Source organism: Spinacia oleracea, chromosome 5 (genome assembly GCF_020520425.1).
Source record: "Spinacia oleracea cultivar Varoflay chromosome 5, BTI_SOV_V1, whole genome shotgun sequence".
Classification (NCBI taxonomy): Eukaryota; Viridiplantae; Streptophyta; class Magnoliopsida; order Caryophyllales; family Amaranthaceae; genus Spinacia; species Spinacia oleracea.
Window position 1 is genome coordinate 85,916,773 of NC_079491.1, and position 72,089 is coordinate 85,988,861.

At 37.0% G+C, this 72,089-nt stretch overlaps 4 protein-coding genes and 1 long non-coding RNA gene across 5 annotated transcripts; 3 read left to right on the forward strand and 2 right to left on the reverse strand.

Moving 5' to 3' along the window:
* Positions 1 to 21,526: 21,526 nt before the first annotated feature.
* LOC110776256 (cytochrome b561 and DOMON domain-containing protein At4g17280) lies at positions 21,527 to 23,488 on the forward strand. The gene is made up of 3 exons (XM_021980804.2): positions 21,527 to 22,266; positions 22,612 to 22,869; positions 22,956 to 23,488. The coding sequence occupies exons 1-3, from the start codon at positions 21,628 to 21,630 to the stop codon at positions 23,205 to 23,207; spliced, it is 1,149 nt and encodes a 382-aa protein (XP_021836496.2). The 5' UTR covers positions 21,527 to 21,627; the 3' UTR covers positions 23,208 to 23,488.
* Positions 23,489 to 24,643: 1,155 nt separating this feature from the next.
* Positions 24,644 to 26,103, forward strand: LOC110776253 (cytochrome b561 and DOMON domain-containing protein At4g17280-like). Its single transcript, XM_056829836.1, has 4 exons — positions 24,644 to 25,273; positions 25,451 to 25,705; positions 25,799 to 25,982; positions 26,033 to 26,103. The coding sequence occupies exons 1-4, from the start codon at positions 24,644 to 24,646 to the stop codon at positions 26,101 to 26,103; spliced, it is 1,140 nt and encodes a 379-aa protein (XP_056685814.1).
* Positions 26,104 to 26,249: 146 nt separating this feature from the next.
* LOC110776252 (inositol monophosphatase) lies at positions 26,250 to 30,123 on the reverse strand. Its single transcript, XM_021980802.2, has 12 exons — positions 29,973 to 30,123; positions 29,785 to 29,840; positions 29,649 to 29,699; positions 28,471 to 28,551; positions 28,266 to 28,369; positions 28,096 to 28,180; positions 27,842 to 27,896; positions 27,707 to 27,750; positions 27,428 to 27,496; positions 27,244 to 27,344; positions 27,049 to 27,105; positions 26,250 to 26,563 (listed from the first exon to the last, which is right to left on the reverse strand). The coding sequence occupies exons 1-12, from the start codon at positions 29,983 to 29,985 to the stop codon at positions 26,467 to 26,469; spliced, it is 813 nt and encodes a 270-aa protein (XP_021836494.1). The 5' UTR covers positions 29,986 to 30,123; the 3' UTR covers positions 26,250 to 26,466.
* A 2,067-nt stretch (positions 30,124 to 32,190) lies between these two features.
* LOC110776251 (putative MO25-like protein At5g47540) lies at positions 32,191 to 37,564 on the reverse strand. Its single transcript, XM_021980801.2, has 11 exons — positions 37,275 to 37,564; positions 35,614 to 35,775; positions 35,286 to 35,404; positions 34,934 to 35,008; positions 34,408 to 34,501; positions 34,065 to 34,124; positions 33,663 to 33,731; positions 33,047 to 33,145; positions 32,876 to 32,920; positions 32,690 to 32,792; positions 32,191 to 32,576 (listed from the first exon to the last, which is right to left on the reverse strand). The coding sequence occupies exons 1-11, from the start codon at positions 37,389 to 37,391 to the stop codon at positions 32,500 to 32,502; spliced, it is 1,020 nt and encodes a 339-aa protein (XP_021836493.1). The 5' UTR covers positions 37,392 to 37,564; the 3' UTR covers positions 32,191 to 32,499.
* Positions 37,565 to 44,841: 7,277 nt separating this feature from the next.
* LOC110776254 (uncharacterized) lies at positions 44,842 to 45,837 on the forward strand. The gene is made up of 4 exons (XR_002530081.2): positions 44,842 to 44,984; positions 45,072 to 45,104; positions 45,278 to 45,337; positions 45,489 to 45,837. It is a non-coding gene; the product is annotated as an uncharacterized lncRNA (long non-coding RNA).
* The last annotated feature ends 26,252 nt before the right edge of the window (positions 45,838 to 72,089 follow it).

The following is a 72,089-nucleotide window of genomic DNA, read 5'->3' on the forward strand; positions in this document are numbered from 1 at the left end:
AGTAGCCGATTTCTATCAGATAATGATCGAATTTCCTCTTCTTTGCTTCACACAAATTCTCTCAGTTTCTACATGGTATCAGAGCAAAATCTCTGGTAAGAGATTGAGGTTTTCTCACTTTGAGAATTAATCTCATTTGTTCCTGTTCTTCTAGCCAAGAGTATTTGATCTCTGCAGATTGCTGAAAATTTGTTGCGAAATTTCTTGCGATTGTGATGTTTCTTGCACAAATTCTAGTGAAATTGATTCTTATTGGGATTGATTACTGCAATGGCGATTGAAAACAATGACAGTGAAAGCTCACAGTCAAATTCTGGAGGTAATAGAATTAACCTTGATCCTTATTTCATAGCCAATTCAGATAATCCTACATCTACTTTAGTTGTTGTTCCTTTCTCTGGTGTGAATTTTGTTCGATGGAGTAGAAATGTTAAGCGAGCATTAATATCTAAGAATAAGGAAGGTTTCATAAATGGTGAATTGACAAAATTTGTTGTTAATCACAAAGATTATTTGAAATGGAAACGAGCTGATTTTATGGTTGTAAGCTGGATTCCGAGTTCTATGAACCATGATTTAGCTGATGATTTTGGCTATATTGACAATGCTGCTGAATTGTGGCATGAATTGACTGAAAGATTTGGACAATCTAATGGTCCATTAATCTATAAGTTAGAGAAGGAAATTGAGAATCTCACTCAGGAAAACATGACCATAGTCTCATATTACAGTAAGCTGAAGAAATTGTGGGATGAAATGCAAACCTTAAGAGCCTCTCCTACTTGTACATGTGGTGCATTGCTGACATGTAGTTGCCAATTCTTGAAGAAAATGGTTGAGTTCGAGGAAGAAGATAAAATGATGAAGTTCTTACTTGGATTGAATTGAGGTTTTGACAGTACTATCACCAATGTATTAGCCATGGATCCTATGCCTAATTTGAATAGAGTATATTCAATTACTCAGCAAATTGAAAAACAGAAGGAAGTGAGTAATGCTGATGTTGAATGCAATGTTATGAGCAGTAGTGCTATGGCTGCACAGGCTTACAAAGGTGGTGATCAGGTTCAAAAGTACACTGGAAATCATGGAAAGAAGGATTGGAAAGAACCAAAGAAGGAAAAACTGAATAGAATTTGTACTCACTGCAAAGGGAAAGGGCATACTGATGAACAATGCTTCATGATCATTGGTTATCTTGATTGGTATAACTCTATCAAGGCTTCTAAGAGCAGTAATTCAAGTAGTAGCAGATTTGCTGCTCATGTAAACTCTGCCAATGATGTTAGTGATGATCCTCTGGATAACACAGTTGGTGATACTGGAATGATGAATAGTGCAATGCTCAATGCTATCTGTCAGGAAGTCATGAAAGTGATGAAAGGGCAACAGTCTCAGAATGGTGACATAAATGGAGCCAGTTGTTCTTATGCAAATTATGCAGGTACAATTTCTCATTCTTTCCATTGTACTACAAATAAACTCAGTGATGATCATATGTGGATTGTTGATTCTGGTGCATGTGATCATATGACTTATGATGAGAGCATATTGACTAACATAAGAGTTCTTATTCAGCCTATCAAAGTTGGTTTGCCTGATGGAACTCAGATGACTGTTGAGAAACTAGGTGATACTATACTTAGTGATAATCTAATCTTGCATGACGTGTTACTGGTTAAAGGATTTAGACATAACCTGTTGTCTATTGGTAGACTGATTGAACACACTGGTATTCTAGTGACACTTACCAAAACTGGATATACATTCCAAGACCCTCTAATTCCAACCTGATTGGTGCTGGAAAAGGGACAAATGGACTCTACTAGTTTGTCAGAACTCCACTTGATATCAGTCAAGGTATCTCTTCTCAGTTGCCAAGTTGTAATACAGCTGATAGTATGGTTGATATACATATGACCAGATTACCAAATAAGACTTCTACCAGCGTTTCTCAACCTAAGGGTGATTCTAGAAATAACCTTGATTTGCTACATGCTAGATTGGGACATCCTTCTTTATCAAAAATGAAATTTGTGCATGCTGAATGTTGCAAAGGAATTACTGAATACAATTTTGATGTATGCTATAGTTCTAAACATCATAAATTTCCCTTTACTGTGAGTAATAGTAGAGCTGCTGCATGTTTTAATTTAATTCATATAGATCTTTGGGGTTCATATAGAGTAAGAAACTTGGATGGAGCTTCATATTTCTTGACCATAGTTGATGATCATAGCAAAATAACTTGAACTTATTTGATTCACAACAAGTTACAAGTTCGGAATGTTGTGTCTAAATTCCTATCCATGATTGAAACACTATTTAATTAAAGGGCTAAGAAAATAAGGTCTGATAATGGGACTGAAATAGTCAAAGAATCCTGCAGAACCATGTTTGCTAGTAAGGGAATTCTTTATGAAAGGAGTGTTCCTTATGTTCCTCAACAGAATGGGAGAGTTGAGAGAAAACATAGAAGTTTACTTGAAATTGCCAGAGCACTAAGATTTCATGTAGGACTTCCTAAGAAATTCTGGGGAGAGTGTATTCTTACTGCTACTCATTTGATTAACAAGATTCCATCCAAGGTTTTGAATGGAAAAACTCCATTTGAAGTCATGTTTAACACCCCTTCTGTCTATGTTAACCTCAGAGTTTTTGGCTCTCTTTGTTTTGCTCACAACTCACATGTTCAGAGAGAAAAATTTGATTCTAGAACTAGAAGGTGTTTGTTCATTGGTTACCCTACTGGTTACAAAGCTTTTAAATTATATGATCTTGACACTCACAAGGTATTTCTCTCTAGGGATGTGATTTTCTTTGAGACAGTAATCCCCTACAAATTATCATCCGAGTCAGTTACTCCTGTTGTTTCTACTCCTCAATTAGTTGAGTTCAGTAATGATGATTCTCAATCTCCTATTCACACTATTCCTACTCCTGTTGTTTCTACTCCTATTCAAACTTTTTCACCTGTTCTTTCTCCAACTCATAACAATGACATCCTAAATCTTTCCCCTTTATCTCATTCTCCTTAAAATTCACCTACCACATTCATTCAATCTACACCTTCTAACTCAACAGAATCTATTCCTAACTTTATCTCTTCTGATTCACCTCTTAATTCCCATCTACATGTTACTCCCAATGAGATTGCTGCACCTATTCAAAGACAGTCTACAAGACCAATCAAACCATCTGTAGTTCTAAAAAAAATTTGTGGGAAGTTATATTCCTCATAGGGATGCAATAGATCCACAGACTAGTGAGTCTCTCTCCTTTTCTGTTGATTCTTCTTCTTCAAATACTGAAGAAGATAATTCTGTTAACACTGATGATAGTTGGCTGTTAGGATTGGCTTTGGATACTTATGATACTTGGGAATCTCTTGCTTTCTTTGTGTGCCCTTCCCCTAATGATCCCAAAACTCATCACCAAGCTAAAGATGATGACAATTGGATGAAGGCTATGGAAAAAGAAATTGTTGCTCGGGATCTGACTTTGTTACCTAAGGATAAGAAGGCAATAGGTTCAAAGTGGGTATACAGAACTAAACTAAATCCAAATTATACTATTGACAAGCACAAAGACAAATTGGTTGCCATTGGTTATCAACAAGTTGAAGGCAAAGATTTCACTCAAACCTTTTCACCAGTTGCTAAGCTGGCCACTGTGAGAATAGTTATTGCTTTAGCTGCTGTAAAAGGTTGGACTTTGTGTCAACTTGATGTGAATAATGCTTTTCTGCATGGTTTCTTAGATGAAGAAGTATATATGAAACCACCTATTGGTTATATTAAGGCTAAACCTGGGGAAGTTTGCAGACTTAAAAGATCAATTCATGGTTTAAAGCAAGCTTCCAGACAATGGAATAAGGAGCTTAGTAAGTTTCTGAAAGTGTTGCATTTTCAGCAATCAACACAGGACTACTCTTTGTTTACAAGAAGTCTTGATGGAGAGTTTTAGGTGCTTTTAGTCTATGTTGATGATATTCTATTAACTGGAACATCATTGACTCAAATAGAAGAAGTCAAAACTGCCTTGGATCAAGCTTTCACAATTAAAGATCTGGGTCAGTTAGCTTATTTCTTAGGAATTGAGGTTCACAGAACTGACAAAGGTATTTTTCTCTTTCAAAGAAAGTATATCAATGATATACTTGATGATGCTGGTATGGAAGACTGTGAACCTGCTCCTGCTCCTTTGTCTTGTGGTCTTAAATTGTCTACTGATATTGGTGATCCCCTAGATGAACCTGATGTGTACAGACAACTTGTTGGAAGATTGTTGTACTTAGGTATCACAAGACCAGACCTGTCATATTGTGTCCAACATTTAAGTCAGTTTGTGCATTCTCCAAGGATGCCACACTTGCGTGCTGCTCTTCATGTTCTCAAATATCTTAAGGGGACATTGGATAATGGTTTGTGGTACTCTTCTAGTTCTGATTTACATCTTTCTACATATAGTGATGCTGACTGGAGCTCATGTCAATACAACAGTAGATCTCTTAGTGCATATGCTGTCTTCCTTGGTTCTAATTTGGTTTCTTGGAAGACTAAAAAGCAGAAAAGTGTTAGTAAATCTTCTGCTGAAGCTGAATACAGAAGCATGTCAGCCACTGCAAGTGAACTGGTTTGGATACAAGGCTTACTGGAGGATCTTAAAGTAAATGTTCATCTGCCTATCAATCTATATTGTGATAATACTTCAGCTGAACATCTAGCACACAATCCAGTTTACCATGACAAAACTAAACACCTTAAGAGAGAAATGCATTACATAAGAGAGCAAGTGGAAGCTGGTTTCATCAAAACAACTCATGTTTCTAGTTCACAACAATTGGAAGACTTGCTCACTTAACCTCTTGCTTCTTCTCAACATCATGTGCTATATGCCAAGCTTGGACTCATATCCAAGGTCCAGCTTGAGGGGGGAGTATAGAAATTATCCTATTTATATTATTATTTTATTATTTACTCTAACTGAATTCTGTTACTAGTTGGTTAGGATTACTAAGCTTGCACATGTATATATACTCCAACACTACTTCTTTAAGTAACTAATTTCTACTCCCTCTGTCCCGGAATATATACTTGACATGTTTTCCTTATCGGGCCGTCCCTTAATACTTGACCTGTTTCTAAAAATGGAAATATTCTAACAATATTATATTATTTCTCACTCCACCCCTATTAACCCACCTACCCCCTACTCCATACAAAAAATAATTAAAAATTCAACCCCTACTCTCCCCCAACCCCACCCCTTTACACATTTCCCACTAACTACATTAAAATAATACCCCACTATCAACTACTACCTATTAAATTAAATAAGTCAATTCAAGTCCCTTAAACTCTGTGCCGTTCAAACTGGGTCGAGTATTTCGGGACGGAGGGAGTATCAGATAATAATCGAATTTCCTCTTCTTTGCTTCACACAAATTCTCTGAGTTTCTACACACTGCACTAAAAATGAAGATTAAATAACGATATTAGAAATCCATTTAAAATACTCACATAAGAATCAAATGTTGTATTTAAATAAAATATTCATAAAATACAAGTGATACATTTAAAAAGAAGAGAGGAAGTGGAGAATTAAGAGCAGTGTGAATAAGTTTTATACGGAGTAGTTAGAGATGTAAGCCTAGAGAATGTACAAGAGGAATGTATTGTTAGTTTGTTAACCTAAAGAGCAAACTGTAAAGATGCTCTGTGTTATTCGTATCTTCCACAGATAGGAAATCGGTGACAACAAACAAATACGACAAATCGTTCACTAAAATGAATTTAAGGACAAATCATAACTTAACATTAATTAAATGTATTGAAATCGAAATATTGTGGAAACGTGTGTGCCTTAGACTACACTCCTCAGTCCTTAATCCCAACTCCTAAGGACACTATACCTTTAAATTAATTAAATTGTAATCCGTTGTTTAACTAATTAAATAATGTATTGATTGTAACTTTGTAAGGTACTTCGTACATTGGTTGGAATGAATAGGATTACAGACATGCTGAGTTGTCAATCACCCTTAATTAAAGAGTCAACATTGGATTAGGAAGATTTGGTTGTCCCAACCCCGACCTCGATCAATGGATGAACCGTTGCAACTTAGAAACTGCATGCACTCATTTTCTAATTCATATTTATTCTAATTAATTTTATTTTATTATATGATATTGTAATAGGCTTTTATATATTCCTTACGTAAAAACAAACAACAAAAAAATTTTCTTCATCAGTAAGGCTTTTATGCATGTCAACATCAAAGAGGAGCACTATCAATCTAATATATTTATGGTTTGATTATTAAGTTTTGAGGCTATACAATTGGGTTATCCAACAAATGATAATACTAGTAATGTAGTTGCCCCTTTTTTATATGACGCGTCACACACTCAATTGATGGTTTAACATTATTAACAATCCTGTTAAACTATTATAATCACTTAGACCCTTTTAGAACTTCATTAGTAACCTCATTGGCTCATTGATAATGCACATATAAGTAACCTCATTTATACATGGTCACATGTCTTATCAATCAACTCATTTTAATCGGTATGCCCGTTAATATATACGAGTACTCAGTAATTCACCTATGCATTTCCAGTAGCTAGCCTCATCTTGATCGAGCTAATGCCTTTATTTTGTACACGAAGATTTTACATGCATGAAAATCGCAAAAACTAAAGCTTGATACATAAGGGGGAAAAAAAAATCCTCTTATCATGTATTCCTTCAAATACTAGATCGACTTTTCTTCTCCCTGTGCTATATTATGCCCGGTTCTTTTGATTTTTTTTCTTTATAATTTCAGTTCAGTTCTGGTCCAATAAGTTCAATTCAGAGATTTTCAGTTCAAAAGAACAAGAATTTAGTTTCCCCCTGCAATATATAGTGAAAAATAGGTTCACACAAGAACCCAGTTCAAATGGGTTGCATGGATTAAACTGTTAACTTGAGATAGGTCAACATGCATCAGCCGATCGATCTGGGACTGTTGCATGTATATTACTGTAGTATATATTACGGAGTAGCTCTTATAACACTATATATTATTGTCCTCTTTTTATATTATTAATTAGAACTGAGATTTTTTGTGTAAATAATTTAGGACTAAAGTTGATATTATGCTTTTGGTCCAAGGATTTGATTGTATATATTTATATGATATGATGAAAATGTCTATATATAAGAAGGTGAGGGGAAATTACAAAATGAAAATTGACAAGGTTGACTGATAAAGATTAACAAAAGCATAATTGCACACGTAATTAATTAAAGTAATAATTGAGATGAAAGAAAAGCAAGTCGATGGAGAGTGACACACAAACTAAAGCTAGTAGTACTTGACATCACCATATTGTCAAATTAAAGAATATAATTAAAGATTGAAAAGATATTATAAAGTCCAAACTAAACAATAATATCCTCTTATATTGTGTGGTTAATAATTTTTTTCAACAAATGAACAAATAATGATTACGATAACTAAGATGTTTTCACGAGTAAACACTTTTCTTTAACTGTGGTTGCCAAAATTTGTTGATACTTTTTCTTTTCTAGGATGCACAAAAATTTAGAATTAAATTTGACTCTTACAAAGTGAAAAATTAAAGCTACGTATGAAACCTACCATCAATGGACACATACATATATAATCTCGTACTTAAACAGTTAAACTATACATTACATTATATACTCTCCCCATTTTTTAAAGTTCTTTCCATTTTAATTGGGCACATTTGCTAATACACACTTTGTATAAAGAACTCAATTATCTAATCAAACAAACATGACTATTGGAAGAAAAAAAATTGAAGATTATTTTCCATCCCTAATAGTGTCATTTTTTTTTTTTTTGAGGGAATAGTGTCAAATATTTAAACGGGAAGAAATTTGTGAAACAATGGAAGTATTGTGATTATCCACCTTTAATTAAAAGAAAAAGCTAATCACTTAGCTTGATGATTACCCAAAAGACTTGGATTAACTTCTCTTTGGCTTTGACAAACATTAGTACACGAAGTCAAGCCTCTTCATATATATGTAGTGGCATCAAAGCTACTTCCTCCGTTTCTGAAAGTTCTTTACGCTTTGGAATACGTGTCCAAAATATGAAAACTTTGACCGTAAATTCTCACTATTATATACATCAAAACGTTACATGTAATATCTTGTTAGATAGGTCTCGGTATGTATTTTCAGAATATCAACTTTTTATAATTTTTCCACATACGAAATAAGATATATTAGCAGTTACATATTGCATTGGAGTCCGTACAAATAGTAACTGTAAAGAACTTTTTGAAACGGAGGTAGTATTAACTTTTGGTTAATACTTTCTTCACCACTACTTAGTTAAGACGCATCGTAAATTTTTCACTTAATTTTCACTTAACTGCTTGAAAGAAAATCATCACTTAGATACTTACCACACATAAATAATATTTTAATATTTGGAAAGAATTTAATTGGGTGCAATATTTATACGACACCTAAACCAATACTTGGTAAATTATGAGTGGAGAACACCGAAAATCAAAGACGTACTCGATTCGTCTGTAAACAACATGATAATAAGGAGTATCTTTTTTAAGTAATCTTCGAAATTATAGGTCTATCATTGATTGCCAAACAAGTATTTTTTTGACTAATAGTAGTAATAAGTATGAGATTAGAAAGATATGATCAATCAATTAATCTATATTATTAAAGCAGAGTGAAGAATAATGAGAGTTGAGCAAAAGTCCATCTAAGCCATCTCGGGCAATTGAGATTCTAGACCATTGATTTTATGTGATTAAATGACAACCATTGATCATCTTTTATATATAATCTAAGAGTCACAAATTTAGTAACTAAATCAATTAAATTTTAAATTTAGTAACTAATCAATTACAGAGTATATTTTTCATATTTGCATAAATGTCAAATTTCAATTAAGTGGTCAAAATCAAAGTTTCCTAAATATGCATCATAATTAAGTTCATAACGATCAATGATGATCCATGATATAGCCTATTGGATGAAGTATATCAATTAGAGCGATAATTGTTATTCGTCTAATCATGTATATCATATTCGTCATTTTTAACAAGGCATATAGATTGAAATAGCCAAATGTTATAACAAGATTAACCTAGCTTGGATGTTTTTTTATGTTAATAATAGACTAATATATGTTTACTGAATCTCTATCTTATGTTATAAGTCCGTACTCCGAAGAATTACTGCTAGAAGATTTATCATTTTTCTCAAATAGTTCCATATTTCATCATCATACGTCTTTGGCACGTGTTGGCTAATACATATATCTACCCCCAAACATTGATTTATTCCATACTCAGAGGGTGAGACTAAATTTATTTGGTATTAAAAAAAATTAGATTTGCATTTTGTATCCTCAAGCCCTCAAGGTGTACAACTAATTTGGGTTAAGGTTGAAATTTGCACACAAAAAAGAAAAGGTTTACAAATTACATTTGCAAAGTAAACCAAACTAGGTCTTTATAAACTATTTTACGTATTACAAAACAAACGAAAACAATAGGCCTAATAAACGAAAAGGTTATTGGCTCTTCCAGGAATTTCCTTGATTGCTAAAATTGCGTTTTGAAAATAACAATTTTGTGGTTGGAACATCGAAACAAACGTACATCAACAAACACACGATGGAGGTTATCCAGCCTAACAAAGTCCAATGAGTTGAGGATATTGTTTGGGCGGTAAAATAACGTCCCAGTGACGTGGCAAGGTGGACCATTCAAAGGGTCATATGACAACCATCAAGACAGTAATAAAGGCTATGGCCATTGACCAAGGGAAACGGCTGAAGTAAATGAACGGTTACAAGCGATTGAATGATATGGGAGTTACACCCAATTACTCCTTGATTAAATGCAGCGGTTACGAACCATTGATAAGCAAGCCATCATTACTCATTTAATGCCTAATTATGTACAATTAAGTGTGAACGTTACACTCTTATTACGAAAAGCCTATAAAATGGCTTAACTATGTTAGTCTATGGACACGGGATTCATACACATTCACACTACATATAATAAACTACTCCTCTCCCCCCTTTTTCTGTAAGAGTTTCATATCCTTGTTCTCTCCATCTTTATATTGTCTTGCTTATTCGGATTGTTAGCACCCCCTCCATCCGACGAATTCAACCCTAGGTAGAATTTGTCCAAAATAATTTGGCGCCCACCGTGGGGCTGACAATCAAGAAGAGCTTGATAATCTCATCCGTTCACTAAAAATAACCCAATTCTCCACCATGTCCGCATTCCTAATCTCATCCAATGATGTTACTCGCCATCTCAAAACCATGGAGACGCACATCAGCCTTCTCTAGAGGGAGAATGAAGTTCTACAATCGCATATAAGATCCGCAACCTCCATTGCCACCATTCTCCAATATGAGTACAAACCCACCTCGTCATCAAAAGATGTGCCGAGACCGTGTCGTGGTCAAGCAGATGTGTCGAGACCGTGTCTCCATCAGAAGATGTGCCGAGACCGTGTCGTCATCAAAGTACGAGTCAATGGCAGCATGTGTACGTTGAAGGAAGATGTGACGAGACAATGTCGTCATCAAAGTACGAGACGATGTCGGAGCGCGCGTCGATAGAGATGTGTCGAGATTGTGTCGTCATCAAAGTACGGTTCTACATTAGAGTGTGGAGTGACGTCAAACAACCCAGACATGACGAGTTCGTGAAGTGGTGTCATATCTATGCAGGCCGACTAGATGGTCTAGCTTCATGAAGACGTCAATCCTTGACGAGACAAAAAATGGGTAATGGATTCCCCTACTATCAAATTTAACTAACTATTTTGCTTCGTTCCATTGAATTTGTGGCAGGTGACAGTCATGACATTGTCATCCACCAAGTAAACGACATACCGTGAATGAAGGACAACTTGGAAGACACCACTTCAAGTCACGAGACGTTGACGCTTGGAGATTCTTAACATACAACGATGCTCCTCAACGGATAATAGAGATAAGCCTCCACTCATGTTCATATTATTTTAACAACTCACCTTAGTGTTGTTGTGAACAGGTTCGCCTTTTCAAGTGACTAAGCAAACGAGGTATGCAAAAGACCATGTTATCATTGTTTGTCGTCACAGATCCCAAACCAATGATGTCGTCATAAGGGTTAATGTGGCGACACCCATAAGTCGTCTCCTGATGCCAACGCCATGTCGAGGCAGTGTTGGCTCAACATCAACTAGCTAGTGACGTCTCTGCAAAAGAAAGTTTGGAAAGACGATCATGACGATGTGATTCACTAACAACGACATGAAGACGTCAACGACATGAAGACGACACAACCAGAATGTCAAGAACATAGGGACAATTCATCACGGCGTTACAAATATCCGCCATCAGATACTGGCATGCGACATCTTATTTGTGACTCAAATACTTTCTTGAAGTAGCCACAGGAGGACGAGATAGTATACTTTACTCATATTCATGATCTTAAATGTTGATCATAATCTTATTTATATGCTACAACTAACAATGCAATTATATGATTTATTTTTCGTGATAATATCGCACACAAGACTTTGATTGCAGGTATAATGTTGATGACGTCCGCCGACACCGCTGATGACGTCCGATGACATTGTCGATGATGATTGACGACACTGTCAATGACGACAACACCAACTTGGATTACATCAAGAAGCTTGTCAAGATCAACAAAAGCATAGCAGACGGAGACGAAAAAATCATTCCAAAAAACTGCAACACGACATACGCAAAACCGTACCATCTATAAACTCTTACACTCTTTTTCATTACACAAGTCATTGCTCCCATGTTACAATTCTATTTTTTTTGTATATACAACACTAACGACGAAACTGGAGAACGTTAAAAGATGTAACCACATAGGTAATAGCCTACCATCTTAAACGCGATAACACACAAAGGTGAACAAATTGACGACTTCATGTGGTCAACATGGATCGACAACATACCCGACGAATGCAAACTATTCTACGACATACTCAGGAAGAACGGGACAAGGAGGAGTTGTAATTATATCTTGTAGTAACAGAGTCGACAATCAGCGTAGTCCTTGCACGCGATGATGACGGTAAGAAACTACTATTCTTCTACTTCAGTAAGTCGTTACTTAGCGCCGAAGCAAGGTACTCACATCTCAAAAAACTTGTACTCGCATTACTTGTAGCATCTACTAAATTACGCCATCATTATGACATCCCATAATTGTGAGAACTAACTATCCCATGAAGTCGATCATGAGGAAACTTGAGTTACCTGGCAGGATGTCTAATGGGCCGTACAGTTAGGGTGTTACGACATCATCCCAAGTATCCAACATGAAGTCGACAGGGAATTCAACATGGTAACCGATGATGGACTCTCGTCAACATGGACTCTACACACTAAACGGCTCCTCCAACATACGGGGGAAAGGTCTGGGTGTTGTGCTAAAATCGTCACAAGGAAACATGATAGTACAATCTTTCTGCTGCGAGTTTAAAGCTACCAACAACGAAGCGGAGTACGAAACCCTGATCTTAGAATTGACGCTAGCTCGCGACATTCACATTCGACGACTTGATGTACGCTGTGATTCATTATTGATTATTAGTCAAATTAACGGTTCTTATGCAACAAAAGATTCCAAGATGCAAGCCCACCTCGAGACAGCCAAGGCACTTGTCAAAAAATTTGATTTGTGCAACCTCCAGCAAATCCCAATAGACCAAAACACCCAAGCCGACGCACTAGAAAACCTAACATCAACCCAACCAGACTATCCGCAGTTCTTATTATCCACCTCATGCACCCAACCATCACAAAAGAGACCTTCTCAATCAACGAACAACCTTCCACAAGTCAATTACAAACTCCCACATCAGGACGGCACCCAAAACAACAACAGACCACAACCCATTTCATTACTGTTCGGATGTGAAGCCGCGATCCCACCTGAAGTCGAGATTCCAACAGCATGCTGCCAAGGTTAAAATGGCGTCATACCAACAAAATACCGCAAGAAGTTACAACAAGAATGTACGAGTTAAATCTTCCAGCAAGACGACTAGGTGTTAAGGAAAGTTTTCCCCAACACAGATCCGCGACATGGAAAGTTGGCTCCAACATGGGAAATCCCTTATCGTGTCGAAAGACGAACAGGTCATGGTGCATACGAACTGGCAGAAAGAGATGGAAAACCAATACCGAGAAGCTGGACAACTTAAAGTTGTATCATTTCTAGTCTCTAACTCATTTTGTACAAGTATGTTTTCTTTTTTGCAAACGCCCCACTTGCAAAGATGAACAGGTCACTATTGCTGGAATCAAACCGACGACTCCGAGACGGGGGAAAACACGAACCCGTTGCAAACACTACGCAGAGGATAACATCCACGCTAGACGATTCCCAAACCAGCTAAGTAACTCAACAACTCGATCCTCTCTTTTCTTATTTTTCCATTTTCTTACCATTACTGACTTAAGCATCGGAGGGCCGTTGGCACACTCAACGGTCAACTTTGACGCCTTTAGCTTGTCTTGCAGAATAAACAGTCATGACGATCCATCTTGGAACAACTTCAAGGTGTATACATACAATACACAAATCCTGTTGAAACATGGGAAACCATTTACAATTACGCTTACATTTACAAATTTACATTTACGATTTACATCTTACAAATTGGGCCATACAAAATGCCTGGGAAACGTTGGCCATACAAAACGCCTGGGAAACATTGGCCAATACAAAATGCCTGGGAAACGACTTACACATTACATATTACAAACTTACAAACTACAAAACACAATTTAGGCCATTACAAAAACGCCTGGTACACTACAATGTACATTACATACACAGTGGAATACAGATCTACATTTTTGCTACAGTATACATTTTGCAGCATCTCGCCGACAGGCTGGAGGCGTCGCCAAAGTCAAACTCGAGGTGCGTGCACAACCTGCAAAACAAACACAAAACCAACCACATTTTTTCCAAACACAAGCAATTCACACAAACCAAACTTGGAAATTAAAAATCCAAAAATATTTACATGACTTGTCCCCTTGGACAAGCCCAAAACACACACACAAAGGCTGCCGCCATCAGGACGAAACACGGCCATAATATTTTTTGACCTCTCCAAAGTCCAAAAACAAAAACCATTGCTTAAAAAAAAAAAAAAAAAAAAAAAAAAAAAAAAAAAAAAAAAAACCAAGTCACCATTGAAATTTTGATTTTTAAGGAGGGGGGACAGAGCTACTCCTGAGGATCTGCTGGACCTGCATTCTCCCTTTGTTCTCCATTGCCCGGTACCGCCACCGTCTCGGCATTGGGGCTGGTTGTTATTGCACCCTCCTCAATGTCCTCCTCATCGCTAACGGCACCGGGGGGGACATGCTCCTCGGGGAATGCAGCGTTGAACCGGGCAATATCTTCCTCTGGAGTCCAGTTCACATGTCTGCCCGCCTTGAAGTCTTTCATCATCTCAGCCTTCATTTTCCAAGTGTAGTAACCAGCACACTCGAAAATCCTCGCCTTGACTTTGGTAAGAGACGTCTTCAGCTCGTCAACCTCAGCAGCCAGCGCCTCCTTCTCGGCGTTTAACGCAGCAATCTCGGCCTTGGTCGTCGCCTCCTTGGCCACGCCACCAAGTCGGCCAATCTCCTGCTTAGCTTTTTTTTATGTCACTCTTCATTTTCACTAACTAATCTTCTATTGTTATAACATGATGGCGAGTAGCCAAAGCAGATTGCAGGGCCTATTTGAACAGAAAAAGAAAAATTCTAAGTTACTGAATGACGAGACGATGATGGCATGCAACAAAAGTAAAGGAGACAAAAGAATAAGCAAGAAAAACATACCCTCCAAGCATCCGAGACGCTCTCAAGTTGCAGCAACTGGGGACAGGGTCTCTTGAAGCTCTCGGCTGACCGGCATCCACAGGCGGTCAACTTCTGGCCAAAGCTAATGTTGTGGAACACCTGCCGACCCGAAGTTGTCAGGGAACTCCACAATGAGCTTCCTCTTCCGAGTTGGAGGCGACATCTTGAATTCGGCAGGCAGAGACGCTCCAGTCTCCCCAGTCATCGTAGCATCGGTGGAAGCCTTTGGCGGCCTCCAAGGTGACACCATAATGACGGGCTTAGGTCGAGACACACTCCCAACCTTGTTCTGCGACGCCTTCAGCCCGACATTTTCAGCAGGCCACGCCTCCATGTCGTCAGTCAGAGTTACAACATCAACCGACGACTTCATCTCGTCATTCTCTAGCGGGACGACCTGCCGGCCCCTACAAAAACTCCAATCATAGACGACTCGGTCTCGTCACCCCATATCTTCTACTTATTTATTTTTATACTAACTCTAATCGTTTACCTGTTAATGTTGTCATTTTCTCAGAGTTGGCATTCTTATTGTCATCATTACGTCTTACCGGTCGATAAGGAGTCGGGAAGTTATTTTCCTTCATTTTTGAAGATTAAACCCATTCTCTCCTTTGATCTTCTCGGAAGAATTCGAAAATGGGTTTGGGGACAATTGTTTGGGCGGTAAAATAACGTCCCAGTGACGTGGCAAGGTGGACCATTCAAAGGGTCATATGACAACCATCAAGACAGTAATAAAGGCTATGGGCATTGACCAAGGGAAACGGCTGAAGTAAATGAACGGTTACAAGCGATTGAATGATATGGGAGTTACACCCAATTACTCCTTGATTAAATGCAGCGGTTACGAACCATTGATAAGCAAGCCATCATTACTCATTTAATGCCTAGTTATGTACAATTAAGTGTGAACGTTACACTCTTATTACGAAAAGCCTATAAAATGGCTTAACTATGTTAGTCTATGGACACGGGATTCATAAACATTCACACTACATATAATAAACTACTCCTCTCCCCCTTTTTCTGTAAGAGTTTCATATCCTTGTTCTCTCCATCTTTATATTGTCTTGCTTATTCGGATTGTTAGCACCCCTTCCCCCCGACGAATTCAACCCTAGGTAGAATTTGTCCAAAACAGATATCCACAATGCTAAAATTTCTATTACTATTAGACATGGTGTTGAAATTAATTATCGGCTTAATCTCTGGTTAAGTATTAAAGACTTTGCATACATGTACATGTAAGTTTAAAGTACACGGTTGAATTTGATAGGTTTTTTTTTCTATTACGTACAAAATGTACTAATCATAATATTTTATGCATAATTATCACACATATATACATTTTGAAGTAATATTTAACTTAGTGTCTAATTAAGTCATTTGCTTAAACCATATATATGCAGAGAATGGAAAAGTAAGGCGAGATGAAATTTTTTACTTATTATTATTTGCAACAAGACATCTGCAGATTTAAACATTCATGCATCTTTACTACATCGATTTGTTGATCATCGTGATTCTTATTGAATATTATTGTTCTTGGTTAGTTCCATATTCCGGTAACTAAATATACTACAAGTTCATATTCAGATCATGTCTAATTTGATGTCTATAGGTAAATATTGTGATTTTTGATATTACTTTATCAATTTTATATTTTTATATATATCCCGTGTACTAGCACAGGCACATACTAATTATATATTAAACCAATAACCTGATTAAGATCAAAGTGGTGAATGAAACATTTAGAAGTTCATAAAATTTGTGGAGGGAAAAAGATGAAGGTAGGAAAAAAAAACAGTTGAGGTGGCTAGGGACATAAATGGGACCAAAGCTTATGAGTTGTTATGATTTTATTTTGTATCAACGTCAAAAAAAAACAAAGTGGCGGACAGTTCACAATTCCTTGTACCTGAGCTTGCACTGTGACATATACACTCTGACTGATCCTTTTGCCTTGCGGCTCTTTGATCATTGCTGTTTTCAAACTTCTACTCCTACAAATCATGAATCATCATCGGAATATATACTTACTTCGTTTTATTTTAATTGCATTCTAATTTTGTTAACATGTCCATTAATCTACCCTCCTCTATATTCAATAATCTATCATTTTTTTCTTATCTATCCACTTACATTGTAAAAATTGAAGTGAAAAATAAAGATTACAACTACAACAGAAAGGAAAAACTACCATGTACTATTTATATTCTTTATCATCTTAGCTGTGTATCGTCATCATGATTATATATGATCATGAAAGATTAATCAAGTGGTAGTTGTTCAAATTAGACCTTTTCTAATACTCTCACTTGTCCTTATATGAGTAACATGTTGGACCTTTTCTTACCAAATTTATTTTTCAGTTTTTTCTTTCAGCTCATCTACATATATTATTAAAACTTTAAGGTAATACATGTCATCTCGCCATGTATCCGTGGGAGTTTGCATGGATACCTTGATGGGCATCATCCCTCTTAGTTGAGATTTTTTTTATAATTTGATACATTAAAATACTTGTTAATTTTAAAATGAGTAGGTATTCTGTCAGACAATTCCAACTACATATTTTGATCAGGTCAATTAGAAATTTACCTTCATCAAGTTTACTTTTTGTTCAACTAATATTCGGTCTAATACGAACCCGTGTGGAGTTTTATAAGAACTTCCCTTTTGGAACAACCTTAGGTAAAGATGTTGCCTAATCATATTATTTATTACTCGTAATTAGAGTTTCTGGTAGTGAGTAGTGACTGGAACCGAGGCCCATAACACGAGCCCAATTTACCTTGCAGTGTACACAACTCTTTTGGATTTTCAGACTTGTACAGTTGTCCCAAAATGCCAGACCATAATTGGTTAAAGAAAGGTAGACCTACATGGTGCAGTTATTAGAAGGCCTTAAGGATACCGGGGCAAACACAATACGACTTGTAAGCAAACACAATACGAGAAGAATGCCCCAATGTCTTATGGTTGTCCGAGCCCACTACAAAATTGGCCCGACATGATATAACCAACGGGTCGGGCTAGCATTTATTTTAAACCAATTAACCAATTAACAAAACACATTAACATTAGTATGGTTGTTGGCTAGCGACGAGCGACACCCGACCCGTTACTTGGGCCGGACCATACATGAACTTCATTTATGAAAGACAAACATGAGATCGACACAACACTATTCCCCATCAGCTTGTTGACACGCGGGTTTGACATGCGGGCCTAAATGACCAGACATATGTCCAACTCTAACCTTTAGTCTCAACTTTGTTAAAGGAAATGACAATCCACAGGGAATCCGGACCACATTATCGAAGACATCCAAACATTTCTTCAAAACTTCGCCAAATTGGAAGGTTCGATACGTGTATAGAGAAGAAATCTATTATACATATTCAACAGGAAAGCTAATGTTGAACATTTTTAGTTTTGGACAAAGAGTGCAGTAAACTTCCCTATCTTCTTTTCTTACCTTTGATTTACATAAAAACATATCTCCCTACACCTTAATATAGACGGCAGTGGCGGAGCCAGGATTTCACGGATGGTGGGTCACCATTCTACGCCGCTCACCGTACAACCATTAATTAATGTATAAATTAAAAAAAAATACTTGAAAAAAATTCTTCCTTTAAACTAGAAAAAAACTAAACAAGTCATAATTACAAACAACTAGAAATAGGGATGGTGAGGCGTTTTTTTAAGAAAAAAACTAGAAATATCCTGTGTTTTCTTCTTTTTCATTCTGAAAATTAAGTCACAATTACAAACAAGTACTTAACATTGAAATAATATATAAATCCTAAATCAACAAATTCCTAATTCAACTATTTAAATATCAAAATCAACAAATTCCTAATTTCTCAACAATTCAATTCAACTCAACAATTCAACAATTCCTCAACAATTCAATTCAATTCAACAATTCAATTCCTCACAAATTCAATTCAATTCCTAATTCGTCAACAATTCAATTCCTAATTCGTCAACAATTCAATTCAATTCAACAATTCAATTCCTCACAAATTCCCAAATATCACAATTCACAAACAATATGTAAATATCACAAATTCACAAATATCACAATTCACAAATTATCAACATATTACAATTCATAAATTCATAAATTCACAAATCACAATTCAATTATTATCAATAGTTTAAAATTTATATGTTTAATAGTTAAAATTTTAATGTTTAATAATTAAAATTAATACAATTATACGATTTATACCTCACGAGTTGAATTGAGTTTCGGCTCGACGGGCGACGGCTCCTCCTCGAGTCACCGTGCTCGGAAATGATGAAAACAGTGCGTCGCTCGGCTAGTCGGCTGCTCCTCCTCTTCCTCGGTGCCCAACACTGCCTCGAGGCCCTAGACTGCTCGCTGCTCGGTTCCTCTTCCCCGCAACCACGGTGACTCGGTTCTGCACTTCTGCTATAGATCTGGGTTCGGTGGTCGGATGACATGGTGAGTGGTGGCTGGTGGCTGCGGGCTTGCGGCTGCGGCCTGCGTCGAAGAGAGAGAGAAGGTTTTTAGGTTTTGGGCTTTAGGTTTCACTTGGCTGCGTTCCAGAGACTCAGAGAGAGAGAGAGAGCGCCGTTTTTAGGTTTCATTTTGGTTTTCAAATTTTTTTTGTAATATTAGTGGGTCACGTGACCTAGGTTGCCCAAGCCTAGGTCCGCCACTGATAGATGGTATGTTTTAACTAAAAAGAGTCATCACTCCTTTAGTCCTATGACTCTTTTCGGTTGATTATCTACTCGGGCTCAGCTGGTATATTTACCTTCGACACAGCCCGACCTGTTTAGAATATATGTAAGCCAATTTAGCCCAATTAACTTTGTCCCGGCCCAACACAGCCCTTCCTAATCCGGTCCATTGAACAGGTCTGCATCTTATAATAATATATAATTAACAGATTTTTCATGAAATACCTACTAGTTTTAGCATAATACACCAAACGCCCATGAAGTTTCAGAAATACGTAAAATGCCCCTCATAAATGACTTAATACCCAATATACTCTTACTAATGACGCGCTGTTAGTCCGCCGTTAGTCCTCCGTTGGCCTAGTTTCATAATTTCCCAAATACCCTAATTTTAATACTTTTTCACCAAATACCCTTATTCTAAAACATAATTCACCAAATATTCATAACTTAAAACTACCAATTATGATGCTCAACGGCTAGGTTTTTTGTTTTAAAATTAGTTGTTGTTTATTGTTTGCTTATAAATAACTTTTTTTGACTGTTTATTGTAGCTTAGACATTATATTGTTTTGTAGTAAGAAGAGAGGGGTTTTATAAAATATATAGACTATAGATAATAGATATACATGACGATTAACTTGTCAGGTAGTCTTTAGTAGAACCGTACCATGCATCTTCCCAATTTTGCTTCAGGGATCACATAAATCTATGCTATAAGCTGCAAATACTAATTTAATCACATAAAGAATAGTTACGGTTGATCAAGAGATCTTTCTATATCTTTGTGTGATAGTTATGGTACATCCTAAAAAATCAACTACAACTACTCTAGAGCTTTAACTAGAACGAACATAGTAAGTACTCGTTAAGAAATGTGAGATTTTTATGTGAAAAGGCACAATGATGTTATATGGAACAGTAGTTATTGATTCATAATAGTAGTGGCTAATGTTTAGGAGCATTTGTTTACTTGGTCAATAAAGCACAAGATGCTTAATTAGTTAAGAGTATGTCGTTAGAGGTGAGATTATGTAAGCTATTTTTTTGTAATCAGATCATGTGAATATCTCCCTAATTGTTAGGCTTAGTTTGTTATTTTGATTCATATAAATTGTGTAGCCTTGTATTGAGTGGAATACACAATCAACATTATTATTTTCTCTTCTTACTACGTTTGTTCATAATTAGCCTTTGATATTATCATGACTTTAGTGGATGAAGAAGGAATTGTGCGAAACGAAAAGGTTCTTAATTACCTCCCACAATAACATAATTTGTTTGAGACTCTTACATATGTGGACTCATAGGGTGTGGATGCTGATTTTGAAAGAAAACTCATGACAAAAAATGATATGAAATCAACAAAACAATGTCTAAGCTACAATAAATAGTAAAAAAAGGTATTTATAAGCAAACAATAAGCAACGACTAATTTTCAATCACAAAACCTAGATGTTGAGCATCAAAATTGGTAGTTTTAAGTTATGGGTATTTGGTGAATTATGTTTTAGGATAAGAGTGTTTGGTGAAATAAGTATTAAAATAGGAATATTTAGTGAATTATGAAACTAAGCTAACGGAGGACTAACGACGTGTCATTAGTAAGGGTATCTTGGGTATTAAGTCATTTGTGAGGGACATTTTGTGTTTTTCTGAAACTTAATGGGCGTTTGATGAATTATGCTAAAACTTGAGGGTATTTCATGAAAAATCCGTATAATTAATATAGATTTCCCCCTCTCCTTTGATCACACAATCTTGCAATATAAAGTAAAAATGTAAGCTTCACATTTGTGGTGGTTAGCTCCTAAAATCTCTCTCCCGTTGTCCTCTCTCCTTGATAGGTAGATTTACCATTTACAATCTGTAATTTGTTTCTCTTCCGTTAAACGTTTGGACACTTGAAAATTTCTCCTAACATAACCAACAACAACAGGGAAAAAAAACATTCTCTAATGGAAAACATGTTATCTTCCCTTTTCATACTGTTAATTACGACGTTAACATTACCATCTTACGCTCAATCGGTTCCATGCGCCAAGTTCAAATTTGGAGTAACATCAAGCGCACCAGTCAATGGCTATAAAAAATGTATTGATCTCCCGGTTTTAAGTTCAGCCCTACATTACAGCTACGACCCTTCTGTGGAAACACTCGAGATCGCCTACCGCCACCCCGGCATGGGACCGAGCTCCTCCTCAAAGTGGGTTGCGTGGGCCATTAACCCTACCGCGAAAGGCATGGTTGGGGCACAATGTTTGGTGGCGTACAGCCGTCCCAATGACGGGTCCATAACGGCATACACATCACCTATTACCTCTTATGGGACTACCTTAGAAAAGGGTGAGTTGAGTTTCAATGTGACGGGACTAAAGGCAGAACTTATTAACGATGAAATTATTATATATGCAACCATTAAGGTCCCTAATAATGGGACAACGCTTAACCAGCTTTGGCAAGAAGGGCCTCTTGCTAAGGGTGAAACTGTTGAGCAGCATCTGCTTTCGGGGCCTAATGTTCGTACCATGGCTTCCCTTAATCTTCTTTCCGGTGCCCTTGCCCCAGGCAGAGATCTTGTTTCTTCGTTGAGAAATGTAAGCATTTGTTTTTTGTTTTTTGTTTTTAAATTCTTTATCATATAATTCCGATTTTTAATACTCGCAACGTTTGTCACTTTCACGAATGTTAATGCACAGCTTTGATCTTTAATTCTCTTTAAGCAAAAATTACCAAAAAATGATATTTTGAAAGTACACATTGAGACGAATCTAACAAGATCTTACATGATTATATTTTATCTTATTTATAAATAACCAATAATAGTCAAAGTATAATAATGTGAATAGTGTAAAAAGTCTAAATGTTGCGAGTATTAAAACCAGAGGATCAAGGGTTGTATGATATAATTTAGATCTGAAAATAAAAAAGTTGGATTCCAGGTGCATGGGATTATTAATGTAATAAGCTGGGGAATATTGATGCCTTTAGGATCATTAATAGCAAGACATATGAAGGCTATAATTCCATCAGCAGACCCAGCTTGGTTCTATCTTCACGTTGGTTGTCAACTAACTGCATATCTTATCGGGGTGGCTGGGTGGGTCACCGGACTCAAAATGAGCTCCGGCACACACGCATTGCTCCACCTCCTCCACAGATGGATAGGCATCTCCCTCTTTTGCATGGCAACACTTCAGGTATATTATATACATAATCTAGCTAGCTAGTCATATACTTTGACGTACTGTACAAGTTAAGGAAAGTATAATTCATTAATTTGCAGGTGTCTGCTCTATTTTTAAGGCCACATAAAGACCACCAGTACAGATTCTACTGGAACAAATTCCATCATACAGTGGGGCACTTGACTATCTTCTTCGGCATCTTCAACATATTGCAAGGTTTCAAGATCCTGATGCCTGCTACAGTTTGGATGGTCGCTTACCTCTTCGTAGTTTTGGCATATGTCATTGCCGATATCACTTTGGAGGTTATTGTTTGCAGAAAAAAGCAGTCCCAGGTTTCAGAACAATAGAAATATATATAGTCACATCGATCTGTTTTTAATTACGGAGTAACACCAAGGACTATCAACATCAACATTTGATTATATATACTAGCTTTAACTTTGTTTAGCAGATTTCTTTTTATTCTTTTAGAGCCCTGCGCGCATATCACTATATCAGACAATAATGTATTATGTATGGTTAGAGACAGATCGAGTATAGCTAAAGCCAAAACTTGTACGGAGTAGAATCAATAATGTAATGTTCATAAGGACTAATTTCTAATTTCCTAGCTAGCCTCATTCCATCAGCTAGTCCAAAAACAACCTCACTTAATTTATTTATTAAGAGGCTCCAACGCGTAACTGTAATATCAAAAATGTGGCTGTATGTCTTTAACAAAAAACAACAACACCAAGCAGCTACTCGAGGTGAAAGCTAGCTCCATAGATCGAAATGCGGTGCCAGTCACAGTGCCCGGTGCATTAGCCGGGACCCTATTGCGGTTGTCGCTGTAGGAATTTGAACATTTAATTTTAAACTGAATTAGTTGTGAATTTATTTGAAACCTTATAATATGTTTCACACAAAAACATCAAAACTATCCCACGTTTTGAGGACACTGAAAATAATTACTTATAAAACAAGTGACAACATACTCCTTTTCCTAAACCCTACACGTAACATAATTAAATGAGTTTCTTAGCCTACCTTCTCTTTCCTCTCTTGTTTAACATGTGAAAATAGAGTCCTTACTCTGTTTCAATAGAGTTTCTCCAAGCATTTCTTCTTATTTTTGTCGAAACCATTGGGAATTCGGCTGAAAATTGAGTAGATTAGAGAATAATAACGTTTAATGCTGACAAAATTTGTTTGGATCAGTTGAATAGTCTGAGATCTCGATATTTTTCAAAACACCTTTACAAACCAGGATATAAATCAAGCTAACTCGGGCGACTTTTTACACCATGACGAGCTCCATTTTCCCTTCAAATCTCTCCAATTTTAGAGGGCTAATATATACTCCGTACTACTCTATTCCACACGGCCAAAACTAGTTCTATAGATAGAAGACTATTGTAGACTCATTCATTGTAATAGCAGTGTACGTATGAAAAGAAGCAGGCGAGATTTATTAGAGAAGGGCAAATCATTTTGATGGTTAAAGCAAATGAAATATAATCGTCATTATGCTCTTATATTAGCAATTTAATATAAATAAAAAAGAGGATTTATACTTGTAAGTTGTAACACTATAAATAGTTTAAATTAATGGCCTCTCCCGCTGTCTTCTCTCCTAGATATATGTTGGACTATGTAGTATTACAATCTGTAACTCATTCTCTGTACACCAAACAAAATTCTCTAACTTGCACTTGTTTTGCTGTATCTTTTCACCCTTTCATCATTCATTTTCTCCAACATTCAAAACTTCAAAAGAAAAACAAAGAACCATTCTGTAATAATGGAAAATATGTTTTCTTCCGTTCTCATATTGCTTATCACAATTACTCTACCCTCCTATGCTCAAACGACTCCACCATGTATTCACTACAAGTTTGCGCAAACCTTAAACAAACCAAATGGGTATAAACAATGTATTGATCTCCCATATTATAACTCCACCTTACATTACAACTACAACTCTTCAATTGAAACCCTCGAAATTGCGTACCGCCACCCCGGTATGAAACCCGGCACCTTGTCCAAGTGGGTTGCATGGGCCATAAACCCTACCGCAAAAGGCATGGTTGGAGCACAATGTTTAGTGGCGTACCACAGTCACAAAGACAACTCTGTTGTGGTATACACCTCCCCCATTACCTCCTACGAGACGACTCTTGCAAAGGGTGTTTTGAGTTTTAACGTGACAGGGCTTGAGGCAGCCATTGTTGACGACGAGGTTATTGTTTTCGCAACGATTAAGGTCCCTAATAATAGAAGGGTGATTCACCAGCTTTGGCAACAAGGGCATTTTGACAATGCCTGGAATCCAATAGCTCACCCTTTCGAAAACAACATTCTTTCAATGGGCTCTCTTAATCTTGTTTCTGGTGTCCTCACTCTCCCCCCTCAAGTTCCTCCCTGGAAATATGTAAGTCCTTTTTTTGGTTTACAATATCCTATACAACCAAATTCCGCTAAACTCTGTTAAACTGTCTGACAAAAGACGTACTCTATCCAATAACACACATAAACGAGAAATAAATAAATAATAAAAAAAAATTGCCTGATAAATAATGTAGAACAAATTTGCTTAATTTGAATTCAGGTGCATATGGTAATAAATATTTGTAGCTGGGGAGTATTGATGCCTTTAGGAGTAATGATAGCAAGACATTTGAAGGACCTTTTACCATCAGCTTGGTTTTACCTTCATGTTGTGTTTCAACTCTCAGCATACATTCTGGGTGTGGCTGGCTTGGCCATCGGTCTCAAAATGACCAGTGGTTACAGCAAACATCACGTACACAACTACAGCCATAGATGGATCGGCATTTCCCTCTTTTGTTTGGCCACGTTCCAGGTACGATACATACAAGTATTCCAAAAATAATTGCAACACTTTGTTGTTACGGGTATCATTTATCGTGTTTTGTATCTGTTGATATTTGTTTAGGTATCTGCGACTTTGCTAAAGCCAAAAAAGCAGCACAAGCACAGATTATACTGGAACAGATACCACCATTTTGTCGGGAGGTTAACGGTATTCCTTGGCCTCTTCAACATATGCTGGGGTTTCTTGGCACTCTACGAGAGAGTAGAAATATGGATACCCTTTTTAACTGTGTTTTTGGCATGGGGTACCATTGAGTATGCATTTAACAATTTTCTGAAAAAAAACTAATCCCAGGTTGCAGTAATCAGCTGAAGACTCTATTTTATGCAGTTCGCGAATCTTCAACCTCTAGTTCAAACATTTAAGGCAACATATTCTTTAGGAAATCCCCAGACTCGACAAAAGATCCACCCCTTTTTCTGTGAAGAAGAATTTTATTCTTTTGGAGTTGAAAATGTATGTATGGTTAGAGCAAGGAAAAGAACACAACATAGGGGTTACGGAAAAGCAGTGAAAAGTTGGCAAATTAAGCCATGTTCTTCTCTAATCAGATTATTGGCATTTTCAATACATTATAGGACCATTGATCAGAAGTCAAACAATAGACTGTAACACAATTATCTAACTTGCAAAAATATACCATACCAAATGCTGGTGTTGATAGAAAGAAGGTGCAACAGCAGTTTGTCGTATAAATGTATTGTTCATCATTTTGCTAGCCCGTTCTTTCATTCAGCTTGTGAAAAAACCTCAGTAAATGAATTCTTAATAAGAGGGTTTGAAGCAGCTATTCGCGTGACTGTGATATCATAATCTTTGCCAGACCTGACATAAAACAGCAGCAACCATAATTATTACTCCGGAATTACTAGCTACCTCTGTCTGAAAATGATAGGCCATAATTTAACTTCAGTTCGCCTCAAAATAATGCGTAGTACTCCGTAGGACAATTTCCACATTTAGTAAGTTAATGTTAACTTTCTCATATTTTTCGTCCATGTAAACACTGCATTGGTAATTGGTCTGGTGGAAATACAACAATTTAAATAGTGAAAAATAGTTTTAGTTTTAGCTAAAATCTCAATTCTTTATTCAGGAATGAAGGGAATACTAATTACGAGGACTAAACAGAACTTACGCTTAAAATTTCAACCTAAGTGTCGGTCTGATCAACACTCCTATCTAAGTATTTATAGTAGATGTACCATGATCAATGGATCTTATTAAAGTTCAATGGCAAAGGAGAAATCAATAAAATGAAAAAATAAACAAGAAATGCAAGAATTTAACATGACAAGTTTGCATCTTACGGGTCAAAAACACGACCTCCAGCCTCTTCAACAATTACGATACCAGCTGCCACATCCCTGACACGAGCAAAAAGTTGTAAAACATGTGTATCTTTTTTCATAAATATTATATTCAGCCATTCTAATCCTGAATGAGTTAAGACAGGTTTTCAGTGTAGAATAGATCAAAGGCAAGGATAAGAGAAAATTATATACCATGCACCCCCATATCCAATCTCATACATAAGATCAAGCCTCCCGCAAGCTATACCACATAAGTTCATTGCACACGACCCTGACATTCGTACGGATCTCACCTGATTAGAGGAGACAGTTACGTTATTTAGCTTACACAAATTGCTTCTTTCTCCAGCTAAGACAATAGAGTTCGGATTTATACCTTGAAAAGCAATGAATTAATTCGGTTTGTTGTGGCATCAACAGTTGCTATATCACGTTTTGTACCAGTCTGCTCAACCAAATGGAGTAAAGAATCATAAGTGCAATTTTACAAGATGATCTTTGCTGAGAATAGAGCAATAATATGAAGCTCAGGAAACGCAAAGCAGGTAGAAGTTCTAAAATTCAATTCGCTCAAGTAAGTGTTCTCGAGCTATGATATGTATTGCAAAAACGTATTTTAAAGGTAAACGTAAATGGTAACAGGATTTCTAAATACCTCTGTCGCAAGGAGGCAGTTGACAAGTTTATCTTTTAAAGACACTGCAGAAAGACAACATATTAGGCTCTGAATATGAATGTGCTAATATAAATTAAGATTTAAGAAACTAGCAACTGAGCCAGTTACACATACCCTGTATGGGGTTTCCATTCAGAAAAGCTCCTTGCCCTCGAACGCCAGTGAACAGCTAAATACACAAATGCCAAATGTCAGTTCACAGAACGAATCAGAACTTTTCACAAGGTCTGATCTGAACTTCAACTAATATATATCACAAATGAAAAAAAAAATCTTGAGCGTAGACAGGTCAGTTGTGATTTTTTAAAGAGCTCAATCGACTCACAACTATATTCCCACCATAAATTTTTAGCATTGGCGGTTCTTACCTCATTCATAATTGGATTATACACAACACCGACAGTTGGGACTTTTCCAATGGTGAGACCAATAGAAACACAAACAAACGGGAACCTGGGAGTTGTATTTTTGTTAGGGATACAACTTAAAATCAGAAGGAAAATTTTAACAAGAAAGGAGAAAGGTTATAACTGTTTACCCATGCACGAAGTTAGTTGTCCCATCAAGTGGATCAACAATCCATGTAGGATCATCCGTCAACTCTGTAGCACCAAAAGCAGCTGTAGTTTCTTCACCAATGAACTGAAATTATAAATGGAGGAAATCATATGAAACTTTTGGTCCTGTTGACATCATAAGACATTCAGAAGAAGAGGAAAAGGTAGAATCAGAAAAGGCAAAACCTTATGATCAGGGTAGTATTGCTTGAGATGATTGAAGACAAGATCTTCACATGCCTTGTCAGTTTCTGTGACCAAATCCACCTGCTTGGACAAGTTAATAACATCAGGTGACCAATTCCCTTCGTCTAAATTTAACCTTTCTAAACCACCTATGTTACACACAGCAAAAACACAAGACGTTCAAGCACATATATTACATGTCTTGGTGATATCTTATTTTCTCACCATTCCCAGCAGGCCATGTTCAGGAACATGTAAATTGGTGCATTGTAGTAATAAAGTGGTACACATACAAATTAATTTAACAGAAGCAAGCAACCAATTACATTCACGAACCTGTTCCAACTCCAAGTGCCAGTACTTATCACATTCTGGGTTACACTGATACATCCACAAGGCAAGGTGTATATCCAAGAAATTTCTGACAGCTTAAAGAGTTCTACCACGAACTCCATGTAAAGTTTGTGGTAAATAAAGAATGGATGCAGTATTCAAATAAAATAACCTCAACCCCCTCTCTCAAACTCTCACAGCCTCTCAAACACCATCAGATCATAGAATTTACAGCAGTTGCCAATTGTCATTAACAAAAAGAAATTGCCTCGGCTTAAATACAGTTAAATTTTATTTTACATTTCTGAACAAAAACATAACTCGTAAACTCGAGCTAATTTCACAATTCACCTCTTTACAACAGTTGGATTGATGGCTAAGCCACGCATTAGCCAAAATATCAATGTGAATAATAGAGAAATCGTATATCTAATGGCTAAGAATGGTGATCACAGAAATCAAGCAGATATTCACACTAACCCTGTGAATCTGTGATATTAAAGGATTACACATCTTAAATATCATTCACATGTCCACAAAAAGCCTTAATTTTCAATTTACAAAGAATAACACTACCACTATCTAGTGAAGTATCTACAAACCATCGGCTTTTTTAATAATTTGATCAGACCCCGAAAAAATGTATATAGCCCAGAAGTCAATTCACTCCAATCCATCAAAAAATATATGCACTTTATCGATTGCACATCACCCAAACATAACAATTTGAAAGTACATTCATTTTTTTTTTTTTTTCCAAATCTACAAAAAATGAAATTCAATAAAATAATAACTAACAAAAATTACAAGCACCCCAAAATTTCATAAAATAGATTCAGATTAACCTGGCCTTTATGCTCCACATTTTTGGTCTGATAAAATCCCTTCTGAATTACCTGTCAATTGAACAAAGAAATTCAATTCATTTTTAAGTGATAAAAAGATTAATCAAATTTATATAGGAAGAGAGAAGATAGAGACTTCGCCAGCTTTCTTGGCAGCCTCAACAGCACTAGCAAGGAACTCTGAGAGTTGCACTATCAACAAAGATTTGATTAAAAAGTTAATGAATTTAATTAAGAAAATTAATTAGAATTAACAAAAGGAAATAAAGAAGAAAAATCATTGAAATGAATTAGAATTAGAATTAGAATTAGAATTAGAATTACCATTGGTCGCCATTTCTCTAAATGGTGATGCTGCGAGTTTTAGAGGCTTCTGGTATTAGTGAGCGATTTAGAGAGCGGGGTGGCATATAAACATTTGTAGTAACAACAAAGCCAACAAATATTCAACAATTACAAACTAGACCTTTTTTTTTTACCAATAGCTAGAGTTGGATTCTGAACCCTTTAACGTGCGAGGACCAACATAAGAATTAAGCAATATAATACGAGGATTTTATATACATAATCAAATTTGCTAATCTGAATCTATGTACGATAAGTCTCAGTTTGAGTCTTATCACACCCATTGTAATGTGTATTCACACAAAACAAAATAAAATAAAAATAAAGGACGAGGCTAAAAGTACACTACCAATTTTTATGTTTGGGAGGGGCTAGGCACACCCAAGCCATCATTTAGATCCACGTTTGGTTTCGAATTACACTATAAACATTGTTCCACATCTCGTTTTAAGAATTTGTGTCACTTTCTTGTGATTAGTCAAGAGTGTTAGTCTTGTACCTTGCAATAATGGCTCGACTTGCTGATCTTAGTTCGTCTGTAAGCTACCTATACTTTTAGAATTTTGGAATTAATTTCCGTAATTCGGATAATTGTTCAAGGGTTAACTGGAAAAATGAAATTAATTTATTTGACTAATCTCCCTCTTTCAAACCCTAGCATCTATTAGCGAATTCGAAAGGGCTTCTATTGATTTTTATCGGTTGAAAGCGGCAATCTGTTTTTTTTTTTTTTTTTTTCCAGGTTAAAATAATGCTTCCTCCTCGTGCAGGGAATTTTTCTCCCTCGAAAGACATGGTTTTTCTTCTCCTTTTGGGGAGAATTATTCTTATGTTAGAGGATCCTAGATTTCTGATGTAGGAGGGAAGATTATTATTTAATTTCGCTGGAGAAATTGATTCGTCGATGAAGATTTGTGTGGTGTCGCAACATATGTCAGTTCTACGTCTACTCAATTGAATCCGATTTAATTTAATTTCAAAACTACAATAGATCAAAAGAGACCCTCGTTGAAGACTATCAAACATCGATGTGTAATAGGGTATACAAGATGTTCGACGTGCAATGATCGTTGTTTTGCTATTTTTTTTATTTGATTTGATTTGTTTTGTATTTGACACATTTAGATCTCTTTTGTAGATGTCGTATAAATTAAATTTTGTTTCAAAAATAAAAAATTTACTTCACTAAAACCGTCACATAGGCCTCTTTTAACTTAAGAAGGAACGATAATTCATCTTTAAACTCAAGTACAAATACAACTTATATATGATAGTCTTATGCATAAGACATTAAGACGAACTATCTTACCATATACTACCTCCGTTTCAGAAATTTCTTTACGCTTTGGAAAATGTGTTCAAAGTATAAAAACTTTGACCGTAAATTCTCACCATTATATACATCAAAACGTTACATGTAATATCTTGTTAGATTGGTCTCGAGATGTATTTTCAGAATATCAAATTTTTATAATTTTTTCACATACGAAATTGGATATATTATTAATTAAATATTGCATTGGAGACCGTGCAAATAGTAACTGTAAAGATCTTTTTGAAACGGAGGTAGTAGTTAAACTTTTTAATCAAATAATTACAGTGATCGAATAGTTAATGTTCTATTATTATTATTATTATTATTATTATTATTATTATTTATTATACTCTTCAAACAAACAATTAGCTTTTTGAATGCTAACATCAGCCATCTTACGGCATATAGCGGTCTCACATAATACATACTCCTAGAATTGATCCACGGTCTCCGGCATGAATCAACACTTGGAGAGGAAAGTAGTGTATGAAAATGGCCGGTATATGGAAGGATATGAAACCACCCATTTTTATTTTTATTTAATGGGTGTGATATGAAACCACTCATTGGTTAATTCCACGATGCACTTGGAATATGCCTATCTTCAAATAATATGCTGGTGTGAACTTTTGGTCCGTGACTTTCCATGGCTCTATCTTCCAATCCATTACCAACATGACAAATAAAAAGTCCTCCTTTCACTCGAATATTTTCGAAGCCTTGTGCAGTTGAAATTTGGTCATAATGAGCAGAGTATAGTTAGACAAAAGGTTAGGTGTCCAGTAATTGTCTAATCATTTAAGCTGAAGCTGCGAACTAGCCTAGTGTGAAACAGAAAATCTGAAGATATATACACACAAAAGAAGCCATAAAAAAGATCACTTTGAACTCGAATCAAACATATTTACCTTCGCCATTGTTATTTAAATACAAAAGGTGTTCTCTATTAACTCAAAATTACAAGATACTGAGAACCGGAAGCTATGTTCTACTTGGTATCTGGTGGACGAGGGGAAAAGAGAAAATAAAACGGGACAGTTGAAGATGATAGATACTTGTGCCATACAGATGGCGACAAGGTGCTGCTGAATTCACAGGCTTATGTTTTGGAAAAGGGGTTGAAGAAAAAGAAAAAGGGGGCTGGAGAAATAAACAATGGGAAATGGTAATAAACATACAACAAAGAAAGCCTTATGCAAGCTCTTTGGGTTCAAGAGAAGCGATTTCCTGCATGACTTGGGCCTTGTCTGCATCAAATTGCTCATCCTCTGCAAAGTCATAAACCAGAAATCAGGAAGGTGACCGGATCCAAAAATTGAATAGTAAGATCTTAGAAAGAACAACTAGAGGGGGAATAAGAGAGTAGTTTGTAATGTTCTACCTTTATCAGTCTTGAGTTCGCCTAGTAATCGAAGAAGCTTGCTCTTATTTGCAACAAGGATGTTGGTGATATCAGCTGGCTTATTTTGATTTGCAGCAAATAGCTGTTTGGAAAATCAAAACAATCAAATCAAACACAGTAAAAGTATTATACTTGTAATGTGAATGAATAATTTCAAAAACCAACCTTGAAAACATGAAATGCTTCGATCTGGATGGTCTTGCTTGACTCCTGCATCAAGAAAACCCACAGGTTGAGATATTCTCACAAAAGAGCTTGAGAGAGAGTACACTATAAGTCTACACTATCAAAAAAAAGTATGAGGACCAATAAAATTAAATATCTGGGATTAGTTACCCTTAGAAGATTCATAAGTATCCGTAGATTATCCCTGGAGCTCACATATTTCGTCATGGTTGCAGCATTGCTACGATCAAGTAACATGTCCCCCAACAGCTGAAAGACACAAGAAAGGGTCAGCAAATGCAAGGTGGGAACAAATCAACACCCATGACTCATCCGAACTTCCTGAAAATGAAGATTTTACCAAACTAAGCACCAAACTGTAGCAATAAATATCGCATCAAATTTTAGATACAGTTTTTAAAATGAGTTTATGCCAGAAGTAAAAGGACTGTCACACAAATTCAAAAGAAAAAATAGACTAATTTAGAGAATACTATTTGTCGTTTGGTTGGATGTAAGAAGATACAATTTCAAAGTACACACAATTCCTAAGTAGATCTACTTTTCCTAGGAACCGTAGACAAAAGTTTGGTTGACTGCGAGAAGTTCCACTTACCCACGGGGATTAATGTCAACTTCCCCGTTTTATGAGAAGTGAAACTTCTTACAGAGTTGCCTTTGTGAACCTAACAACTATTGAATTTATTACTTCCAGAAAGTTGTGCTTCTTGTGTATATAATGCGAACACTTAGGTGATAACTAATTCAAATATTCAATCCTTCATACCTTGACTGCTTGCCTTCTGGTAATGTAGTTGCTAGATTCCAGCAGTTTTGAGTTATACTCTGCAAAGAACTGGAACATGCAATGAAGTCAGAACCACAGGAAATCAACCACAACTTGCAACTCAAATAAATCGGAGAAAATAGATGGAAGAAAGTGGTTGTAACAGGCAAGTAATGACGACTTCCTACGAGAGACTTTGAACTTATTAACCTCATCATCTTCCAACACTAGTTTCAGGGTTTGCAGGAATCTAAAACTAGTAACCTCTTCCATTCTAACTTGTGTAGTTGTCTTATCGATCAGATTTACATGAAGACACCATGCAGTAGCATGATCTTCGACACATTATTCCAACTGTCGTACCAAAATAAAAAAATAAGGATATTGTTTAAAAGTAATTACCCAATCATAGTTCTTCGAAAGAAATTCAGCTACTGTAGATTTATGCCTGGTCAAGAGTTCCTGCACCATGGCCACAACAGCATTAACATTGTTGCACACTTGACAACCAATTTGCAATCTAGCTTGGGCATAGATAAGTAGATAGGAAATAAAACCAAGATCTGGAATGACTTCAGGTGCAGTTACACATGGGTAGCATAAATAATAGCTTTCCTTTAATTATGAGACAAGAGACAATACCTCACAAATTTATAGAAACATCACATGAAACTTAGGAAAGCACAACCATATTCATTCTGGTGATCAGATAGCAAGAGAGACAGATTCTAAATAGATAACAAACCTTAAAAGTTGCAGCAGCATCAGCAGCAATGTCAAAATTTGGGAGCTGAATGAATTCAAAGAACTTCTTCAAATGCTCTGATTCTAATACATATCTGTAAATAATAACACGTGATGCATGAATTTCTTTAAAAGATAATCAGGACACTGAAACTAAAGTTCAAGATGGCAGGTTGACCATCCAAGCAAAACAGAGTCTGCAGAAAGGTAACTAAAACACATTTAAATCCAACAGAGAAACATTTCAGGAGAACATTTTTTGCAGAAGGTAATTAGCATTTTTGGGGAAAGAAGATACAATGGCCATATAGTTACGCCGTAACTAATTGCTAAAGAGGAATATAGGAGACCGCACATGTAACATGTTGTAGAAATTTCAAGGAAGCAATATAATGGAAAGTTATGCAACGGGGCAAGAAAAGTGCTTCTAAAATACAGCAAAGTTAACTCTGAGCCATGCAAGCCCCAAGTACTAGGGAAAGACTATTGGTCAAATGAATCTGAAAATCATTATTCAAAGAACTCACTTCGCCACAACTTGATGACGTATGCACTCCCTCAACATGGAACCATAATGTAGGGACATGTCTGTGTTTTCATATCTGCACAAAAAGTATTCAGCTAAAAGTCAGGACTCATAATCTTGCTTTATAAGACAAAGAAAATCCCTTCATGATGTTATTTGTGTAGCAAGCAGAACAATAGTAGAAACTGCAACTCGTCAAGGTTACTCTGCCTTACATATTACCAAATTCAGGAGTCACCCACTGACGATAGGACACAATTTTGTTCATAGTCTAATCACTTCAAGTAGTTATATTAGAAAAATAATCTAAACCAGACAAACTTAACACTAGAAGAAACTCTCAGAAGAAATACCCTGTCATTAGAATATCCATCAGATCTATGTTTCTCTCCAGGTAATCAGAAGCGACTAAACGGCATTGAACTTGCTGCCTCTGCAAATTAGCAACAATTTGAGTGGCATCTTTACGAGCCTGCAAATGATAACCCTCACACAATCAGAAAATCAAGGGTAACAAATAACAATCTTAGAGGTGAAAGTAGCATGTGTCAAAAAAGCAACTTCATAATGCGGAGTTTGGCACTGTTAAACCCCAATGGGAAAAGTTACAGCGATACATGGGGATTACACTAATGACTGATGTCCGAATTTTCCATCCTACATAAAAGACATGTGACATACCTCCAGGTTCAATTTGGGAATACAATTGATCACCAAACGTAATGTGTTCTCTTTAAAGAACTCTTGTGTCAACTGCATGCAAGCCTCTGCAACTGGCTCTGATTCGCTATTTCCATATAAAATACATTTCAGTTCGCGAATGTGCTTGCTTAGCTCTACCATCTGGAGGAGGAATGTACAAACGGTAATTGGTCACTTGATACCTCAAAATGTAGGTCAAACTCCAGAAGTCCAGATAACAAATAACTCATAATAACATTAAAAAAATGATCCGGATAATGTGATAAAGCAGCAAACAACAACCACAAAAAGGAAAAAAGTAACATGATTCCATTGCAAAAGCATCTCCTTTGAGCCTTAATCCGATCAAATGTTGCCTAATTCCCTAATCTCTCCCCGAACCGAGAAAGGCAAATTATAACATTAAAGTGGTACATTTTTTGTCTAACTCAACGAATTAGGTAGCAAATTACAAAATCATACCCAATCTAATACTAGCGAATTAGGTAACTACGTGTTCTGATACATAACGACCACCTTCTATTTGACAATAAATAGGAGGCAAACGCATTTAATAAGCCACTATAATTTAGTCTAATGTTATCCAAAAGTCCAAAAACAGTGAATCTTTGATAGATATTCACAATAACAGCCGGTAAATACAAAAATTGAACAAAGAGGCCTCTAGGTGTCCAGCTCTATGTAAAATGTGTTGGAAAGGAGGTGAAGATATGCCCCTGGAGATCTACCGCATCTGTTAAAAAAATACTGGGGCCAATTATAAGTCAAGACATATTGATTTACAACACCTCAATCCACCAATCAGAGATGCATGACCCCGACTTTTCATGTTGCCAAAATCCTCAGATCAATGAACTAGGGGTAAGCACTCACCCAATCATAAAGGGATCTAAACGAATTGATTAGAACACCTACAAAGCAGTATAAGTAATATAACAGTGATTTACACTGCGGCAAACTGTCCACAAGACGACTAAAATTCTTTAAAACATTCTATAGAGTAAATAGAGAGTCACGCAGCTCACACTTCAAGACAGGACTAACACAAATTATCTCCAACATAGACTATTTTTCGGATAAATTAAGCAGCAGCTTCAATATAGATGAAGGGATCATATAATTGGCCTTTCTAGAGTGCCAACTTGACTGACCAAAAAGCTAAAAGTTCAAACTTTCACAGCACTTTAGTACAAAAATTAACATAAAAGATCAAATTGTCCCAGTTAAGATCCAAAACATTTCCATATAGCATAAACCGAAAATAATATTAAGCTTTCATGACAATTCGATCAAATTATTGCAAAAAAAAAAAAAAAAAAAATATTGGAAACAGAAATTGTTGCACAAACCCAAATAAGACAAACACATTATTGCATATCAATTGGACCAAAATAAACACAAAGTAACAAAATAAAGCTAATTTTATCCAATTAATACAATTGATGCTGCTGAAAAACATTGCAAATGAGCTTGAATATTAGCTGATCAATTAAGCTTTAATCAATATTCTCGCCATCTCAATATCTTCCTACATAGATGATCACATACTATGTAGTATTTACTAATTAATCCAAAGAACTATGATTTATTCCATCAATTACGAAACGCTTAAACAAAAATTCGTAAAACAGGAAATTCACCTTCTCATCGCGCTTGCTCTCGCGAATAGTATCCATATCAAATTGAACAAGAAGATCGCGAGTAAGACGAACAATCTCCGCCGGAGTTCGTGGCTTGGATTTGAAAAGTCCCTTCATCGTTCAAGAATCAGATTGAATCTGGAAATCCCCAAATTCGATATTCTCTCTCCTAGGGTTTCTGGTAAAAACGATCAAAATCAGAGCAATGAAACCAAAAAGGATGCATAGAATACCAATCTTCTTTATATCTTCGACCGGAGTTAATTTTTTTGTCGCTTATCTTGTGTGCGCACATGAAAGGAACGGAAGGATATTTGCGGGATTTTGCTAATATAAAAATAATAATAATAAATAATAATAATATAATAAATAAGATAATACTTCAATAATTTTGTGGAGGTCAACCACCCCAACCCAAATCAAAATCCACCACCATAGTTGTTTTTGCTTGTTGGTCACTTGGATTCTTAGGGGTCATTTTCTGTTAAGGTTAGCGAAATTTAACCTACGTAACGATAAGTAGAATAATCTAATATATATATATAAAAGGGAGTTTTTTCAAGAGTAATGAGAGCGTCCACATAGGATTGCCACGTCATCACATATTATTAAATTATTAACTAATTAAATAAATAATATGAGAGTCTTGCGATGATTGATTACTTAATACGATAAAGATAGATTAATAAATAATATGGGAGTCTTACCATGATTGACTACTTAATACGATAAAGATAAATTTCACAAACTTTTTTTATCTTTGTGTATATATATACATATTAAAAATCTCAACCCTCACATTAAAAATCTCAACCCTCACCAAATTGTACGGAGGCTTCATTGTATGTGCTTCATTCCATCGCAAGAATATGATGTTGCATGGCGTTGGGTGAGGATGAGGTTGATGATCACTCTTCATCCTTTTCTTTACAGTTGGATTCCAATTTTTTTTATTTTGTTGTCATAATTTTACTTTGATTTTTATTGTTTATTTGTCGTCAATTACTCCGTACATTTATTCTTTATTTCGTTCCAGAAATACGGGACACCCGATGGTCACGGACTCACGGTGTACCGCATAATTGTTTATGTTGCATAGAAAATAATTTTTACGTGGTTCATTGGTTATTCATTGTTTATGTTAATTTTGTACAAGCATAATTGTTTTTGTTCTATCGGTTTATGTGTGTTCATTTAATACTACTTCGTATACCTACTGGATATTGATATATATATATATATATATATATATATATATATATATATATATATATATATATATATCTTTGTATTCCAAATCATACCTCATCAACACAGTTTAATTTAGAGCTAAATAGTGATTAATAAAATAAATAAATTAAGTGTTATCTCGGGCATAATTTATGCTTCTTATACGGCACAACGAACTACAATTTAGATGTCAAAATTAAACCTAACATAGAATATACAACGATAAACGTTAACACAATCGGGGTTGCAAGCCCACGTTTTATTTGGTTGAATTAAACTAAACTTAATGTACTACTTGAAATTGAAATAAAGTCCAAAAAACCTTACTCCGTACCAAAAATAGGAAAAAAGAAAGTAAAGAAAAACAAAGTAATTCACAAGACTAGCTATTTTAAAGTAATGATCACTATCGTAGTTTGAAGAGTATTAGCAATGAATACCACGTTATAGAATTTTAGATAAAGAAATCTTTTTCGGTTTATAATAGAGTTTTATTTTCTTTAAACCTATGATATTTGGATTAATTCATATCATAATAAAATTCTACTTGCATTAAACCTATATTTTTTCTGGTTATAAATATACGAGAGTATTATAAAACTATGCTCCTCTTTTATAAATAAGTGCTATATTATATTTGTTTTTCCTTTCACCCATAGTTATTATGATTTGATTACTCCGTACGTTTATGTTTCAGAAATATTTCGTTGATTCGAGCCATTAATTCAAGCAGAAACGATTGAAAAATAAAAGTACGTGTTTCAAGAAAAATAAAAAGAGATAATTAAAGACTTGATAAAAGATAATAAGAGATAAATTTTGATTAAGTTTCAGAAATATTTCGTTGATTCGAGCCATTAATTCAAGCAGAAACGATTGAAAAACAAAAGTACGTGTTTCAAGAAAAATAAAAAGAGATAATTAAAGACTTGATAAAAGATAATAAGAGATAAATTTTGAAAATTTTTGATAGATAAACAAAGACCCGTTAAAACTGTCATACTAATTGATTATTAAAAAAAAAAAAATCAATATTCTAACTATCATTTAAAGGTGAAAAAAAAAATCTCATAAAAAAATGAATTTAACCCGTGCATCGCACGGGCTTTAAATCTAGTAATAATTATATGGGGAGATATACTTGTTAATAAATGAAAAAGTTATATAATTGTTTAATCGAGTACATATGGATAAGGTTGAAATTTCTAGATAAATTTGTCAAAAAAAAAAAATCTTTTATAGCTCAAAATTTGCGAGAAATTAGCTTATAGAAAGTTTCTGGCAAAGTCATACCTTAAACTAAAAATTATTCGTGAGAGACAATTTTCCGGCATGACTTTTATTTCTCGTCATTTGACCATCACATGCAGGTCACGTGTTGTCAAAATTAGCTTTGTTCGTTCTTTTTTCCTCCAAAATTCCCACATATAAAAGCAAAAAAAAAAAGATCGAATTCCCCCGTTTCTCCTTCTCCTCCCCCCAGGAAAATCAAAAAAAAAAAATCTCTGCAAGTAAAATCGGGCAATCTGCAAGGTAACTTTGTAGTTTTTTTTCCCTACAATCAATCATTCCCCATCATAATTCGAGTGTGTTCATCCACAATTTGGTAAGATTGATGTTGTAATTTTGTGGAATTTTAATGTAGAAAAATTAGGGTCCCCCCCCCCCCACAAATTTGTTAAATTCAATTGAATTGGATGTTGTTTAACATTCGTCATTGGGAGCATATCGTTGTTGTCTCTTTGACCATTGGAACAAGCTAGCTTGCCGACATTTTGCCATTATTGATAATCTTCATTGCTTGAATTACCTGTGTCATGTTAGGTACGATACAAATTGAAGTTTGTCCAATTGGTGTCCATTTCAGGGCCCCACTTCCACCTCTTCACTATCTCCACAAGTTTTGCTACTGATAAAGCATTCATAAACGACTTCTTAAAACCCATATGACATTACATGATCATTGACACCCGATTCAACGGAGCGAAAGCCTTTACCGACATAAACGACACTACCCTTCTCATCTAAATACTCTATCTCCTTAGTCCACTCACCGAATTCGGCTTCCCGGAGTAAAAACTTCGCAAAAATTTAGAGGTTTTGTGATTATCATCGATCAATCAAACTTGATAGCAGATAATTAAATTGTCATCGGTGTGAACAATATTTGATTCTCATTTTCAACAATTTTACATGAAGTGAAGTGATGCGCATAAAATGGTGTTGCAGAAGTGGGATTTTTGCGGTCGAGAGCGAGGTTTCTCCGGCATAAAACTGTGCAGCGAATCATGGACTTGTAATTGGGAAATGGAGGGGGAAAATCGATATTTTTTGTTTGTTTGTTTGCTTTTATATGTGGAAATCTTGGGGAGAAAAGGGATGGACATAACCAAATTGGACAACATGTGACCTGCATATGATGGTCAAAGGCTGGTAAATTGAAGTCAATGCCGGAAAGTGGGAACATGTTGTCTTTTGCAAATAATTTTTACTGTAAAGTATGACTTTGCCATATTTTTTTTATAAGGTCTTTTCTTGCGAATTTTGGGCTATAAAAGGTAATTTTTTTTGCAAATTTTCCAAATTTCTAACACGAGATCTTCACTCTTTAACTCGCTTTATTTTTCCTCGTCCCATTTTAAATATGATTTAATTTGTCTACTAAAATAGAATAAATTTGGAAAGTAAGATAGTCTAATCCAACAAGATGAAACAAAAAAAATCACTAATAATAAATACGGAATAATAATTAGGACTAGATTTGGTAATGAACGAGATTATGTAGTACGTTGTGGTGTGAGAATGAGGTAAGGATTAAGGAATTACGTCATCTGTTTTCGTACTTGAAGTTAGATGGAGAGATGACGTTGGGTTCAGGTTCAATGGATAGCTAGGGTGGTAAAGGAAAGAGATGGCACCCTTCTCCAATTTGTAATGTCTTTTTTATTGGAGAAGATGTTGTCTTGGTTGTTTTCATAGTCGACTTAGATGACCATGTTAGTGGTCTTGGGTTGAAGGATAGGGTTAGTGGAGGTCTATTTTTATTAGGTCTTATATCAGTCAATCTCTTGAGTGGAGGAGGGTGCATGTGTGTGTGTGGGGGGGGGGGGGGGGGGGGGGGGAATTGAAGGTCTGGTTTTCACGGGGATTGCTTGAGTTTTCCAATTTTGTTAATAGTATGTAGTTGGGATTTTCAGTTCTTATGTCCCAATTTAGGTTTGTGATGAGGGTTTTTCTCATTGCATTCAAAATTCATATTTGAGTGTTGGTCTCCGCTTTCTGGTGATTCATAGCATTCTACGAGATCATGTCTTTTCCCTTTTAATGGGAGTTTTTGAGTCTCTTTTCTCTTACAGTCTTTCCATGTTTTGCTCCACTTTCAACCTTCATAGGTTATTAGGGGATCATCTCAATGATTATGATCCAAACTTTTCCTAGAAAGGAATGGAAAATACAAAAAATATATGTACTATGGGGTTAGGCTTGCGAGAATCAAAGAGGTGTTTCCTGCTAAATTGATCTGACTAGAGTTGGCAAGAAGACTTCTTACTTCTAGTTTGGTTTTAAGTGTTTGTTTGTAGTGGAAAGTAATGATGTTTTGTTAGTTTGGTTTATGTAAGGGTCTTTAAAGATCGAATTAAAGGTCTAACTAGTATCGAAGCCCGTGCGATGCACGGGTTCGTAATGAAAAATACATATTTGTCTTATTATATCATCATATATTAGGTGTCTTATAAATTATATCCATAATATAAAGAAGATTTTTTTTAATCTAAATTCTATCATGACACCCTTTTTGGGTTTTATGTAAATAAAATTCTATTACAAATTTGTTTCGTGGTTGCACCCAAAAAGATTATTTATCTAAAATTCTATCATGGCACCCTTTTCTTTGGGGTTTAAGTTTATTATGGATCAATCTCTCGTTTTTTATTATATTATACTAATTTTTAATTAGCCGGAGGGTTGATTATAGCTTTCTTACTTGTCTTGATCTTCTTTTTGTTTATACTTTTAAATTTGAAATTTTAAAATATTCAGTTCATTAGACAAAAGTAACGTACACTCATAAGAATATGCATACGTATGTAATTGTATAGAACGAAGAATTGTATAGAATGATCACATAAACTCTATTACGAATATGCATATCTATGTAATTGTATTAGAATGAAGAATTGTATAGAATTATCATTACTATGCGTACGTTGTTCTATCTATTTTTCTTTTTTGACTATTCTATCCACTCCCTATGGTATTTTGCATTTGAGAAAACTCACTATTTGTAATTCTATCTTATTTGTTAAAAGGGGATAATTGTATCCTTTTCTCTTATTATCTTTTACTTAGTACTTATTTAACTTATTTATCTTTTTTATTCTTGTACAGACCGGCTAACTCATAATTGAAATGGTTTCTAAATTTTAATGGGTACTATTAATTTAAAAGGGATTATTATAAATGCATACTACATCAAGTTAAAAATCCTGTTACTTAAATTGTAAAGACGATCTATAAAATGTATCTTCGACAATATCCAATTAATGGTAAAATACCAATCTATAACTAATACCCAAAGTCTTTTTCTCAGGTCAGTATTACTTATGTTGGTTTTGTTTGACCTCAGGTTAGAAAAAAATATCTAAAATAATAGAGTAATCTTAGGTAATACACTAAAAGGATTTCAGTATCAATGTACCCAAAAAAACTATGCAATGGTAAATTTTAATACGTGAAATATATATATATATATATATATATATATATATATATATATATATATATATATATATATATATATATATATATATATATATATATATATATATATATTATATTAGACACTCATTAAGGGAAAAATGTATAGTCATCAATTGACAATTTTTTAGTTTATCCTAAATATAATCTGGGCATAACCAATTGAATATAAAGTCAAATTAATGACTTTTTTTTAGTACTCAATAAATATGTATTGCTAACTGACGCTTTTTGGTAGTCCAGGTTGTTTTTAGGCATACATTAAGTAAAAAATTTATCATTTTTTTTATACCGCTTATTTATAAAGAAAAGTAGACCAGGAAGAGTAATTATGAATCATTCGACTAAAACCAATGAGCTCATTAAAAATTCCAATTGAAATCCCTATGGTACTAAAGGTAAAGTCATTTTAACAAAATAATATAAGTAACCTCCATAATTAACAAAAATGCTAAAACATGCGGTAAACAACAAATTCTCAAGACTTAGTCAAGGTTTGAAAGAAGTATTACAATTAGCTTGGCAACGAAAAATCAAATAATAATAGATAAAGAGATTAAGTTCTAATGTACAAAAAAAGAGAGGAGAATAAAAAGTGAATGGAATCATTATTGAGGTAATTGAAATTACAATTACCATTTATTATCAATAACTACTACTCCATAATTTGTTGGATCAATCACCCTCCTTGAACTAAAGTTTGTGCTTCACTTTTTATTGTGTGCAACCTATATGTGTAATTATCCACCATCGATTTTTGCGCTGAAACATAGCAAAGAATTGATGTACATGAGTTAATTACTTAAGCAAGATGAAATCAAGCACAACAAAAACTTAAAATACAAATATATCAATATCCAATAGGCATACGAAATAGTATTAAATGAACAAACATAAACGAATTGCAAGTTCTTAAGCCGATGGAGCATAAACAAATGTGTACAAAAAAAAAAAAATCTACGTAGATTTTTTGTGTTATACGTGAGTTTTTTAGTTTTTGTGGATCCTCAAAAAAGTTTATATGTATATATATAAAAAAAGGTAGAAGAGAAATAGGATAAATTTTAGTTGGAATCTATCTTTATTATGTTAAGTGGTCAATCCTTGTAAGACTCTAATGTTATTTAATTAATTAATTAATTAATAATTTAAGTATATGATGACGTGGAAATCCTACGTGGACGCTCTAAATGCTCTCCAAAAAACTCCCTAATTGCTATACCCAGGTACAGCCAAGATGGCTGTACCCCCTGCCCAAAACGACGCGCAGCGTCGTTTGGGTAAAATACCCAGGTACAGCTAACTTGGCTGTACCCCCTGCCATTGTTAGGCGCGTGTAACCCACGCGCGGGTAAGCAAATATTGTGGCCCGTGATGTGAATAAATTTCGCGCAAGAATCGCCTATAAATACAAAAAAAAAGAGGAAAATCATTTCGAAAACCTTTCAAATTCTCAGCACGCAAAAATTTTTCTCTCTCCTCTGCCCACTCTTCTACTTCGTTGTTTTCTCTCTCTTAAAACCGCCATTAAACTTCCTGCAACCACCTCAATCAACTTTCTCTCTCTTCAAACCGCTACTAATCTTCATTATTAAAACTGAATTTCCACAAAATATCAAGAGAAGAAATCTGTGACTTCTTTTTACTGAAAAAAAAGAGAAAAATGGATGTTCGTGACGAAATTGACATGAACAAGCTTCAAAATCCACCGAAAAGCAAAAAGTAAGTAATTACAATTGATTCTGATGTTTCGATTTTATTTTCGAACTAAATTGAAATCTAATTTTGCTTATTTTCGTTCTATTTCAGAAAAACGAAGATGCCGAAAGAAAAAAAGGAAACGTATGTAATTTAATTTCAGATTTCGAACATGCAACTGTTTTATTACTTAAATATTTGTTTAATTCAGTTATTTTCAGTATTTTTCTTTATAATGTTCAAATAATTTCATTATAATGGTCAATTTTTTGGTTTATGATGTTAGCAAACCCTAACTTCTGATTTTTTGGCTATAGGACTGGAAGATCTAGTGAAGAGCAAAAAATCGGGAATGCAAAGCAACCAGACATGAAGGAGTAAGTTATTTTAAGTTTTCGTAGATAAATTCATTTTAATTTACATATGTTCAATCAATTTTATGTTAATGTTCAATCGTTTTTAATTTAATGTTCATTTTCGTTGCGTGATGATTTAACCAAACCCTAACTATTGGTTTTTTGATCACAGAACTGGAAAATACGAAATTGAGAAGGAAATTGAAGCTGAAAAGCAAATAGACACATTCCAGTAAGTAATTTTTATGTTTTTGAATATCTATTTCTATTTAATTTGCGAATGTGCCGTTTTTGACATTTGATACAATACAAATACAAATTAATGATACATTGTTCATATTCATAGAGATTTAACAATAATCTTATTGATGATTAAAATTTGGATTGGGAATGTCAATTAATTTAAATATTATTATAATAATGTAAATGTGATGAACTTTTGTTGAGTTTTTCTAATCTTATGTTAGATGTTCAATTTATGTGTAAAATGTTCATATTGTTTAAGCTAGATATTCATTTTGGTCCACTGAGTTTTGTTCATTCCTCTGTAAAATAAATTAAGTCTTGAGAACTCATGATAACTATCTTATGCAAAATGTTCAATTGATTATAGCAGAATATTCAATATCTTTTTGGAAAATGATCATATATTCCAAACTGGATATCCTTTTTGGTCTACTGAGATTTTCTTTAGTAATACTGAATTATTTCGAATGTTATATATATAATTAAAATAATTTGAACATTTGTTCATTCATATGTCCAAAAACTAAATCCAGAAATCATGGTAACTGTCTGTCTCCAAAATGTTCAATATATTTTGATAAAATATTCATTTTCTTTTTATAAAATATTCAATATATTTTGATAGTTCATTTTCTTTTTATAAAATGTTCAATTTTTTTTCTGGAATATATTTTGTTACAGAGTTTTGTTTTGGAATATACTATGAATTATTTCTAGTATTATATTCATAATGGAAATGTTCTTTGTACTAATATTTAATTTTTCTACAGTAAAATTTTAAATCTACACTCATCTGCGAAAAATGTTCAATTTATTTTGCTAAAATATTCAATTCTTTTTAATAAAATGTTCGTTTACTCTGATATACTAAGTTTGGTTTAGAAATCTTCAATTATTTCAACTACTATATTCATAATTTCAATGTTTGAACTTTTGTTCATTTCTTCAATCCTTTTTATTATTAAAACTCATGATAACTGTTTTTATGTTAAATGTTCATTTTGTTTTCATAAAATATTCATTTCTTCAAACTGAATTTTGCTCTGGACACTCATTAGTTATACATTTATAAAATCTAGAGAACAACCACAAAGGGGATAAAAATACGCTGAACGACGTCGTTTTCGGGGGGTACAGCCAGCGCTGGCTGTACCCGCATCATACGACGTCGTTTGATTAGGGGTACAGCCAGCTTGGCTGTACCCGAGGGCAGCCAAAAAATTGCGCCTTTATATATATATATATTAGATTGTTATTTGAACTCTTTACTTATATATGTTAATGCGGCCTGTGTAAAAAAAAACATGTTTTCCTTATGGGAGTTTAAGGTGGCTATTGTAAACTTAGTAGATAAAAATATTCAAAGGACCGTGAGAGCCAAAATAGAAGTATATTAAGTAAGAAGATTCCTCACCACGACAATGAATGGTTTGATTCTATGTAAAATGAGTGTTTAGTTCTTTGTAATAAAAATACGAGTAGTTGTTTTCAAACCAAAAATATCCAATATATTCTTATATGTTAACTAATGTTGATTTATTTAAGTGCTTGCAATCACATGGGAAAATTCATATTTTTGTTTTTCTCTCTCTTCCTTTTCCCCATTTATAGTCTCCGTATTTTTTTAGGAGTTACATGTTGACCCACACAAATATTATGGAATGTGATATTGATTTTCTTATAATACGGAGTAATGATGCAAGTGGTAGATGTGTTCATTATTTACTGTAAATGTTTGATAGTGGGTAAATAATTTATTATAAGAAAAGATGATGTGAGTATGCATAGGGACAATAGAAACAAGATAAATAATAAATAATGGGGAGTGGGGACCTTGGGGTGTAATATTTTAATGTAGACATTACTCCCTCTGTATTTTATTAAGTGATGCGCTTTTCTTATTCGACCGTATTTTAATAAGTGATACACTTTCTATTTTTGGCATGCCATGGTCCTCACTTTTAATTATACTAGTTGTTGGACCGCACGCTATCCTCCAAGTTAGCAAAATAAAATTGGTGAAATTATTTGACCTAAAGATCTCAATTACATTTAGTTAATGTAATTTTTATATTGTATTTGTGTGAAGAAACATCAGCTTATGAGTTTTGGGTTCTAGTATATTATTTTTAGACTAAGATTGTCATACTATATATTAAGTGCATTATTGTGTTACATGTGTCACATGTGTTGCCTAAATGAGCTGAAACAATATTACATATTAGCATAGTTCTTTAAAAGTAGTAATATTAAGAATGTTTCTAAATAGATCTCTAATCTAAGTATTGTTGATCACAAATCAATAATATTGATTAAATCGATAGTGACAACTCAAAGTTTAAACAAAAAAAAAAAAAAAATTATGCTACCACATTGTTTACCGTGACCTAACAAAAAAAAGTTACTCATACGTGCTAATAATGGTGCTAAATAGAATATTCTTGTTTAGGACATTTTTTTCTATCAGCATGAACCCATGAAATCAAATGCTAATTAATTGTGTGGTTTCGATAATCTTCTTGCTAATCTTATGAAGCGTAAAATAGATTACACAAAACTGGCACAAGGATCTTATTTTTTCAGGCGAATTATCACTCCGTTTCTGTAACCTGGTCATAAAATGATAGTGCAATTTACTCTCGCTCTATCTTGATCACATAACGGTAATCAAGTTATTATAAGTGGCAAAAAGTCCTTGGAATGTGGGGCTGAACACTACAATATTATCTTTCTTTAATAGAGCAACATAGTTGTTGTTAGGGAATACAAACGGCTCATGACACGTCGATACATGGGCCATACGCAATAGGCCCAGATGGACATTAACGGGAGTAAAATACGAATATTAGGGATGGCCCACGAGGGACAACCCGTAAGGGTCGGTCAGCCCACAATCATTAAGGTCTTCTAATGGAATTCCACCGACTGAATGGACCCCTAAACCTAACAGAAATCGACTGGACAAAGAGTTCGTGTTGACCAAGGAATCAAATTAGGGTTTCTTCCGTATATTCCTATATATACGGCCCGGATATACAACAGAAAGGCACGCAATCAATAAATCTCAAACCTAATTCTGGAACTTGAGCCCAGAACCTCCGTCTAACTCCGGTCAAGGAAGAAGACTCTTGAAGACCTCTCGTCGTCTTTACCGGACGACTCATTAGTCAAGGATCCCCTATATTTGTACCGAAACAATTTGGCGCCGTCTGTGGGGATTCAAACAAAAAGCTAGCAAGAAACCATGTCTAATAGAGATTACGATGGACGAGTCCGTACCAACTCTACGGGATCTGGAGAGAACGGCTGCCACCAGGACCAACCCATGGCTGACGCGGAACCCATAGGTCTCAATATGACCAACCGGGTATCCGACGATCGACCTATGGTGGAAACCCCTGTTGTGGCCAGACTGATTACCGAAAACCTTCCAGGATCCTCGAACGCTGCACCAATCACGCCGGAACAAGTGGCCGACTGCATGAACTTGATGAAAAACCTGCTCGAGGCCTTCTCTCAAGTCGCGACGCCTCATCAGAACCAACCCAGGGTGGAACCTGTCCGCCAGGAGAATAGGGCAGAGCCTCCCAGGGAAACCCTAAGTAGGCACAAGACCAGTGAGACAAGATCTCACCGCAGAAGTAACGTCTGGAGAAGAGAGGACACCCCGAGCCAAACGAGGAGACGTTCTCCCCCTAGAGGATCTGTCCGGACCCCTAGAAGTTGGGAACGTCTGAGAACAGATTGGGAAGAAGAAGAATAGAATAGAAAGAACGCCCAAGAAAGACACCCCTCGTGGTTCGTGGCCGAACAGGTGGAATCATCTGGGTCCTCTCGTTCTGAGTACGCTCCAAGACGACAAAGAAGGACACGGACACCACCTAAGAGGATTGAGAATGAGAAAACCCGCCTACGATCTGAGGTGGTGCTCCCACCACCCAGATCCTTCGAAGGACGATCTTCCACCAGGGCTCGATCACGAAGGTCGTCACCACACAACGGGAGAGGTCGCCATCCCACTCGACCATCGATCGACCGATCACCTCCAAGGAAAGAAAGGTCTAGGCACGACGCCGGGGGGCACACCGGTCGACACCCCAGCGAGATCATGATCCCGAAAGGTTCCCCTTTCACTCCAGGGATCCTTGAGGGAACCTCTCCCAAGGATGAAACTCCCTAGCCACATCAAGTATGACGGCGTCACAGATCCCGACGATCACATAGCTGCGTACGAAGGACATATGTACCTGTCACTAGAGGAAAGAACATCATAAATTGCCCTTAAAATAGGCTTATAAGTTGCCAATTATAAGGGCAACATATGGGGGGTCACTTTTGTGAAATTATCAAAGGTTTCCCTTAACAAGGGCAACTTATAATCTTATAAGTTGCCCTTGTTTGCAACAAGGGCAACTTATGTGAAACTTATAAGTTGCCCTTGTTGCATACAAGGGAAACTTATAAGCTTCACATAAGTTCCTCTTGTTTGAAACAAGGGCAACTTATAAGCTTCACATAAGTTGCTCTTGTTGCAAAAAAGGGCAACTTTTGAGTTTTTTTTTTTTTTTTTTTAAAAAAAAATCTGCAATATAATTCCTGATATTTTGCAATATAAAATTCTGCATTATAATTTATAGAATACTGTTTCACCAAACATCATCTTGACATTCCTAAAAAACGATATAAATTTCAAATTTCCAATAATAATAATACCGATTAATTCAAATGTAATTAATTAAATCGATAAATAACAAAATAAAGTAAGAATCACGGATAACTACAAGCCTGCTCTATTTATTACACTGAGGGTAATTCACAATCGTTGAAGTAAGTAGCCCACTTGTCTCGAACTTCATCCAACTCCTCTTTGGTAAAGGGCTCCTCCCTTGGAGTTGTGAAAACCTTTAAAAGAACAACGTACATGCAAACCAATAAATTAAATTAAGTTTCATATGCGAAAACAGAAATTATATTGGTCTTGAAAACAACTTTCTGAGTGTACTAAGATTCATTTCTAGTTCTTTATGCACATCTAAGGCTCACTTAGCTCGATATAGATCATATTTGGCCAAAAATGGCATTTTCGATCCCAAATATCAACAAATGAACCTAAGTACACTTCCTAAATCTTTTTCATGATTTATATGATTAGTTATATGTTTATAAGACTCATTTCAAGTTCGTTATGCACGCTTATGGGTCATTTGGGTCGATATAGGTCATTTATGGCCAAAAATGGCATTTTCGATCCCAACTACCAACAAACAAACCTATTTCCACATTCTAACCCTTTTTCATGATTCATATGATTAGTTATATGTTTATGAAACTTATTTCAAGTTCGTTATGCAAGCCCAAGGGTCATTTGGGTCGATATAGGCCATTTATGGCCAAAAATGTCATTTTCGATACCAACTATCAACAAACAAACCTATTTCCACATTCTAACCCTTTTTCATGATTCATATGATTAGTTATATGTTTATGAAACTCATTTCACGTTCGTTATGCAAGCCTAAGGGTCATTTGGGTCGATATAGGTCATATATGGCCAAAAATGTCATTTTCGATCCCAACTACTAACAAACGAACCTATAGCCACATTCTAAACCTTTTTCATGATTCATATGATTAGTTATATGTTTATAAGACTCATTTTAAGTTCGTTATGCACGCCTATGGGTCTTTTGGGTCGTTATAGGTCATTTATGGCCAAAAATGAAATTTTCGATCCCAACTACCAACAAACGAACCTCTTTCAACATTCTAACAATTTTTAGTGATTCATATGATTAGTTATATGTTTATAAGACTCATTTCAAGTTCGTTATGCACGCCTAAGGGTCATTTGGGTCGATATAGGTCATTTATGGCCAAAAATGGCATTTTCAATCCCAACTACCAACAAACGAACCTATTGCCATATTCTAAACTTTTTTCATGATTCATATGATTAGTTATATGTTTATAAGACTCATTTTAAGTTCGTTATGCACGCCTATGGGTCATTTGGGTCGATATAGTTAATTTACGGTCAAAAATGGCATTTTCGAACCCAACTACCAACAAACGAACCTATTTCCATATTCTAAACGTTTTTCATGATTTATATGATTAGTCATATGATTATAACACTCATTTCAAGTTCGTTACGCACGCCTAAGGGTCATTTGGGTCGATATAGGTCATTTATGGCCAAAAATGACATTTTCGATCCCAACTACCAACAAACGAACTTATATCCACATTCTAAACCTTTTTCATGATTTATATGATTAGTTATATGATTATAAGACTCATTTCAAGTTCGTTATGCACGCCTAAGGGTCATTTGGGTCGATATAGGTCATTTATGGCCAAAAATGGCATTTTCGATCCCAATTACCAACAAACAAACTGTAGACACCTACTTTTGTCCCCATTCCCGAAAGGGAAAGGTTCGATGATGAAGACCTAAAAACTCCACTTGACAACGCATCTCCTATAAAATAAACGAATCTCGATTCCCCATTTCATTTCACCCGAAACCTGCTATTTATGGAAACCTGCTAAAAATAGTAACTGCCGTAAAAGGTAGCTTCTAAAAGTGGCAAATCATAAAAGATAGAAACCTGTCAGAATTAGGTGTTGCATTCCAATATAAATCCTAAATGAGATAGAAAACCGCGAGAATCCTATTCCTAATAGGATTCGGAAATAAGAGTTACGTATTAATTAAAATCCTAACGAGCCTAGAGTTCGTAACGGGCCCAGACGCATTCCGTCATAAAATTGATACGCGCTAAAAGACTCAAATAAATCTCAAAATCTACGGATTTCAGGAATCCGAATCTGACTAAAGAAAACGGCCCAGACCCTATTTTCAACGCCTGGCTCTGGGCGCCGAAATCTTCGGCGCCCAGGCCTGGGCGCTGAAAATACCTGGGTACGTGTTTTTTTCTAATTCTTTGTGGATTAGAACTCTGCAATTCTATATTTCCACGAACTCTTCCCTATAAATAGGCCCCTAAATTCGAAGTGAAAGGAACACAACAACACACAATTATATTCTGAGTATTGACTCCAACCCTTAGCCTAAGCCTCACGCTGCGAAACTGTTCACGCGTTCTGTCGCAATCGATCCATAAATTGAACAGAACGTATCCTGTCCCATAATTGAGATTCGTTAAATAAAAAGGAGAAATAGCAAAGTCAAAGTGGTTAGTTTTCTGAGAACCGTGACACACCTCTCAAGGGTGCGTCGTAATGTGTCCCTTTTCGATGATTTAACTGCTTTCCTCGCCCTTTTTATGAACTGTTAAACTAACCTAATCTGATTGTTCTATCACGCCTAACAAATATAATATTTTTGGGAAATCGGATCATCATGCTAGGTCCCTCAATGCTATTTAAATCAGATAATCACGATCGAATTAGTATTATATGTTGCATATTGCTAAAATCAACTCAGATTAGTTTAATAGTTAACGCATGTCCCTTCAATTATTTATGCTGAGCTAGTAAGGATATCCTGCCTCTGGAGTTATCGACGAGCAAAGTACTCCTCTCGGTAGTTACAGTCCCCCGAACCCTCAATCTCTACCTTGCGGGTGTATATTGAGAGATCCCCACACCAGGGATCACAAGGGAACCTACGGCCGTCGTGGTCAAACATAATTGCACTCCCTTTATGTCACGATAACCGGGTTTTGTCAGTTTTTCTCATTGTCGTTAAAAACTGAATGGCGACTCCTATATTACTAGTCAATTGGGTGTATACTCACAGGAAATCCAATTACACTTGATTGAATAAAAAGAATCGTCACACCCACGAGGGACGAGGTCATGCATTAGCCTCGCGCTTTTTCGACCCCCTCACAGTGGCGACTCCACTGGGGATAGTGAAGGAAATACTCGTGCTTGTAGGTAATCAAAATAGCCGAAGGGTGAAACGATCCTACCCCGCGTTTATTTCCCCATCAAGTTGGGACGACCTGAAAAATCAGCATATTAATGTGAACGGGCAGAACATCATAACGAATCTCGGCTCCCTCGGGAGTTGGGACTAAGGATACCTTTTTTCGCCAATAGGGGGGGTGCATACGCCGCGCATGTTTCCCACTCGGTACTTGTGCAGGTAGTACACCTATACCGAACCCAATCGCTCGCTCATTAGGTCCCTCTCGCCTGCATGCCCCCTTGGCTTGTACTTGCGGGTTGGCCTCTTGAGCGAAATTCGTCTGTTGAAGACACTACCTCGACCGGGGCATGTGTTGGATCTACGATAGAAGCGGTACCAAGCCAGGCGCAAATAAACTACCCATAGAAGCCTATCATAAACTACGTGGCATATTTAATTTTCAAATCCATGTTTGTAATGTAGTTATGTGTAGCGAAATATGCGATTGTGTCTGACAAACTATCCTAGAAAACCAACGACCTTAAAAACTGCCCAAACATTCATAGACTAATTTGCCAAAGAGTTATACCGAAACACGTGTTCCGCAAACCCGAATGATCGCCACAAAAAAAGCGACGCTCGGGACGGCCTGTAATGAATCCCACAAACGCTGTTACGCGTAAAGGACGTTATTAGGCAAGCACGCAAGTCGAAGTCGCATAAACAGAAGACAGAAAACGAGAACCAGCCAGGGACGCATTTTCAACGCCCCTGGCTGGGCGCCAGAATTTCTCACGCCCCTAGCTGGGCGCTGAAGTTGCTGCTTGGCCTTCTGGTCAGGCGCAGCAGCCTCGGTACCCGAGTGAAAGGAAAATACGTAGCGCAAAAAAAAATGTTCATCAAAAGAATTGCTACGAGGGCGTAAGAAAAGCACTCGATTTCAAAAAGCGACTCGTGAAAAATTAATAACTCTTTGTGTCGTTGTTGGGCCTCCTACGATGGCAATGCTCGGCACCAAAACCGAACATGCTAACAACTATGAATGTCACACGGGCAAGTGTTTCGAAAATCCAAAGAATGACCACAAAAAAAAACCAAAAAGTGTACCGACAGAAGAAAGAGTGAAAAACCAATTTAGAGAGTCGAAGTCTAGACTAAGTAATGCTTGAAACTTTGGGAACCTAAACTTTAGCTTATCTTATGCCTAGGGCTGGTCCTGCCACTTGGTGCCGATCAGGGAATCAACGGTTAGTGCGTCTCGAAGATACATCACCAACATCAGGTTTAGTGACTCCAAGCTCCGTCCGTCGTCCCTCATTTTAAGGATCTCCGCTTCCCCAACCTCGATTCGCACCTTCAAACATGTCCATCGAAGATTTGCGAGACCAGATGGTCCAAATGACCCAACTTATGGGCCAACTGAAAATGGAAAATGAAGCTTTAGCGGCTGCGCAAGCCAAAAATGACCTCGATAACGAGAAGAGGATTGAAAAAATGGTCCTACAGCAAACCATGGGGAGCAAATACTTCTCCCTCGATCCTGAACCTTTTCCTGGAAAATTACCAGAAAAGTTCAGTTCATCTGACTTACCAAAGTTCAAGGCCACGGACAACCCCCGTGATCATCTACTGAGCTTTGTGAATACCATGAACTTGAAAGGCGTGGACAAGTCCATGTACTTACCTGCCTTTCCTTTGTCCTTGGAACCGGTGCCGCTCAAATGGTACTATCACCAGGACCCTAAGCTCTTCCCCACTTGGGAAGACTTTGTCAATGTCTTCATCAAGCAATACTCGTCGAACATGGATTTCCAAGTCACCATGCACGACCTGGAAGTTCTCTTCCAAAAGAAAAATGAGGGTTTCACAACCTACTTTGCTAGATGGAGGGACCAGGCGGCCCAGCTAATCAATAGGCCTCCCAAAACAGAATTGGTCCAAAAATTCATTGACAACCTGGACCCGGCTTACAGACAACACCTTAGGTACCTGGGACTTGACACTTTCAAAAGAGTTTATGATGTGGGAATAAAGATCGAGGACAACCTCGCCAAAACCATACACAGCAAACCCACATATAAGACCAACACCTATAATCGGGGTAACACATCCCAAGCCCAAGAAGTCCATGCTGTAGAAGAGACTCCCGCCCGAAGAAACCCTGTAAGATGGGTCCGAGACCGAAAGTTTGCCCCACTCGGGTCAACTTTGGTACAAGCCTTTGAAAGACTAACCAATCAAGGAAAGTTGAGACCTATAGGCCCCACCCGTGACCCTCCTGTCAAAAGCAAATATTGGGTCGAAGGTACTTACTGCAAATTCCATCAAGGAAATGGGCATGACACTGAAAACTGCTGGAGTCTAAAACATACGATCCAGGACATGATAGAGGATGAAGTGATACCTCTCCCTAACGTTGGCAAACCCAACAACAACAAGAGCCCACTCGGCTCTTGTCACATCTCTCTCGACCAACCAGAGAATTTCGACCCCACGGTGTATATTACACCTCAAGGTGCACCACTCGCTGTGGTCCCTATGGATCGAATCGAGAGGGAAGTGTGCGGTGTGTGGAACGATGATGCTGAAGATATTTACCTATCTCAAGTCTCGGGCCAGGACTTCTTCACGGAAACTTGGCCCGGGTATGCTTTCATTGACACCACCCCTCAGGAGCCCGAGGTCGACAACCTCACCCGATCCGGAAGGATATACCAACCGGATATTCACCCGCCTCCTATGGACGACATCCCGGTTAGGAAAACTCCTGAGAATGGACGGCACCCCACCGTCGCGGAAGTCATTGAAAATCCTATCCTGAAACAACTAAAAAGAACCAAGGCTGAGATTACCATCTGGGATCTTATGTGTACTTCAAAGGAACATCGCGAAAAGCTTATTCGCTCACTTGACCTCATCTCAGTACCTACAGATATCACACCTGAATCATTGGTTAGCCATGTCACGAGAGATGCCGGAGAAAAGGCCATAGTTTTCACTGATAAAGACTTACCCAAAGAGGGGGGTGCTCACAATAAAGCCCTTTACCTAGTGGTTGGATGCAAAGGACAAAACATCCCCCTAACGCTCGTAGATAATGGTTCGGCGGTTAATGTCTACCCATTGCGAACCGCCCATTGCTTGGGGCTAGGAAGCGATGACTTCCAAACCTCCACGCAAGGGGTACGAGCTTATGATAACTCCCGAAGGCCTGTATTGGGGAAAATCAACCTTACCATACAAACCGGGCCTGTGGCACGCACCACGGAGTTTCAGATAATCGACATCAAACCCACTTTCAACCTCCTCTTGGGGCGACCTTGGATCCATTACTTAGGAGGTGTGGCTTCTACCTTGCACCAAATGGTTAAACTTAACCATAACGGGGTAATACTAGAAATCCGCGCCCCTCCTCTCGACGTCAGTTGTACTATGGTTGGAACGGCTGAAGTAGCAGACGACCTCTATGGGTTTCAAATGGAAGAAACAATCCAGTTCATCGAAGATTATGATCCAGCATTCCTAGACCCGCATGCATCCCGAGTCATCCCTAGAATGCTGTTAGCTCAAGGCTATTTTCCAGGAACCCCATTGGGCATAAGGAAGAAGGAATGCACATTCCATCATTTTCCCGACAAATCTACTCCCTTTGGCTTAGGTTATGAACCAACGGAGGAAGATATTGCTGACCGCCTATCTAGGCTACGCCTTAACAAAACCAAACAAACCACCCTCCTTCCCCCATATCAAAGGACCCTTAACGGGATGTTCATTCGGGAAGGAGAAGAACACCCATGCTGTGATTTCCCTGAACCCTTCGTTCAGGATGGCTTGCTAAAACCCGGATTTGAAATTTTCCATGACTGCCACACCTTGGATGAGGCACCCCACCTCACCAAGACTAAAACAGCTGAAATATTGGACAACCAGGCTCTATGGACATTGTTTAACGAATCGAGGCCTATGGAGAACGAGACTGTGATGACTACCCTAGCTTTACAAGATGAAGGTTTCGATCCAACCCGGTTAATCTCTCCTGCATCAACACTAGAAGAGGTCGAGAACGGATGGGTGAAGACATATCAGTGGGTCAACACAAAAGGAATGGAATTCAAGATGAGTACCGGTGAAGGACCGAAGTTTTATGAGACTAAACCCCAGGCTTGAGCCACATAGAGCACCATTAGTAAAAAGCGCCTAGTGGTTCTTTAGATTGATAGAAAAAATAATAGAGACTTTAGATGGTCCTAAGGCCCTTTAGAATATGGGTCAGTTTTATTTCAGTGTGTTTTCCTTACTTTCTGAATCAATAAAGGCGTAATATTTCTCCTAAAAATTTTATTCTAACACTAAATGTACTTGCAAAATACAAAAATAAAGAGGCGGCCCACTCTAGGCCCAACAAACAAAGCCCACTCGGTTTTGAAATAGTGCCATGGGAACCAATTCCCGAAACCCACAAAATAAACCACACTATCCCATTCATATCCCCAAAACCTAAAAAGCCAACCAGTGTCATCATAAGAGCCAATCCATGCAACCCAAAATCAAAGGAAATCAAAAATTTAAAACAATGCAAATGTTACCAAAAAAAACAGATTCATAAAACATAGATTCCATCATACCCTTCACTAACAACCCACCTCCAAAACCTACACAAAGATCTTCATAACTTCCGCACCCTAACTCCATTTTCAAAACTGTTTTGAGTCACCAATGGAAAAAGTTAATCCGGACAAAAGTGCATTTCACGCTAACAGTCAAAAAACCTCCAAGATAGCCTCAAAATTAACTATAAATACGAAGCAAAATATCAAGGCACAAAAAAAAAGGGGAATGGAAATAAACGCAAGAGCATGTGAAGCAAAGCGTCAAAAATTGACCGCCCAAGTTATTTTCAGCGCCCAGGGCTGGGCGCCGAAATTTCTGACGCCCCAGCCTGGGCGTTGAAACTCTCTGCCTGCCAAAAGTATTCTTTTCAGAAGTGCTCGTCATTTTATCCGCACACAACGGAAAAATAACGAACACTTGGGGGGTACAATACGTATCCGAATAGGCTTGCCAACCGAGAATATAGCCATACAAATTAGTCGAATTTCGAATTTCATATTCTACACGACTTATGGCAAAAAAAAATGGCAGATGAAAATAATGATAATACTTCACTCATTTGACCGACTAAGTAATATGTTTCCACCTCAGGGCATATCTACCGAAATCCGGCATACTAGAACTAATTCAAAAGCTAGAACTACGCGCGACCTGATTCTGACAAGATACGTAGGCAATCCTTACCAAGGATTCGGTCCAAATAAAAATAATATATTCTTTGCAAAAAAAGTGTTAGACATATAAAATACATAAAAAAGAGGAGAAACAAAAATAAATGAAAACTAAAAATACGCCTTTATTAAAATATAATAAGAAGGAAAACAGAGTGCTAAAAATAAAAACAAACACGACTGAAATAAATAGAGGGCACCTACACCCTAGCAAGAACTACACTACTCTAGTTCTTCTGGATCATCAAATAAAGTCTTGTAGAGGGCAATATTCACAGGATCCACTCCCACAGTCCTCTGCGCTGCCCCAATGTCAATCTCCATAAGAACCGGCTCCTGGACACTAACTTCCAAAGATGCCAAGGCTTCAGAAACGTTCTCAGTTATAGCCCGCTCAGCCTCGAGGGCACAGGCAATGATGGGAGAAGGATTATTATCACCAACTAGACTAGCCGCTGTTTCTACAGGCGGCTGAGCCTTCCTAACCCATACATTGTTCCGGCGACGATCTCCGCGAGAGCTTGCATTTCTTTTAACAACAGCAGGCCCCTTCATGTTAGGCATCTTTTTAGGCCTGAAACTGGAACGGGGAGGAACTTCCTTTCGCTTTCGATCAGGACGAGCTTTCACAGTCTTAACACTATAGGCACGAGGTTTGGCAGAATCAGGACCCTCATACATAACACAAATACGAGGTATCAAAAGCTCAGCCGACTCCCCGTTACGAGCCTCGGTCCTCACATCTTTGTCATCGGAGCTCATCCACAACTTGTAGTTTTCAGAAAGACCCACAAAGCCATTTGTAGCTACGGCCCAACGCGAGGACCCGTGTTTGTGAAAAGGCCGCTACCTTAGGTGGTACCGTATCAGAAAAGGGGATAGTCTGCCTTAAACCATATTGACGCATGACTCGGTAAGGGAAAATATAAATGGGACGAGATAGCCCCAACAAAGAAACATAAACCGATACATCAGACCCCCCTGTCATAGTAGTCAAACCCCACCATGGTACCACCCACTTAATAGAACAAATGCCATAAGTAAAAAAGGAGGTCCATTCGGCCTCGTCCTGGCCTTGGTGCAAGTATTTTCGGTTACCCAAAGCTATAGGGCGATAATGTTTAGGATCGGCAGGAGCTTCCAAAAGTCTAAGCCATTCCGCAAGCCAAATATGTAAAAACAGGTACGATCGAATCAAAAGAATGAAAAGAAAGAAAAAAACGGTTCCTGGGGCGCAGTTTCAACGCCCAGGACCAGGCGCCGAATATTCCAGCGCCCAGCCCTGGGCGCTGAAACTCAGCCCCAGGAAAAAAGAAATATATGCAAAAGAAAAACATACATGTGCGCAAGGAAAGGACCGATTACCTGCAGCAATAGGGGGCTCCCCTTAAAATATTCAGATTTGGCGCCCTTCTTCAGTTCATCCGCACTCAGCAAAGTCTCAGCAACAACCAACGGCATAATAGAATAGCAACTTTCCATCTGGCTAATCAAGGGGATCAACCTTATGTCACCGAACCCACCATTATTATTCGACAGCAAATAATGATTCAACAAGCAAAATACAAGGGCTCGAATGTTCAATTTTTGTTCGGTCATATTCTTACTAGGCCTAAAGTGATGTTTTACAAGTTTCGCCAAGTTAACCTTATCATCTACAACAATTTCAGCAAACATATTATCATCAAGCCCTAGGAAAGCCCTTATGGTTGTTTTACCCTCTTCAATAGTGCCAGGGGTAACAAGAGTAGCATTAGTAGGATAACCAAGGATCGCAGCAAATTCATCAGGCAAAGGACATATTTCATTGCCCCGAAAGGCAAAAACATGATGATCGGAGTCCCAAAAGCTTAGGGCAGCATGCAGAAAGTTATAATCAATATTAATTTGTTGTAAACCTAAAAGTGCCTCTAAGTGGTATTCTTTTAACAAAGCTTTTTCTGTGGGAGTAAGCGCCCGCAGCCAACGCCTAACAGTCCATTGGAGTGAGAAAGTAGGGATCGACATGGCAAAAGCAGTGAATAATTAGAGCACAGCAAAAGAAGAGAAAGAATTTGAGAGTGGTGGAAAATAAGGACGTATCTAGCCCCTATATATAGCTGAACGCACCCAATGACATCCTGATCCCATTCGGAAACGTGTTAGGAAATCCGAAAATCAAATATTACCAGGAAAGGATTTTCAGCGCCCACGCGTGGGCGCCGAAATGTTTAACGCCTGAACTTGGGTGCTGAAAATGCAGCCCAAGGCCCAGATTTCACAAAACACGGAACAGGAAAGGACTTAAGACCGTGTTGCTAAACACGAGGCCCTGTTGCAAGTAGGATCAAGCCCAAAGCACCTTTAGCTCCCAAATAAGCAAAAAAATATATAATAAAAAAATATAATAAAACTTGGTCGAAACTTAGACTCGTCTCAGAAAATGCTCATGTGCACTTTTAAAAAAAAAGCAAGTTAAATATCATGGTCATTCTTCGAAACACCAAAAATATGTGTCGTCAAGTCATTGGTTTTCCAAATAAAAAATGTCTGTCTCTCAAAGGGTTAATCCAGGCCAAGCTAAAATCGGATGTCACCTGAAAACTAAAGTCGCACTCCACGGCTTCGCTAAAGTAGCACACTACTATAGAAGGTCGCTCGCACATACGAGCATGACCCCAAACATGATTACAAGATGCGAAAAACAACCGACGAGCCCCAGTGCTTGGGGGCTCGGGAAAAATAGACTCCAACGAGGAGCGCGCGATCAAAATCACATTCTCGGACTGCGCCATACACCATATCATGTTTGGATATCTCAAAAAAGAACAACAAATAGGTTCGACCTCATCGAAAGGACGTCACTGACGCTTGTGCACGGTCCTCTGATCAAAGACCAAGTCGAGCCATAAAGACTAGCTCAAAATCACGAAATCGGACGGTCGCAAGACAAAGATCCGTCTGAACACGTTGTCAGCCCACGTTCAGGTTACAACTAAATTCGAGCACCCCTCGAAAGAATTCGCTCTTGCAAGAATGAATAAATGAAATTCTCAAAAGAAATCACAAAGAACCAAAAAAATAGGAACTTGCCCATCTTCAGTCGGCAAGATCGCGTCACAAACCGCGCGAGTTCCCAAATCGAAAAGAAAACGAATTCAGGGACGTCCACCCTCAGCGGACAGGGCTCGCCCACCCTCAGCGGGCGGGGTCTGCGTCACTAGCCGCGCAGGTCCTCAGTTTTCGACAAAAATAAAGTTTTCAAATTTAAAATAGGCTCGCCATCTTCAGCCGGCGGGGTCTACGGCGCAAACCACGTAGGTCCTTATTTTCAAAAAAGAAAAAAAAATTTCAAAATAGATTCGTCCACTTCTATCGGACGGGGTGTCCACCCTTAGCGGACAGGTTCGCCATCTTCAGCCGGCGGGGTCTACGTCACAAACCGCGTAGGTCCTTATTTTTAAAACATCAAAACAGATTCGTCCACTTCTATCGGACGGGGCGTCCACCCTCAGCGGACAGGCTCGCCATCTTCAGCTGGCGGGGTCTGCGTCACTAACCGCGCAGGTCCTTAGTCGCTGCAGCGATAACTTTTGCTGGATTTTCCTTCGTTTTACGTCCTATAAAAACAAGGGTGCTGGATTTTCCTTCGTTTTACGTCCTATAAAAACAAGGGGGTTTTCTCGTTTAGCTAGCCCTGAAAATGAGAATCTTTAAAAACATTTTTACCTCGTGATTGGGCTTGGCCAGGCCCAATTACACTTTATAGCTTTGATTTCAAAAACGTCTGTAGCTACTCCCAATGACAAAGTGAGGGAGTTTCTACGCACCTTTAGATCCTTCCAATGACAAAGTGAGGAAGTTTCTATACTATCAGTTGACAAATCCCAATGACACGTGAGGGATATGTCGACACTTCAAGTGATGACCCTTAAGTCAAATGTTATCACTCGGGGGCTCGTGAGACCCTCGCAAAACAGGTCACATACACCATGGCTTATGTGACGCACTCCGTCTAAATACTTTGACCATCGTCTTACTCCAAGACTCAGTCAAAGTGGGGGCTAACTGTAGACACCTACTTTTGTCCCCATTCCCGAAAGGGAAAGGTTCGATGATGAAGACGTAAAAACTCCACTTGACAACGCATCTCCTATAAAATAAACGAATCTGGATTCCCCATTTCATTTCACCCGAAACCTGCTATTTATGGAAACCTGCTAAAAATAGTAACTGCCGTAAAAGGTAGCTTCTAAAAGTGGTAAATCATAAAAGATAGAAACCTGTAAGAATTAGGTGTTGCATTCCAACATAAATCCTAAATGAGATAGAAAACCGCGAGAATCCTATTCCTAATAGGATTCGGAAATAAGAGTTACGTATTAATTAAAATCCTAACGAGCCTAGAGTTCGTAACGGGCCCAGACGCATTCCGTCATAAAATTGATACGCGCTAAAAGACTCAAATTAATCTCAAACTCTACGGATTTCGGGAATCCGAATCTGACTAAAGAAAACGGCCCAGACCCTATTTTCAACGCCTGGCTCTGGGCGCCGAAATCTTCGGCGCCCAGGCCTGGGTGCTGAAAATACCTGGGTACGTGCTTTTTTCTAATTCTTTGTGGATTAGAACTCTGCAATTCTATCTTTCCACGAACTCTTCCCTATAAATAGGCCCCTAAATTCGACGTGAAAGGAACACAACAACACACAATTATATTATGAGTATTGACTCCAACCCTTAGCCTAAGCCCCGCGCTGCGAAACTGTTCACGCGTTCTGTCGCAATCGATCCATAAATCGAACAGAACGTATCCTGTCCCATAATTGAGATTCGTTAAATAAAAAGGAGAAATAGCAAAGTCAAAGTGGTTAGTTTTCTGAGAACCGTGACGCACCTCTCAAGGGTGCGTCGTAATGTGTCCCTTTTCGATGATTTAACTGCTTTCCTCGCCCTTTTTATGAACTGTTAAACTAACCTAATCTGATTGTTCTATCACGCCTAACAAATATAATATTTTTGGGAAATCGGATCATCATGCTAGGTCCCTCAATGCTATTTAAATCAGATAATCACGATCGAATTAGTATTATATGTTGCATATTGCTAAAATCAACTCAGATTAGTTTAATAGTTAACGCATGTCCTTTCAATTATTTATGCTGAGCTAGTAAGGATATCCTGCCTCTGGAGTTATCGACGAGCGAAGTATTCCTCTCGGTAGTTACAGTCCCCCGAACCCTCAATCTCTACCTTGCGGGTGTATATTGAGAGATCCCCACACAAGGGATCACAAGGGAACCTACGGCCGTCGTGGTCAAACATAATTGCACTCCCTTTATGTCACGATAACCGGGTTTTGTCAGTTTTTCTCATTGTCGTTAAAAACTGAATGGCGACTCCTATATTACTAGTCAATTGGGTGTATACTCACAGGAAATCCAATTACACTTGATTGAATAAAAAGAATCGTCACACCCACGAGGGACGAGGTCATGCATTAGCCTCGCGCTTTTTCGACCCCCTCACACAAACCTATTTCCATATTCTAAACGTTTTCATGATTCATATGATTAGTTATATGATTATATGACTCATTTCAAGTTCGTTATGCACGCCTATTGGTCATTTGGGTCGATATAGGTCATTTATGGCCAAAAATGGCATTTTCGATCCCAACTACCAAGAAATGAACTTATATCCACATTCTAAACCTTTTTCATGATTTATATGATTATAAGACCCATTTCAAGTTCGTTATGCACGCCTAAGGGTCATTTGGGTCGATATAGGTCATTTATGGCCAAAAATGGCATTTTCAATCCCAATTACCAACAAACGAACCTATTTCCATACTCTAAACGTTTTCATGATTCATATGATTAGTTATATGATTATAAGACTCATTTCTTGTTCGTTATCCATGCCTATGGGTCATTTGGGTCGATATAGGTCATTTATGGCAAAAAATGGCATTTTCGATCCCAACTACCAACAAACAAACCTAAGTCCAAATTCTAAACGTTTTTCATGATTTATATGATTAGTCATATGATTATAAGACTCATTTCAAGTTCGTCATGCACGCCTATGGGACATTTGGGTCGATATAGGTCATTTATGGCAAAAAATGTCATTTTCGATTCCAACTACCAACAAACAAACCTAAGTTCAAATTCTAAACCTTTTTCATGATTCATATGATTAGTTATATGATTATGAAACTCATTTCAATTTCGTTACGCACGCCTAAGGGTCATTTGGGTCGATATAGGTCATTTATGGCCAAAAATGGCATTTTCGATCCCAATTACCAACAAACAAACCTAAGGGTCCACATTCTAAACCTTTTTCATGATATTTATGATTATTTATATGATTATAAGACTTATTTCAAGTTCATTACGCACGCCCAAGGGTCATTTGGGTTGATATAGGTCATTTATGGCCAAAAATGGCATTTTCGATCCCAAATCTAAACAAATGAACCTAAGTCCAAATTCTAAACCTTTTTTATGTGTCATATGCTTAGTTAGATGTTTCTAAGATTCATTTCAAGTTATCTATGCACAGCTAAGGCTCATTTGGCTCGATATAGGGCATATATGGCCCAAAATGACATATATAGTCCAAATTCTAAACATTTTAACCATAAGCACACAGAGAAAATAGTCAAACTTATATTAAAAGAAATGAACTTAAAAACAAATCAAGACTACGAGGCCTAAGCCCAAAGAGTCAGGCTCAAAATATGTCTGTTATTTACTTCCATTGTTCATGCTCAGATTTATGTGCTGAATATTTTTAGTAGGACTTTTATGCACTTAAATTATCATTCCAGATATATTTAGGTGATATTCTATTTGAAGGGAGTACATGTCCCATATATGGATTTACTGCGAATTACAAGTTTTTGTTCTTCAAATTGTCGAACATATGCTTAATCTTTTTGCAAGTTTACTGTCATATCATTCTCTTTAGTTACTACCTTTTTTGTCAAGTTTTGCATTGCTATTTGTTTAACTGGCTCCTTCTTTTCTTTAATTTTCAAGTTCCACTTATGTACTAGGGAGGAGTTTCATAAAGTTTTGAACTTGGCCTGCATTTATAGCTTTCTGTTAAGCTTCGTCTTCAACTAAAGGTGCAAGGAACTGTAGTTCCACTGTGTTTGAGGAGCCTACAATATAAAATTACTTCACAGAGACTGATCTTTTCTGAAATTCTATCAGATTAACATCCCGAACGCATGCAACGCTTGTTCGAGATTTTCTAGAGTGTGTAGTATGTATAGGTCATTAATTAGTGTGTTGTGTAGTTGTTGCTTGTATGTGTTTGCCGCATCAATTGCATGTAGAAGGAGGGATGGTCAATGTTGTGGGTTTTCTAGTTTCTGCTGCAAACTAGTTATTATGCTGCCGGTTATACCTAATTTGTTTTTTGCTTGTCCTTCATAACCAAAATGATTTAATTTGTTTTCTAGAGTGTTTCTTGCTACTCTCAGTATCCGCAATATACGCCTCTTTCATATCTTAGATACATCATATAATAAGGTAGTGAGCCTCTAATATTTATTTTAAACAATGAAATACTTCAATCACAAGAATAGCATGTACATTTTAACACAGTACCTGGAGATAGAGAAATTCCAGAAGGCTGTGCAAATGATAGGGTCATCGCGCTACATGGAAAGAAAATATATAAGGAAAAGCTCTCAGAAGCATCATAACAGAACTAAGGTGAATGTCTAGATCTTAATAAAAAGGTGCACAAGAAAGAAAAATTCTACTTAAACAAAGGTGCACAAGCAAAATATTGATGTCAAAGAGGCACACAGCTTAGTTCTACTTAAACAACATGGAGACGTACTACAGAAAAAGAAAGCTTCATGACGAACAGGGGGGGGGGGGACATGAAGAAGCAGCTCGCATAGTCTTATTCTCATGAGATTTATATGAGTATAGGAGAACCGGGGGTACAGAGAAATTACATTATCAAAAGACATATTCGGTGTTATCATCTCAACTACAACTAAACTAGGACAAGAGAGGTCTACAGACTCTATACTCATACCTTAAACCATTCAAGTTTCTTTCATAACCATCACCCCTAAAAATATGGATCCCACAATGGGCACATGTGTGGATGCTATATCAAATGGTTGAACTGAAGCAAAGGCCATACAGTAATAATTTCATGCAGTGTATTTCTACAAACTAATTCATCATCTAGTTAAGATTTAAAAAAATAGCTTTTGTAGCTACCCGGGAAATATAAGGGAATGATGTGTAAAAAAGTGCACATGATTGCATACCTCCCCACAGTTCCAGCTATTATTGTGGTTCTCATACTAGAGAAAAGGAAATTATCATAATATTACTTCGTTATAGGGAAAACGAGTCAAATAGTCAGTAAATCACCTAATTGAAATGACTAAAACCGAAGCATATATGGGTCCTTAAATCTACAAAGTTCAAACATTCACATTGACATGATGAATATCATTTGTAAGCATTGACTATGACATATTAGTCAATATAAGTCGTAGGACTAGTTTGACGAAAACCCTCATGTCATTCAGATGGAGTTTCTCCCCTTCAAAAGGACCATATGGGTCAAAAAATAAGTGTATTGATAGAAGAACATGGAATTGCTAATCTTGATAAAAACAAAACATGCGAAAGCCTTTACTAAGTAGGTCGGTCTTAAACTCTTGAATACTCACATTACCAACAACTCTTAATTACTATGAAAGCTTCCTAAACTTTTGTGGTTGAATCACACTTAAACCTCCATTCTTAGCTCGCAAACTAACAAACTAAGTAACTCATAAAAAAGGTAATTAAACAAATAAACTCTAAACAAACTATATGTCTAGAATGGGCATGGTAATTAAAAAAGAAATATTTAATCAAACCTTGGGTAATTCGGTATTTGATGAGCATAACCAGGAGCGCGTAGTGAGATAAGAAGGATGGTGGGTGAGTAGAAGCAGGAGCTTGCAGGAAGGAGTAACAAGCTGCATACAAATCAGGGTATTAGACATGATACAAATCTCATTTATCCAAACTGAAAAACTTAATTATTCTCAGGCTATCTGGTGGCTTGCAGGTCAAATGTTGGGACTACTGGAGACTTTAGAAGGCTTGAAGTTCTGTGTATATGCATCTGCTGATATAAACATGGCGTAAAGAGAAGACACAGTGGTGATAGAGGTGGCCACGTATTGGGATATTTAAGCTCAGTTTACTTAGAGTAAGTCTGGTTCGTTCATAAGCAACACCAGTTTAGCTGGAGCTGATTCAATGCCATTATTGGACTGATTTGGGCCAGGTTCGTTACTTATTATACTACCCCCTATCTCAACTCTTACCACATTATGACAATAGACAATTAGGGTAAATTACATCCATATTTAATAGTAGTATAGTTCTATTAGTAAGTCATAAATTCGTGATAAAGTAGAAATCAGGCTGATATGAAGCAGTCCCCTGGAGCTTTTTTTTAAGCTTGATATGAGTTGGGCCATCTTTGTAAAGTTCAGAGCTCGACCGGAAAAGTTAAAGCAATCCCATTCAAAACCTGTACTGGGTGTTAACAGCCCAATGAGTCAGCAATCTGTACTCATAGTTCATTGAATTGAGTCAAGCTGTGTTCATACTCCACACTGAAGAATATACTTACTATGGACATTCTTTTTCTGCAATCTGTTTTTTGGGACTGTTTAAACTAATCAACTACATGCTAGACAGTAGACATTATTCTCTAATCAAGGACTCAACATTCTCAAATGTGTTGTGTATATTGATGATCAAGTATTCTCTACTGGGTTTTCTAGCGACTTACATATATGCCGCCTTAGCCTAAAATAAATGCCGCTAGAGGCTGTTTTTGTTGTAGTGTAAGAACATAAATCCCCTTTGATTGTTCCTGTTGTTAGGTTATGATACATATGAAAAAACATAAATCATGCGGAAAACCTTAATGCCAGGAAACATATTATTTACACATAATCATTTAGCATAATTCAGATGCATACACTTTGTAGCGTGCCCTCCCTAGCTGCGCCCGAACTGAACAAGAACAAGTCTTTAGGACTCCAAGTGTCGTCCCTCCGTAGATAGTCCACAGCACGTCCGGATCCGCCTTAAGATTGACCAACTAGAATCGCCCTTAAGGTACTATATATTTTCGGCTAATAGGGCAAGAATATGGCTGATTTTTCTACTTAAAAATCTTAGCTTTTTATTGTTTGAATACTTGAAATTTTTTTGTCTTATAAATTGTGACCCTAGGCACCTATTTATAGAGTTATGGAAAAGGACTTGAAATCCTATTAGGATACTAATTTATTTAATTATAATCCTACTAGGACTCTAATTAAATAAACTAAATCTTTTAGGATTAGATTTAATCATATGACGAATCCCGGTAGCCTTAGGATTCGAGTAACACACTTCGAGTGATACGCTAGCACCGCACGCAGGCCTTACGGCCCACGCACAGCGCCAGCCCACTCATCGCAGCCCATGTCGCAGCTCCGCGCGCGCCAAGGCCATTGCTGGGCCTGGCCTTGCGCTGGGCCTGGCGTGGCTTGACAGCGTGTGTTTGGGCGCTTGGCTCGCTGGGCGTAGGCCTGGCTTCGTGCTGGGCCTTCGTCTAGCAAGTCTCGTCCGATGCTAATTCGTACGACGCGCTTCCGATTAAATTCCCGATTCCGGAATTCATTTCCGATACGAACAATATTTAATATTTTCGATTCCGGAATTAATTTCCGTTTCGAACAAATATTTAATATTTCCGTTTCCGGAATTATTTTCCGATTCCGATAATATTTCCGATTCTTACAATATTTCCGTTTCCGGTAATATTTCCGATTCCGGCAATATTTCCATTTCCGATAATATTTTCCGATACGTACCATGTTTCCGTTTCCGGCAACATCTATGACTTGGATAATATTTATATTTCCGATACGATCCATATTTCCATTTCCGGCAATATCATCGTTTTCGAAGTATTCATTTCTTGCCTTTGACGATCTCAACTCCCACTGAAACCAAGATCCGTCGATTCCGAATATCCATAGATGGAGTATTTAATGCCATAAAATACTTGATCCGTTTACGTACTATTTGTGTGACCCTACGGGTTCAGTCAAGAGTAAGCTGTGGATTAATATCATTAATTCCACTTGAACTGAAGCGGCCTCTAGCTAGGCATTCAGCTCACTTGATCTCACTGAATTATGAACTTGTTAATTAATACTGAACCGCATTTATTAGACTTAACATTAAATGCATACTTGGACCAAGGGCATTATTTCCTTCAGTCTCCCACTTGTCCTTAGGGACAAGTGTGCATTTCCTAATTCCTTTGTCGCTCGATGCTTGCTCTTGAACATAAGGCAAGAGTTGTCATCCTTATTACGTCCAGAGTTGTTTCTCGGTTTCAGAGTTCAACTGGTCAAATAAACAGATAATCATAGCCTATGATTCATCTGAGCACAACCATGCATTTTACAGTTTCTAGCTCTCCGAGTGGCGTTGTACAACTTTCAGCATTTCATCCCGATTTATGGGAGGACAATCCCAATCTTGCGATCTTGAGATTAGACTTCGTTTGATAAGTGATTACCTGAGCGTTGCCTTTATAGCCTCCTTTTACGGTGCGACGGTTGGTCAACGTCAAAGTAACCAGTTCTCTAACAAGTAATCTCAAATCACTCAGGTATTGAGGATTTAGTGTCTAATAGTTTTAATGAAATTTACTTATGACAGATTTTCATCTCTTACAGTAAAGTTTCATAGGTCTGTCCGATACTAGTCTTTCCAAAGTAAGTATCTAAGCAAATGATTATGACAGTCCCATGTCCACATAGTTCAAGAAACAAAACTACTAGTCATCTTGCATTCTAGCCGTCTAATGTTTTCTATGCGTCCATCTTTATAGAAAACTCCGACCAGGGACCATTTTCAACTTTTGACATTCAAGTTCACTTGATAGAAATTTCTTAGTCACAGGACTGGTCTTGACAATCTATCTTGAATATATCATCAAATTGAAGGGACTCATCATTTAATAAACCACAAATTAAATGGAAAAATGAATTCTATTCATTTATTGTGAATGATTAACAAATAATGTTTTACAAAGTATTAAACTCTAAAACTTTAAAACATTAAACAAGGACATCAAAGCCATTCTCCAATATGCATGATTCCCAAAGCTGCATTGTGCGAGTTGTGCTTCGCTTGCGGCAGAGGTTTAGTCAATGGATCTGATATGTTGTCATCAGTTCCAATCTTGCTTATCTCGACTTCTTTTCTTTCAACGAACTCTCGTAGAAGGTGAAATCTACGAAGTACATGCTTGACTCTTTGGTGGTGTCTAGGCTCCTTTTCCTGTGCAATAGCTCCGTTATTATCACAATATAGGGCTATTGGTCTTTTAATGGAGGGGACTACACCAAGTTCACCTATGAACTTCTTTAGCCATATAGCTGTGAGGTTATGATTCATATGACAAAACGTAAATCATGCGGAAAAACCATAAAGCCAGGAAAGCATATTATTTACACATAATCATTTAGCATAGTTTAGATGCATACACTTTGTTGCGTGCCCTCCCTAGTTGCGCCCGAACCGAACAAGAACAAGTCTTTAGGACTCCAAGTGTCGTCCCTCCGTAGATAATTCACAGCACTTCCGGATCCGCCTTAAGCTTGATTAACTAGAATCGCCCTTAAGGTACTTGGAATTTTCGGCTATTTGTAGGCAATTATGTGACTGAATTTTGCTCTCAAAATCACTTTGAATACTTGAATACTCTATTTAAATTATGAGCCCTTAACTCATATTTATAGGTTATGGAATAAGTAATCGAATCCTACTAGGATACGAATTAATTAAATTAGAATCCTAGTAGAATTCTTATTTAATTAATTTATCTTTTAGGATTAGGAATTTAATCATTAAACAAATCCTATACTCTTTAGGCTTTGTATGTGAACACAAACTCTACACGAGCATGACCCGCAAGCGTGCAGGCCATGCCCGCGCACAGCCCACACGGCCGCTCGGCCCACGCGAGCTACAAGCCCACGCGAGCTGCAGCAATGCTCGCAGCCCACTGCTCGCAGCTGCGCGCGCTGCCACGACCTGCTAGGCCTGGCCTTGCGCTGGGCCTGGCGTGGCCTTGGCTGTTCGTGTGGCGCGCTTGGCTTGCTGGGCGATGGCCCGGCTTCGTGCTGGGCCTTCGTCTGGCAGGCCTCGTCCGATGCTAGTTCGTACGATACGCTTCCGATTAAATTCCCGATTCCGGAATTTATTTCCGATACGAACAATATTTAACATTTTCGATTCCGGAATTAATTTCCGTTTCGAACAA

What these genes read in the sequence shown, in the direction of transcription:
- LOC110776253 (XM_056829836.1), top strand. Translation starts at nt 24,644, where the DNA reads ATGGAAAATATGTTTTCTTCCGTTCTCATATTGCTTATCACAATTACT. An exon ending in AAGTTCCTCCCTGGAAATAT is followed by an intron (nt 25,274 to 25,450) that starts GTAAGTCCTTTT and finishes ATTTGAATTCAG; the next exon opens with GTGCATATGGTAATAAATAT. An exon ending in AACTGTGTTTTTGGCATGGG is followed by an intron (nt 25,983 to 26,032) that starts GTACCATTGAGT and finishes AACTAATCCCAG; the next exon opens with GTTGCAGTAATCAGCTGAAG.
- LOC110776252 (XM_021980802.2), bottom strand. An exon ending in AATACTACCCTGATCATAAG is followed by an intron (nt 28,370 to 28,470) that starts GTTTTGCCTTTT and finishes TTATAATTTCAG; the next exon opens with TTCATTGGTGAAGAAACTAC. An exon ending in ATAATCCAATTATGAATGAG is followed by an intron (nt 27,897 to 28,095) that starts GTAAGAACCGCC and finishes TTGTGTATTTAG; the next exon opens with CTGTTCACTGGCGTTCGAGG.
- LOC110776256 (XM_021980804.2), top strand. Translation starts at nt 21,628, where the DNA reads ATGGAAAACATGTTATCTTCCCTTTTCATACTGTTAATTACGACGTTA. An exon ending in TTGTTTCTTCGTTGAGAAAT is followed by an intron (nt 22,267 to 22,611) that starts GTAAGCATTTGT and finishes GTTGGATTCCAG; the next exon opens with GTGCATGGGATTATTAATGT. An exon ending in TTTGCATGGCAACACTTCAG is followed by an intron (nt 22,870 to 22,955) that starts GTATATTATATA and finishes ATTAATTTGCAG; the next exon opens with GTGTCTGCTCTATTTTTAAG.
- LOC110776251 (XM_021980801.2), bottom strand. Translation starts at nt 37,391, where the DNA reads ATGAAGGGACTTTTCAAATCCAAGCCACGAACTCCGGCGGAGATTGTT. An exon ending in AAGCATTTCATGTTTTCAAG is followed by an intron (nt 32,793 to 32,875) that starts GTTGGTTTTTGA and finishes TTTTCCAAACAG; the next exon opens with CTATTTGCTGCAAATCAAAA. An exon ending in CGAACTCAAGACTGATAAAG is followed by an intron (nt 32,577 to 32,689) that starts GTAGAACATTAC and finishes ATGACTTTGCAG; the next exon opens with AGGATGAGCAATTTGATGCA.